At 35.7% G+C, this 72,089-nt stretch overlaps 5 protein-coding genes across 6 annotated transcripts; 3 read left to right on the top strand and 2 right to left on the bottom strand.

Moving 5' to 3' along the window:
- Positions 1–137: 137 nt before the first annotated feature.
- LOC111367577 (peptidyl-prolyl cis-trans isomerase FKBP18, chloroplastic) lies at positions 138–2,594 on the bottom strand. 2 transcript variants are annotated; one of them, XM_022988526.1, is made up of 6 exons: positions 2,288–2,594; positions 1,734–1,804; positions 1,565–1,651; positions 1,309–1,458; positions 1,144–1,203; positions 138–526 (listed from the first exon to the last, which is right to left on the bottom strand). In XM_022988526.1, exons 1-6 carry the CDS (start codon positions 2,517–2,519, stop codon positions 464–466), a joined length of 663 nt encoding a protein of 220 aa, XP_022844294.1. In that variant the 5' UTR covers positions 2,520–2,594; the 3' UTR covers positions 138–463. The 2 variants fall into 2 exon arrangements, with proteins under 2 accessions (XP_022844294.1, XP_022844293.1); XM_022988525.1 differs by having other exon boundaries at positions 1,734–1,807; positions 2,288–2,592.
- Positions 2,595–28,053: 25,459 nt separating this feature from the next.
- On the top strand, positions 28,054–34,055 carry LOC111367576 (dolichyl-diphosphooligosaccharide--protein glycosyltransferase subunit 1A). Its single transcript, XM_022988524.1, has 10 exons — positions 28,054–28,345; positions 28,789–28,833; positions 29,194–29,828; positions 29,910–30,057; positions 30,134–30,310; positions 31,359–31,427; positions 31,523–31,612; positions 32,910–33,068; positions 33,158–33,382; positions 33,638–34,055. Exons 1-10 carry the CDS (start codon positions 28,244–28,246, stop codon positions 33,827–33,829), a joined length of 1,842 nt encoding a protein of 613 aa, XP_022844292.1. The 5' UTR covers positions 28,054–28,243; the 3' UTR covers positions 33,830–34,055.
- Positions 34,056–35,129: 1,074 nt separating this feature from the next.
- On the top strand, positions 35,130–38,475 carry LOC111367575 (outer envelope pore protein 21B, chloroplastic-like). Its single transcript, XM_022988523.1, has 5 exons — positions 35,130–35,391; positions 36,712–36,786; positions 36,934–37,086; positions 37,236–37,334; positions 38,179–38,475. Exons 1-5 carry the CDS (start codon positions 35,293–35,295, stop codon positions 38,260–38,262), a joined length of 510 nt encoding a protein of 169 aa, XP_022844291.1. The 5' UTR covers positions 35,130–35,292; the 3' UTR covers positions 38,263–38,475.
- Positions 38,476–39,071: 596 nt separating this feature from the next.
- LOC111367574 (spliceosome-associated protein 130 A) lies at positions 39,072–46,187 on the bottom strand. The gene is made up of 4 exons (XM_022988522.1): positions 43,022–46,187; positions 41,714–42,205; positions 40,722–40,876; positions 39,072–39,463 (listed from the first exon to the last, which is right to left on the bottom strand). Exons 1-3 carry the CDS (start codon positions 46,022–46,024, stop codon positions 40,739–40,741), a joined length of 3,633 nt encoding a protein of 1,210 aa, XP_022844290.1. The 5' UTR covers positions 46,025–46,187; the 3' UTR covers positions 39,072–39,463; positions 40,722–40,738.
- Positions 46,188–67,140: 20,953 nt separating this feature from the next.
- Positions 67,141–68,015, top strand: LOC111367573 (RING-H2 finger protein ATL8-like). The gene has a single exon (XM_022988519.1). It carries the CDS (start codon positions 67,219–67,221, stop codon positions 67,837–67,839), a length of 621 nt encoding a protein of 206 aa, XP_022844287.1. The 5' UTR covers positions 67,141–67,218; the 3' UTR covers positions 67,840–68,015.
- Positions 68,016–72,089: the final 4,074 nt, after the last annotated feature.

The raw sequence follows: 72,089 nt of genomic DNA, 5'->3' as shown, positions 1-72,089 counted from the left end.
AAAGGAAAAGAACCTGAAAAATCCAATTCCCACCAAAACCATAGAAATTGGTGGAACATGGAATTTGAGGTCACGTGGGGTAAAACAGAGAAATTGAATTCCATGGAAAACTCTCCCAATCAAACAACAAAAAAGTGGAAAAATCTAAAAAAATTTCCTACTTCCATGGAAAATATTCCATATCAAACATGGCCGTAGTATATATGATACAAAATTTAAGCAAAACGTACTGTTTACTGATACAGGTAACTATGGAAACTTGTCCCTTCAACTTATTACAGAAACTATCCAAACAGTTATGAATCAGTACACAGGAGTAGCAAAAAATGGTGGAAGATCCAAATTTCTTGTCCAAAAAGGGTCTCCTTTCGCATCACAATTTGGCAAAAACATAACATTTTCTGCCTCGATGAACAAAAAGTAGAAACTCCAATGTACATTAATTCATTAATCTAAATGTATATCACTTCCTTTCTGGTGGTTTTACTTTCAGAAGCTCAATATTCAGTTCAAACGTTTCCCCTGGCTGATCAAATGAAGTAACAAAACCACAGTAAGCTCCAAAGAAGGAAAACGTCAGATGTATTCCGATAGGAGATTTATTTAATCACAAATAAAGAACAACATAGAGAGAATGTAAAAGTTCAGTTTTACATCAATGCATTTTTGAGTATATGATTCAAAATTTATATCCCCAGTTGTTAAAGGAAACGTAAAGAGTAAGGAAAGCTTTGGCAACAACTAATAAATACCAGATCATCTCTTGATTACTTCAATGGTCCAATAATACAATTGATTTTTGTCCCCATCTAAGAAGCTAAATTTTATTTATGCGGCCATTTTGTATTCAGTGCACAATGAGAATGCTGTAAAATTCTGATAAGCAGAATCTGTTAAATTATGCAATCACAGATCAACAGATACTCCAACATGACGACTTCAAAACTCATAAGTTTTTGTTATTTGATTGAACCTCGTCAGGTCTAAAACAAATTAAAAAACTTGACTAAACTCAAAGATATTGGTATTGACGTCAATCCTACTACTTGTGTGTCTAGCTGATAAAAGACTGATAGATTTCATCTAAGCTCAATCATTTTTAGCAAAATTATAATTAACTTATGATAATATTGAAGGCATTACCGGAATCTCATTCATTCCTTTTGAACCATACCCAGCCTCTGGAGGAATGATAACAGTTCTCTTACAGCAAGAAAAAATATGTTAGCTCGACTGATAATATAAAAAGGAAAGGACGGTTATCATAGACTAAGAAAACAAATGTGTAGAAAGGGACCATAGAGTTACCTTTCCCCCAACTTTCATCCCTTCAGTTATCGTATACATTGCTTTTGGAGGTTTGGGTGCAGCCTGTGCAGAGAACAGGCCATTTGGGTTGTCCACAAACTCTCGCTTCCGCTCTTTCCCAGGTAGGGCTCCAACTTGGAATTCGTAGGGCTACTTAAGTGCATAAAATTAGTATCAGTAATTTTCTGCTCATTGTATATTCCAATGTTTTTTCTGTTGTGGAATCTCATTATAACATACTAATAAAGTAAATAACCTGTGCAATTATGCGATTTCCAGCCAAGAGCTTAGATTCTCGACTAGACACTGCTGTAATACCACGATACACGCAGTCAAAATGCACCTGTTCGTGTTTCATCCAAATAAATGTCAAATTGAATCCATTATCATAAACCAGAAGGCAGTTAACTTGCACTATAGCTAACCTGCACGGTTGATCCCTTTTCAGCTACAGGACCTTTCCCTTCAAAGATATCATAATATTTAAGCCCTTCAGCTGCTATAGAAGAAAGTGTCAATAAACGCTCTTCAGTTAGTTTAATCAATTAAGTACTGTGATATTTCGGTGCTAGACACGACATCTTAAAATTCCTGTGGACAAGATAGCCTGAACAGAATGAACAGTCACTGCTTAACAGCACAGAGGCTCAGTAATAGAATTCAAAGAAATGGATAAATTAAACAAGTTGGATGACCATCCACGGTTCCACTACCAGTTCAATTTTTCGAAATATCCAGAACAATCTACGAAAAAAGAAGAAAAATGAAAAACCCATAAATCGCCTGCATTTTGAAAAAGCATACTTCCCCCAAAAAATTCCAACCTGAATCAAGAAACTCACAAGGGTTTCTATATTCCACTGCACTACATATTTCTTTAAGAATTCCTAAACAGTAGATTTCCCTCAAACAAAAGCAAAAGTTTAATTGATCAAGCATTAGCATCAGAAAAAAATGAAAAATTGTTCAAAAAACTCACGGCCAGTCATATATTCTTCAAGTGGAATGGCGTTTTTTCTGCGCCTCTCTCTAGCCAGTAATGGTTGGGGGAGTGCTGATAGGCTTAAAGGCAGCAAAGAAATCAGTATTGCAGACCTTCTTGATATGGACACTGGTAAAATTGCTTCCAACTTTGGTCGGTTTGTGGCGGGCGTCCAAGAATCGTGAGGATTATCTAATTTAAATCTTTGTAAGGACCTTATTGAAGCCATGGCCGTTGGAGAATACAGCTAACCCAAAAAAAATATTCTCTTATTTATCCAATCGGCCACTGTCATCGTGATAGCACCGCGAGGGCAAGAGCGTGGGAATTTTGGGTCCCTTTGGGCTTTAGCTTTATATTTTGGGTAAATAGCAGTGAATGTCCTCGATATTTCATTTCATTTGTAAATCCATCCTCAACTTTTTGTTGGACAAATGTGTCTATAAGCTTTGGTTCATCCAAATGGGATGAATTTCATTCATTTCAATGTTGGTAAACTCATTTGACTAAAGCATAGAACCGACAGAACGGTCGTTCTTATAATTCTAAGTTAAATTAAAAATGTAAAGAAAATGAAAATTTAGAAAAATAAATAAATAAATTTACTGGCAAAATAGGTTGATTAACTTTGAAATTGATGAAATTCATCCATTTAGATGAATGGCATTAATTTTTAAATGTTTTTTAAACTCTAATTTGTTAAATGTTGAAAACACAGTAGTCTAAAAAGGGTAGGGGATTAATTTGTAAATGAGATTAAGCAGGGTGTATTCAATTACGACTTATGAAAATTTTGATGGACTTTTTTTAAGTGATCATTTCTGCAAATTTCGTGATCTTTTCATAAATTTTTATAGAATTAGTGGAAGTTTTTTAGGCTTTTATTTTAAAACTTTTATAGACTTTTGTAAAATTCAAAATTTTTTTTAAAACTTTTATTTAAAATAAAATTTACGTGGAATTAGTGTAATAGCGTGAAATTCTCACATATGAAGTGGTGATTCCTATAATTCCTCTTTTCCTTTCCTTTTCTCTTTTCCTTTCCCTTCCTATATAATAGAAAATTATTTTTAAAAAAATAAAAATTTAATACCTTAATTAAACAAATAATAATCAAAATTATACATATGATAAAAAATTTTAATATTCAATATTATTAATATAGCCCCTATTTGTTTTCTATTTTTTCCCCATTAAAATAGAAAATATAACCGTTATCCACCAAATTTGAATTTCTATATTTTGTGTGGGTTCATAAGATTATATTTTTCATTCTCATTTTTACAAAAATAGAAAACAAATGCCTCCGTAATATATCTTTAAAGAATAAATAAAAATCAATATATTTAAATTTTAATTATAAATTAGTCTATATAAAATTTTATAATTTAATTAAAAATAGATATTCTTTACACAAAAAAAAATGAATGAAAAAAGAATAAAAAAGTTATGAAAATCCAATTTATTTTTTTTCATAAAAAATAAAGACAAACAATAAGAGAGAGAAATAGAAAAATAGAAACAAATATAATTAATAGAAAAAATTAAATTTTAATCATAACTCTCATATTCATAGAAGGGAAATAAAAAAGAAAATACATATTAATTTCTTTCTTTCTTTCTTTTTTCTTTTTTTATAGTGACAGTCTACCAAAATTTTCTGATTAATGAGAGATAAATTTTAAAATTTTATTTTAGTACTTTTTGCTTAAAAATTAGTACTCTAAATATTTTTATAAAAGTCTCTAAAAGTATTAAAATTTGAATACCGTAATACTTATAGACACTTCTAAAAAGTTTTAATTAAATATATAGTGACTTTTAGAGGTTTTTTAAAAATCTATAAAAAAATTCAATTAAATATACTTTTAGAGAGTCTCGAATAATCTACATTGAATATTTCTAAATTTTTTAAATCTCCGAAATTACCGGCCCCCCCCCCCCAACCCCCCTCATCTTATACTATCATTTATTTCTAATTTTAAATTTTAAATTTAAATCATATTTTAAAATAGTAAATAAAATTAAATAAATAAATAAACAGGATGATAAAATACGATTTTTCAATCCTCACCTTATCCTGACTCCTGAAAATCCCAACGATGCCCGAATTTTTATGGCCTTCCCTTCCAAGCTTGATCTATTGTCGTGCGTAGAGTGCTCGACGAGCTGGCTCATGAAAGCTTAATCCATGGGGCTTGAGCCATTTTTAAATGAGTTGAGCTTGGTTTTCAGCTCACTCAACTTAGGATCTGAGGCTTCTTAAGTTGACCTAAAGGTAGGGTAGTGAGCTTTTTAATGTCATATTTAATATTTTTGTATATTTCTATAAATTCTATTTTTGAAAAAATACGAAAATTTGTGGGCAAAGAATGGTGTGGGATATGGGTCAATAAGTCGACACAAGATCAGCTCGGCTCATCGCCACCTAGAGACAATAACAAGAAATCATGAGTTCATAAGGGCATTTTTGGGTTTAAAAGATAAGAAAGATGCCAAGATTAAACATGTGCAAAATGGTCTTCTTTTTTTTTTTTTTAATTGAAGTGGGATTAGAGTTGTAGAAATAGGATGGCTACTCTTTGTAGAAGTTCTTTAGACTAGAACAGGGGTTGTGTAGGAGAAATCAACGTGTATTTGGTGATATTTTTTTTCAACGGCTCATGGACAGAAAGTGTGCGTAGATGATGTCGAAGGTGTTTTTGGAGCCTACACTTGTTTCATTGTGTCCTTCTTGTACAAGCTGCATTGAATTGGACCATGGCTATTTAGGAGGGCTTTTGGTACAAGGCCGATTTTTGTTAGGTTTGTGAGGATGATAACACACTTTTTATTCGATGGTTCAAGGACGTAGTCGGAGGAATTATTATCCACTCTTAACACTATTTAGAGCTCAACTATCTCATTTTCCCAAGATCTTGTCTGCCTATCACAACCCATTGATCTATAAGATCTGAAGTTATACCCAGGTTGGTGACAGAGGTAGATAATATGGTGCTTAGCCAATATCCTTATTTAGATGAGGTGGAGAAGCGGTTTTTAGTATCAATACCAACAGTGTGGTAGGCTCGATGGTTTCTTTTCCTTTTTATGAACAATGCTGGGGGTTTATTCAAGATTATGTATTCTAGATAGCCTTGATTTGTAATACCAAAAAAATACGTACAATATATTAAGAGACATAAATACAAGTTTTGAGATTTTAGGCTAACCTAGCAATTTTACCATTTTCTAGGGACCTTGTGTTAATAATCATAATAATTGGATATGTATGAGTTTTATACGAAATTAATTTTTATTTTATTTGGATATTTATTAAATTATTATTGAATTATCCGATATAAAAATATTTATATAGAACTTGAAATTTGCGTATATCCATATCGAAATCTTATTATTATGTAGTTATAATTTTTTAAATTTGAATTTCATGATAAATTTATTTGTTGAAGCCAATCTTAATTTGAATTAAGAGTCCTATTAGAATTCTAATTAGGCAACTATCCTTAGCAAATCACACTTATAAATACTCTCTTGTTGTGCATTTCAATTCACACAAATTCGTAGAGAAGAAAGAATAGAGAAAGAGAGAAAGGAGAGGGGGAGAGAGAGGAAAAAATGTGAGAAAGAGGAAAAAATGGGGAGAGAGAAGAAAGCAAAAGAAAGGAAAATGAAAGAAAAGAAAAGACTTTCTAGCACATTTGAAATTCGTTCGCAAGAATTTTCAGTCCTAAGTAGCTCAAATACAAAAGGAATTTAACGAATTAGGTATGAATTCTATAAATGCCAATGGAGGTGTCCTCAATTGAGATTGTGATATATTTTAAAAGTCATTCTAAAATTAGGTATCTTCAATTGAGATTTTAATGGATTTTAATGAAATCCATTAAAATTTAGGTATCCCAAATTGAGATTTTAATAAAATTTAATGAAATTCTTTAAAATCTAAGTGTCCTAAATAATTAGTGGATTTATAAAAAGTTCATCAATAGAAGGTTTTAAAATATTTGGATGGATTTCAAGCTTAAAAGTACATATTACCAAATCTTTTGAAATTTCACCATATTTGATAAGATTCCTATGAAATTTGTAAGAATCTATTCAAACCCACTAAATTCATTAAAATCTTAGTTAAGAACACTCCGCAAGTGATTTTGTGTTTTTACTTTTTAATGTTTTAAGTTAAGTATTCTACGTGCTGTTATGTGATCCAAATTAAAGATACCATATGACTTTATTAGGTAGATCTATACGAAAACCAGTCACAGGGCTAAATACCCTAAGTGGACATTGAGAATAGGTATGACTTAAGTGAGAATGAGATGGTCATATATCTATCCCACTAGAAAATTATGTTATGTGAGTATTTTACTTGCTTTTTATATTAAATTGTGAAAATAGCGGTATGAAATCTATACTATATATATATATATATCCATTTCTAAAATTATTTTTACAGATATTTGATGGATCGGAGTTGGAAGTTGAAACTGCTAATAGAGTCTCTGTCGTTAGATCAATAATTTTTTTCTTTTAATATTTAGTATTTAGTTATAAAAACGTTTTTTTTTCAAATTAGAAATGTTATGTTCAAAATAGATATTGAATTCTTTTTTTAAAAAAAAATAGGTGCTGAATTTATATTACATTAGTGGATAAAGTTAATTGACGTTTTTATGAGACAATAAAAAAGTTTATTTTATCCCACAAAGTTTTTTGTGTTACAATATGAGTAAATTCACTTTTCTTGCAGATAAAGAAATTAATTAAGTAACCTTCAGGACATAGATTTTAGGACATTACAACATGGTATCAAAGCCCAATCAATCTTTCCTGCATATTTTGTGAACTTAAAATTTTAAATTTCTTTACATGTTAAAGTTTTATATGAATTTTGATCCACACAACATCGGGACTATCATGATCAACCTTTAACCAACTATCTAAGGTATGAAATTACTTTAGTTTAAAGTTAACAAGTGATTGCTTAAACGTGATATATCCTCTTTGTAGAAAGTTAAATTGTTATATTTTACAGAAAATTCAACGCGATATTTATTTCCATAGAGCTATGATGAGAATTAGTAAAATAATTGAGTGAATTAGAGATTAGGTAAAAAAAAAAAATCGAAATATTTATTGTTTGAGTTTTCTTGATTTGCATAGTCACAAGACTGTAGAGTTTTGTCAAAAAAATCTAAATCGTTTAAGGCAAGTTTGAGATTTAAGTGGTTTACTTGTGATCCTCCACCTTACTTGGAAACCTTTTTCAGTTCCGTGTTATTAAATCAACATGATGAAAATCAATATTGCAAACCCACCAAAAAAAAATAAAAATATATAGATCCCATTTAGTCAGATTTTATTGGAAACAATAAGAATTATTGAACAGAAACAACATTATTTATATTCAAGTATTCTAACGTCGTTAGTTATATCAGAATACTTGAATTGACTTGAATGACCTCTAATATATGATCTCTATATTTAAGGTTTAGATGACAGCTAAGTCAACACGAGAATTACTAGCTGCTATGTGAGAGATGTCGCAGCAACAACCACCTTTACAGTCACAAGGCAGGCTTGGATCATCTTCAATTATAGAACAATTTCGCAAGATGCAACCACATGTATTTGAAGGTGGCCCTGATCCACTGGCTGCTAAGAATGGCTTTGCCATCTTGAGCGTATCTTCAAGTTTATGGAATACACTAATGCACAAAAAATCCATTGTGTGGTATTTATAATGGAGAAGGGATCAGGTCATTGGTAGGAAAAGACTACCTGATCTTGTGCTGAGGAACATCAACGTAACCTTACATGGACACAGTTTAAAGAGATAGTGCTTCGAAAGTACTTTCCAGCTACTTTAAGAGACAAGAATGAAGCAGGGAAACATGACACTCACTGGTTATGAGTGAAAGTTTGAGGAATTATCCAGATTTGCCTCACATCTGGTAGACAAAGAAGAGAGACGAGCTCGGTGTATTAAGTGTGGACTAAGAATGGACATTAGGAAAGTAGTGGCAATATTCCAATTAGGTACTAATCAAGGAGTTCTGGAGAATGCTCAACTATATGCCTTTGATGATGACCAGATCGGTGAAGGTAGTAAACAGCAGACTAACTCCATAGACAAGCGTAAATAATATGACAATGTTAAGAGGAATGGAAAAGGCCCTAACAAAAAGGGAAGGGAAGAAACAGATGCCAACATCAGTGATAAGAATCAACAACCACTTTGTCCTAGATGCCAAAAGCCTCATAAGGGAAAAAGCTTGGCAGGAAAAGGTATGTGTTACAGATGTGACAAGCTAGGACACGTCGCCAAAGATTATACTGATTGGCAATGTGGGAAGATTAAAGATCAAAAGGTAGGCAATGCCAGAGTTTTTACTTTAATATAGGAAGAGGCAGAACTCGACTGCAATGTAGTGGCATGAATCATATCAATCTCTGACATGCTTGCTTTTATATTAATTAATTCAGGAACTTCACACCCATTTGTTTCTTCGATATTTGTTTCAAAGTCGAATATAGAATGTGTACCACTTGATAACATATTAGAAGTATCACTACCATCTGGGAAGGTGCTTAACGCAAATTATATAGTGAGGAACCTAAATTTTATATATATATATATATATATATATATATATATATATATAGATCCCATTTAGTCAGATTTTATTGGAAACAATAAGAATTATTGAACAGAAACAACATTATTTATATTCAAGTATTCTAACGTCGTTAGTTATATCAGGATACTTGAATTGACTTGAATGACCTCTAATATATGATCTCTATATTTAAGGTTTAGATGACAGCTAAGTCAACACGAGAATTACTAGCTGCTATGTGAGAGATGTCGCAGCAACAACCACCTTTACAGTCACAAGGCAGGCTTGGATCATCTTCAATTATAGAACAATTTCGCAAGATGCAACCACATGTATTTGAAGGTGGCCCTGATCCACTGGCTGCTAAGAATGGCTTTGCCATCTTGAGCGTATCTTTAGGTTTATGGAATACACTGATGCACAAAAAATCCTTTGTGTGGTATTTATAATGGAGAAGGGATCAGGTCATTGGTAGGAAAAGTCTACCTGATCTTGTGCCGAGGAACATCAACGTAACCTTACATGGACACAGTTTAAAGAGATAGTGCTTCGAAAGTACTTTCCAGCTACTTTAAGAGACAAGAATGAAGCAGGGAAACATGACACTCACTGGTTATGAGTGAAAGTTTGAGGAATTATCCAGATTTGCCTCACATCTGGTAGACAAAGAAGAGAGACGAGCTCGGTGTATTAAGTGTGGACTAAGAATGGACATTAGGAAAGTAGTGGCAATATTCCAATTAGGTACTAATCAGGGAGTTCTGGAGAATGCTCAACTATATGCCTTTGATGATGACCAGATCGATGAAGGTAGTAAACAGCAGACTAGCTCCTTGGACAAGCGCAAATAATATGACAATGTTAAGAGGAATGGAAAAGGCCCTAACAAGAAGGGAAGGGAAGAAACAAATGCCAACATCAGTGATAAGAATCAACAACCACTTTGTCCTAGATGTCAAAAGCCTCATAAGGGAAAAAGCTTGGCAGGAAAAGGTATGTGTTACAGATGTGACAAGCTAGGACACGTCGCCAAAGATTATACTGATTGGCAATGTGGGAAGATTAAAGATCAAAAGGTAGGCAATGCCAGAGTTTTTACTTTAATATAGGAAGAGGCAGAACTCGACTGCAATGTAGTGGCATGAATCATATCAATCTCTGACATGCTTGCTTTTATATTAATTAATTCAGGAACTTCACACCCATTTGTTTCTTCGATATTTGTTTCAAAGTCGAATATAGAATGTGTACCACTTGATAACATATTAGAAGTATCACTACCATCTGGGAAGGTGCTTAACGCAAATTATATAGTGAGGAACCTAAATTTAGAAATGGATGGAAAAATTATAAAAATAGACTTAGTGGTCCTATTATACTTGGAATTGACTGGTTGTCGAAAAATCATATAACCATTCATTGTTTCAAGAAGGATGTAATTTTTCAACAACTCGGTGGAGAAGAGTTTCATTTCTCTAGAACAAGGGTGAAACCTCTACCCCGACTTCTATCAGTAGTGTAGGTTGAACTCTTATTGAAAAAGAAGTCTGCTCAAGGATTCTTAGTGTCTTTGACTAGTATTAATCATAAGAAGTTAACTATCGACGCAGTTTGAGTGGTTAGGGATTTTTCAGATGTATTTCCAGAAGATTTACCAAGAATGCCTCCAAATCAAAACGTTGAGTTCACTATTGACCTTGTACTGGGTGCCATGCCAATTTCATAGGCCCTTATCATATGGCACCGATAGAACTTCGGGAATTGAAAGCACCGATAGAACTTCGGGAATTGAAAGTATAATAGCAGGAGTTGCTGGATAAGGGTTTTATTAGATCTAGTGTGTCATCATTGGGACTTCAAATATTGTTCGTAAAGAAGAAAAATAGATCGATGAAAATGTATATCAATTATCGAGAGCTAAACCCTATTACAATTAAAATAAATATCCCCTCCCTAAAATTGAAGATTTATTTGACCAGTTACAAGGTGCCAAGGTCTTCTCGAAAATTGATTTAAGTTTAGACTATCATCAGTTGAAAATTAAAGCAATTGACGTTCCCAAGACAGCATTAAGAACTCAATATAGGCACTATGAATTCTTGGTGATTCCTTTTGGCTTGAAAAATATGCCAGCGATCTTCATGGATCTCGTGAATTGAGTTTTCCACAACTATCTTGATTAGTTTGTTATTGTCTTCATTGACGATATACTAATAAATTCAAAGAGAGAGCATGAACATAAGGAACACCTAAGGATTATTCTCAAAATACTAAGGAAAGATAAGCTCTGTGCCAAATTCAAAAAATGCAAATTTTGGCTCATTAGAGTGGAATTTATGTGCCATATAGTCAAAGCACAAGGAATTGAAGTTGACTAAAGTAAAGTGGAAGCAATTACCAATTGGCCTCGACCAATTAATGTTAGAGAAGTACGCAGCTTCTTGGGATTAATAGGTTATTATAGGCGATTCATTGAAGGGTTTTCAAAGATTTCCATCCCATTGACTCAGCTAACGAAAAAAAACGTGAAGTTCCAATGGACGAATAGGTGCGAATAGAGTTTTCAGGAACTAAAACAGAAATTGACCTCAGCTCCAGTCTTGACCATACCTAAAGGGTCGAAAGACTTCATTATCTATAGCGATGCATCTAAGAAGGTTCTCGGATGTGTACTTATGCAACATGGTAAAGTTGTTGCATATGCTTCCAGACAATTAAAGTGATATGAAGAAAACTATTCGACGCATGACCTAGAGTTAGCAGCAGTAGTTCATGCATTAAAGATATGTCGACATCATCTCTATGGATCTAAATGTGATATTTATACAGAGGACAAGAGCCTAAAGTAGTTCTTCACCCAAGAGGAATTGAACATGAGATAACGTAGATGGCTAGAATTGGTTAAAGATTATGATTCTGCCATTCATTATCATCCAAGAAAGGTCAATGTAGTTGTTGATGCATTAAGCAGGAAGATAACATGACATTTGATAGTTTACCCACCATACAGAAATAATTAATTAGAGATATAGATCACCTACAACTTGAGGTGATCTTACCGCCAGCTGATATTGTAGCACAAGTTGCTACCTTTATAGTTCAATCTACTATTTGAGACTGAATTAAAAAAGCCCAAGATAGTGATCCGTTTCTACAAAAGATTAAAGGTGAAGTTAGCACGAGCAAACAAAAAGGTTTTTAGTTAGCTGAAGGTAACACCTTAATGTTTAAAGGAAGATTATGTGTACCGAATGATGAGAAGATAAGGAAAGAAATATTAGAAGAAGCTCATTTTACCCCCAATGCAGTACATCCCTGGGAACAAAAATGTATAAAGACCTTGAAAGCATATTCTAGTGGTAGAATATGAAAAGAAGAATAGGTTTTTTCGTAGAGAAGTGCATGGTTTGCTAACAAGCGAAACCAGAACATCAGAGGCCATCAAGATTATTATATCCACTAGAGATTTCTGAATGGAAATGGAAGCATATCGCCATAGATTTTGTAGTTGGTTTTCCAAAATCAAATAGAGGAAAATGATGCAATTTAGGTTATTGTTAACAAATTGCCAAAGTCAGATAATTTCTTATCAGTAAAGATGATTTTTAATATGGATCAGTTAACGCATCTATATGCTAGAGAAGTGGTCAGATTACATGGGATATCATATGTCAAATAGAGATCCAAGATTCACTTCAAAATTTTGAAAAAGAATGCACAGGCAATGGGGACTAAGCTAAACTTCAGTATAGCTTTTCACCCATAGTTAGATGGCCATAGTTAGATGACTATTCAAATTTTAAGGAGATATTTCGAGCATGCATCCTAGATCTTGGAGGAAGCTAGGAAAAACATCTACGATTGGTAGAATTCGCCTACAATAATAGCTATCAAGCTATCATGGGAACGGCTTCTTATGAGGCTTTGTATGGTAGAATTCAGTGACAGAATCATGTGGTGGAAGAGTCACTTGGGAGCATGAGGCAGATATTAAAGCTAAATATCCATAGTTTTTTTTTTTATAATTGAGGTAAATTTCGAGGACAAAATTTTTTTAGGAGGGGATGATGCAATACCCAAAAAAATACGTACAATATATTATGAGGCATAAATAAAAGCTTTGAGATTTTAGGGTAACCTAGCAACTTTATCATTTTCTAGAAGCCTTGTGTTAATAATCATAATAATTGGACATATATGAGTTTTGGATGCATATGAGTTTTATACAAAATTAAATTTTAATATTATTTTGGATATTTATTAAATTATTATTGAATTATCTGATATAAAAGTCTTTATGTAAAATTTTGAAATTTGCATATATCCATACTGAAATCTTATCATGACGTAGTTATAATTTTTAAATTCGAATTTCATGATAAGTTTATTTGTTGAAACACCAATCTTAATTTGAATTAAAGTCCTATTAGAATTCTAAGTAGATAACTACCCTTATCAAATCACACCTATAAATACCCTCTTGTTATGCATTTTAATTCACACAAATTCACAGAGAACAAAGAATAGAGAAAGATAGAAAAAAAGGAGGCAGAGAGAAAAAAGAGTAAAAAGAGAGTGTGGAAAAAAAAGTGAGAAATAGGGAAAAAGGGGGAGAGAGAAGAAAGGAGAAGGAAATAAAAGAAAAGACTTTCTAAAGCTCTTAAGATCTATTCGCAAGAATTTTCAGTCCTAAATAGTTCAAGAACACAAGGAATTTAATAAATTAAGTATGGATTTCTTTAAATGCCAAGTGATTTTTTGTTTTCACTTTTTAATGTTTTAAGTTAAGTATTCCATGTACCATTATGCAATCCAAATTAAAGAAGGATTTTGTGGGTAATACCATAGTGTATTATTATGTAGATCTATACAGAAACCAGCCACAGGGCTAAATATTCTAATTGGAGATTGAGAATGGGTACGAACTAAGTGAGAATGAGACGATCAGATTTCTATCCCACTAGAAAATTATGTTATGTGCGTACTTTACTTGCTTTTTATATTAAATTGTGAACATATCGGCATGAAATTTATACTTAGTATATTCATATGCTCACTCCATATTCTAAAATTTTATTTATAGATGTTCAATAGATCTAACTTGGAGGTTCAGACTATTGACAAAGTTCGTGCCGTTGGAACAAGAATTTTATTTTCTTTTAATGTTTAGTATTTACTTAGAAAACCTTTTTTTTTTTCAAATTAGAAATTTTATGTTCAAAATAGAAAAATAAGTGTTGAATTTATATGGCATTAGTTGATTAAGTTAATTGATATTTTTATGAGACAATAAAATAGCTTATGTTATTCCGCAAAGTTTTTCAATTTTATTTATTTATTTATTTTTATTTTCTTTTGTATTACAATATGAATAAATTCACTTTTCTTACGATTAAAAAAAAATAAATTCAATAACCTCCGAGACAAAGGTTTCGGGGTGTTACATGATTTCTTTGCTAGTGGGTAATACCGAGGGGATCTGCTACTACCTCTATTGTCTTTCTCCCTAGAAGGTATGATGCATTGAGGTGGTCTAAGTTTCGAACCATCAATTTATGCACAATGTTCAATAAGGTGATTATTAAGTTTTTAAATTTTACGACCAAGTTCTTTACTTCTAAAAATCATCTCTTCTCAGCAGAACACATTAATTGCAAGCCGATTTATTGGTGATAATGTACTCTTGGCTCAGGATGTTTTTCATACAATTGGTGTGGAGAGGTAATATAATCGCTTCTATTTAATGATCAGCCATGTGATTTTTTCTCTTCCTCAAGTGATCTTCAACGGAAAATCATCTCTCTTGCTATTCTTTTTAGTTTCATTGCAGATTATTTCCTGTTGACCCCTAAAATATGTTGCCAACAGATGCCGGACCCACCCGCGCACACGTGAGCGAAAGTCCAACACGCTAAAACACGTGGACGGTCTAAAACAGACAAATCAAAGGTGTGAGAGTAGCTGAACGGTGCGGGATGAGAGCGTTCAAAATCCGGCGGGATGTCGTAGACCGATTGTACAATAATTACCAATCGATGTTTGTAAATGTGTATGTAAAAATGTGTAAACTCGTATTGTGTTGCAAGATAGTAAGAGAAAGTTAAGTAAAGTATTGTTCCTTGTATTGATTCTTGCATTAGCCTTTATATAAGGTGCATGGTGGAGTATTTATAGTGTCACCAGTTAGATCGTGACCCTTGGTTCGAGGTACACGTGGCTTCATCCGGACAATTTACATGTCAAATTGTAGGCATCAGCTGCACCTAACCTGCTATACATTTATTGATTGGCAGAGCCACCTCTACTAGTAACAAGACTTAACATTTACACTCATGACAAACGTCTCATCAATCATTCAAGTAAGATCTTTGTGCAGAAGATCTCTTGGGAGAAATGTCTATGGAAGATGCTGCTTTGTGATTCGAAGGTTGCTACTTCCGCTACTGAGCTTTGGCCAACAGGGCCTCCTTCATTCACATAATACTTCTACTTCAGGGCTTCGGCTCCATTTTCATGGTGCTTCCGCATCATGGCCTCAACTATTTTTCATAGTGCTTCGGCATGAGAGCCTCAGCCACTTTCACAAGGCTTCGACATGAGAGCATCGGCCATATATACCACCTCGGCTGGAATGCCACGTGGTTCGGCATGAGTGAGCCATAGGCCCCAGTGGGTTGGCCAAGTGTGTCAACACATAACAATAGTTCCCCAAGTCCAAGTATAGTCATTTATGTAATGCGAGGACTTTGATGAAGTAAAGCCAGTCAGTTAAGTTGAAAGAAATTTTTGTACCCCAAATAATAGTCCCCCAAGTCCAAGTATAGATATTTATATCATGGTTGGGGTTAGAAATGTGTTGTTGTCGAGGAGTGATGAAAATGATGAAGTCGAGGTTGTTTGAGAACCGAACCTGCGAGGCTTGTTATGGCTGAATTGTGATGAAGCCGAGGTGGTTGAAAAATCGAACATGCGAGGCTTGTTATGTCTGAATTGTGATGAAGCCGAGGTGGTTGAGAAATCAAACCTGCAAGGCTTGTTATGGCTGAATTGTGATGAAGCCGAGGTGGTTGAGAAATCAAACCTGCGAGGCTTGTTATGGCTGAATTGTGATGAAGCCGAGGTGGTTGAGAAATCGAACCTGCGAGACTTGTGGAGGCTGAAATCTAAGGCTCATTGGTAATGATTATTCTCCGGTAGTTGTGCCAATAATTTGATATTTTATGCATATTTTCGAGGAAAGGTGGCTGGATCGTTCAACTTCCAAGGCGTCTGCTGCTGTCGAATTAAAGTTGTAATTATGAGCACAGTTGGAGTTCTAGAAGCAGACGCGTTTGAGGAGATACGTGTAGGACACGGTTGAATCTGAAGCATAGGTTTGAAAAAATCGTTTGAATTCTACGCTTCGGATTTGGTTTAGAATGAAGGGTTCAGATTCACTGGGCTTTGATCAGACGGCTGGGATTCGTTCTGGCCCATTATAAAAGGCAAGAGACCCCTATTTTTCTGGATTTTCATTCTTTGCAATCCGATTTCCTAATAACTCCAGTTTTCCCGCGTCCAAACAGTTGATCTTCTCGTTTTCCGGCGTTACTCCATTCGCGTAGTCATTTTCCATAGGTATTTTCATAGAAAATCCTTTGCATTGAGTTCATTCTGATATGGAGACCACCTCAGGTAGGGAATTAGTAACAATCGCGTTATTCGACGAGGGGGTAAGTCACAGAGGAGACCTCGAGGTCAAACAATATGCTATAACCGAGAAGCCAGTAAATTACAGTGAGGAGCGGGGGGGGCGTCTAGAGTGCCTTCAAATATGAATTTGAAGAGGCTGGGGAAAATCAGGGAGAGGTACTGTGTACCTCATTATGTGAAAATGTTAGTACCAGAGGCTCATGAGCGCGCCTACTATTCGAGGCTCGGGTGCGTGGCGATGAGTGAATACCTATTTAAGGCAGGTATGCATCCTCCTTTGCACCCCTTCTTTAGGGCGGTGCTGAGGAATTTTATGTTGTCGCCGACCCAGGTTCTGCCAAATGGGTGGAGCCAATTAGTTGGCTCGTACTTCCTGTGGAAGGAAGTGTCACTTGGGAAGGACATGCCTCTCCACGTCTTCATGACCCTGTTCCAGCCTAGGGTGATAGGTAAGGAGTCTAGGGGGTGGTATTACTTAACTCTTTGGGGGGCTCACGCACCATTTGTGGTAGGGCTACCTTCTTCCATCAAGGGGTGGAAGGAATCGTGGTTTTGTGTGAAGGGCAGGTGGTAGGCAGTGGAGGGGGATACAACCTTGGCTTGCACAGTACCGACCCAGTACTACGAACCTCGTAAGTCTCCCAACCTAAGTAGTTTACATTCTGTATTCCAAATTTTATTTTTCTAACTATTGAGGCTTGCTGTGCAGATAGCATTATGAGGTTCGAGCTGAGCAGGAAAGAGTTTGAAGTGATAGAGGATATTTACAAGAGACCTCTTAAACTTCGGCACTTCAATCACCTCATCGACCGAAGCCGCTACTTCATGATTTTGAATTGATGGCCTCTAAAGGTAAGAGGCTTGTATACTTGTGCATTTCTTGCTTTTTGTTTCGATGCTGATGTACTGACTTGGTTTGCAGACAAGTTCAAGAGGAGGGAGTACCCAGCCCCAGACATGGCCTCTATCCTTAGGACCACATCCAACATGTCGGTAAGGCCCCTGAAGTCGGCGTCAAGCGATGCAAAGGAGGTTCGGGGAACGGTAGAGCGACTCTCCAAGGAAAGCAACTCCAGAGCTACTGAGGAGGGGGCCCTCAGAGGCCGGAGAAGGCCAAGGAGCCTCGAGGAAAGGAGAAGGTCCCCGAGGAGTCGAAGAAGAGGAAGTTGGTGCACGTTACCAGCTCATCTAGGAAGTTCGGGACCTCTGTGTCCCACGGAGGGAAAGAAATCCCTCAGCCAAAGCTCCTGGAGGCCACTTCCAAAGCTATGAAGGATGAAATGGTGCGGCGTGCCGAGGCTGAGGATGCTGCGGTGAGGAGGGTTGCTGAGAAGGTAGATGATGAAGCTGCCAAGTAGAGATACACAAGAGTCCAAAGGAAATCGTCGAACTTCCTTGCTGGGGGGAGGAGATCCTAGCCCGGCGTTGGTGGAGGCTCTGCCAACCGAGATCCGAAGCGCAACAGAGAGCTTCTATAAATTTTGGACGGACTGATGGCAGTTGCACGCCTCTTCCTGCGATGTAGTGGACCTGACAAGGGCTTTTTTTAGCTAAAGAATGAGGATATTTGGCCTCGCATTGGAGTGCAGGAAGGCCCTTACTGATTTTCAGACGAGGACCCTATTCTCGGAGAAGAAGGTGTCCTCGCTCACAGAGGAGCTGAAGAAGGCCAGGGCCGAGGTAGAGAAAGCGAGGGCCCAAAAAATAGAAGAGCGGCCAAGCTGGAGTCTGCCTTGGCCCAAATCGAGGCCTTGAAGAAAGAGGTTTATGAGTCCCGGTGCGAGGTGGCTTCCTTTACCAAAAAGTGGAGGTCTCCAATGACTGCCAAAAGGTGACTGCTGAGGCCTTGGAGAAGGCCAATCTGCAAATAGCCGGGGCCCAAGATGCATACAAATTCTAGGAGGGCCAAATAAAATGGCACGTGGACGAAATGGCTAAGGTAAGGGAGGAGGCCAATGTGGCGAGGGAGGAGGCAGTCAAAGAATACATTGCCAACTTCCATAACACTGAGGAGTACAATAGCTTCAGCGTCTACTGGAGGAATTATGCCTATGCTGAAATGATGGAGAGAGCTGAGGAACTTTTCCCAAATCAAGACCTGTCATAGCTGAGGTCGGAGTTTGTGGATGAAGTGTCTCAGACCCCAACTGATGAAGCGGTTGGGGATGAGGCAGCAGAGGCAGAAGAGAGTTCTGATGCTTAAGTTGCAGAGGCTCTTGCTGTTGAGGCACCTCCGCCATCATTCGAGGCTTAGGATAGTTTACTTTTCTGTTAATTTTGATGTACTGGCTGTAGGCCCTCCTTTTGTAATATTGAAAATCAATATAATCTTTTTCATTCAATGTTGTTCTTCCAAGTGCATTGGCCTCATTAAGTAATCACACTTAAGGTTGTTTGACGAATTTAATAACCTTGACTTGATATCCCAACTCCAATCACTTAAGTAGATTGTACTCAAGCCACACGAACCATGACTAATATTGGACTTAAGCAAGTAAATTATACTTAAGCTTAATAACTGTGACCTGAATAGACCTTAATACTGGACCATCTTCCAGCTGAATTGAGAACATTGCTATGTCTGATCGAGATGCCTGAAGCCCGTAGTGGTTGGGCCTTGTGAACCTGGGAGAAGAAGTTCGCTTCACTGAGGCTTTTCCCCTTGACTCAGCCTTGCCAAAAGAGGCAAGTGGCGTGCGCCTCAGAGTTCAAGCGAGGTTTCCTAGAGATGGGACGCTGACCTCTCCTCCGAGGTGACGACGCTTCCCAACATGATGGATGGTTCATCAATGTTGAGGCTTCACCCAGTAGCGTTCAGCCTCGCCAAAGGGAGGCAAGTGGCGTGAGCCTCGGAGTTTAAGCGAGGTGGCCTAGAGATGGGACGCTGACATCTCCTCCGAGGTGACGACGCTTCCCAACATGGAGGATGATTCATCCATGTTGAGGCTTCTCCCAGTGACGTTCAGCCTCACCAAATAGAGGCAAGTGGCGTGAGCCTCGGAGTTTAAGTGAGGTGGCCTAGAGATGGGACGTTGACCTCTCCTCCGAGGTGACGACGCTTCCAACATGGTGGATGGTTCATCCATGTTGAGGCTTCTCCCAGTGGCGTTCAGCCTCGCCAAATAGAGGCAAGTGGCGTGAGCCTCGAAGTTCAAGCGAGGTGATCTAGAGATGGGACGCTGACCTCTCCTTCGAGGTGACGATGCTTCCCAACATGGTGGATGATTCATCCATGTTGAAGCTTCTCCCAATGGCCTTCAGCCTCGGCAAAGGGAAGCAAGTGGCGTGATCCTCGGAGTTCAAGCGAGGTGGTCCAGAGATGGGACATTGACCTCTCCTTCGAGGTGACGACACTTCTCAACATGGTGGATGGTTCATCTATGTTGAGGCTTCTCCCAGTGGCATTCAGCCTTGCCAAAGGGAGGCAAGTGGTGTGAGCCTCGGAGTTCAAGCGAGGTGACCCAGAGATGGGACGCTGACCTCTTCTCCGAGATAACGATACTTCCCAACATGTTGGATGGTTCATCCATATTGAGGCTTCTTCCAGTGGCGTTCAGCCTCACCAAAGGGAGGCAAATGGCGTGAGCCTCAGAGTTCAAGCAAGGTGGCTCAGAGATGGGACGCTAACCTCTCCTCCGACGTGACGAAGCTTCCCAACATGGTGGATGGTTTATCCATGTTGAGGCTTCTTCCAGTGGCGCTCAGTCTCGTCAAAGGGAGGCAAGTGGCGTGAGCCTCGGAGTTTAGGCGAGGTGTCCCAGAGATGGAACGCTGACCTCTACTTCGAGGTGACGACGTAGTGTGAGATGAGTTCAATCATGGAAAATTTTATTAAATCATGGAAATGTTACACGAGCTGGGAAAGATCGTCCAGTGAGGTAGTACATTTATTGATAATATATTCGAAGGTGCTCAATATTTCATGGACGGGGTTGTGCCTTGCCGTCCATGTCATCGATCGGTATGTCCCAGGTCGGATCTCCTCTTTGATTCTTACGAGCCTTCCCAATTCGGACCCAAGGTATCAGTGCCTGGCTCCTTGAAGAAGAGGAAAACTCTCTTAAGGACTAGGTTGTTGATTTGAAATGACCTCTTCTTCATCCTTGAGTTGAAGTACTTCGTCATCTTTCTTTGATATGTGGCGAGCTGCAGCTGGGCGTCATCTCTTCTTTCCTCAATGAAGTCGAGGTCGAACCTTCGGAGCTCGTCGTTTGTTATTTCACTAAAGTACAGACGTCAGGGAGATGGAAGTCTGACCTCGACGGGGCTCTTCGCTTCCGTTCCGTATGCCATGAGGAAAGTGTTTTCCTTGTGGAGGTCCTCGTTGTGGTTCGGATTGCCCAAAGCACTTGTGGTAGCTCATCCACCCAGGCCCCTTTTGACACATCAAGCTTCCTTTTCAGGACATGTTTGATGGTCTTGTTCACAGCCTCAACTTGGCCATTTGCTTGTGGGTGGTGAGGTATGGAGAAGTGCTTCTTGATGCCAAGTTCTTCAAACAAACTTCTGACCTTCTTGTTGTCAAACTGTTTACCATTGTCTGAGACGATTGAGTAGGGAATCCCGAATCGGCATATAATGTTTTTCCACAAGAACTTGGAGGTGTTTGCCTCTGTTGTTTTTGCCAGTGGTTCAGCCTCAACCCACTTCGTGAAGTAATCAATGGCCACAATTGTAAAGCTCGCGCCTCCTCTGCCTTTCGGTAGAGGGCCTATGAGGTCCACACCCCACTTCAAGAAAGGCCAGGGGCTGGAGATCGAGGTCAAATCTTGCGATGGTTGTCTTTGAATACGAGAGAATCATTGACATTTGTCACATTTTCGTACAAACTGGAAGGCGTCCTTTTTCAAGGTAGGCCAATAGTACCCCTGTCTCAGTATTTTTTGCGCCAAAGATAGACCTCCAAAGTGATTACCGTGCACTCCCTCGTGGACTTCCCTTAAGATATAGGTAGCCTCTTCTCCTCCCACACATCGAAGAAGTGGAGAGGAGAAGCTCCTCTTGTAGAGTACATCATCAATGAAGAGGAAATGAACTGACCTCCTCCTTAGCTTGTAAGCTTCCTCTTATCAGCAGGAAGTACCTGGTCCTTTAGGTAGGCCATGATGGGCTGCATCCAGGTAGGAGTTCGGGTAACCCACATCACATTGGGGGCCTCGATTGATGGTATGAGGAGGTGCTCTATTGGGACTATTGTGAGTAGTTCGGAGTCCTTGCTACTTGCAAGTTTGGAGAGTGCGTCCGGATGTGCATTTTCCACACGGGAGATCTGGCTCAACTCAAACTTTTCAAATGATGGGATGAGGTTCATCACCATTTTCAAGTAAGAGGCCATGGTTTTGTCTCTAGTCCAGAAGTTGCCATTTACATGGCTAACGACCAACTGGGAGTCGCTACTGATAAGTAGCCTCATCACTTGCATTTCTCTGGCTAACTTGAGGCTTGCAAGAAGCGCCTCATACTCTGCCACATTATTGGAGGCCTTGAATCCGAACCTCACAGCTGAGTTCAGCTTGTGACCTTCTGGGCTGACGAGGACAATTTCGACACCCGAACCGATGTCCCCAGCCGATCCATCAACGAATAAGTTCCACGTAGGGGGCTCGGCATTTTCCATGATTTCTTCCACCTTGGGTAAATTGGCAAATTTTACCACAAAATCAGCCAAGGCTTGGCCTTTGATGGCTGCCCTAGCCTTGAACATGAGGTCAAATTTCACTTAGCTCCATCGCCCATTTCAATAATCTTCCGAAGGCATCAGGCTTTTAAAGTACCTGCCTCAGGGAAAAGTTTGTTAGTACATGTATGGTGTGGGCTTAGAAATAGGGCCTCAATTTCCTAGAAGCCGTGATCAAGGCCAAAGCGAGCTTCTCCATATCGGGGTAACGGGTTTTCGGTGATAGTAGTGCTTTACTTGTATAGTACACGGAGAGTTGTGTCGTACCTTCTTCTCGGATTAGAACCGCACTGATGGCCTCATTGGAGACGGCCAAATATAGATGAAGAATCTCGCCAGGCTTCGATTTGGAGAGGAGGGGGGCCTACCCTAGGTGCCTTTTTAGGCGCTGGAAGACCTCTTCACATTCTTCGATCCATTGGAACTTCTTCCCAACTTTCAACACTTTGAAAAATGAGAAGCATTTGTCTGTAGCTTTGGAGACGAAGCGACTAAGTGCGGCCACTTGTCCAGTCAAGCTTTGTACCTCTTTTGGCTTTTGGGGGACCTCATCTTGCATAGGACCTCAATCTTCTCAAGGTTGGCTTCGATTCCACGTTGGTTGACCATGTATCCTAAGAATTTTCCGGAGGCAACCCCGAAAGCGCACTTGAGGGGGTTGAGCCTCATCCTATATCTTCTCAAGATTTGGAATGTGTTGTTGAGGTGCGTCACGTGGTCCCTAGCTTCCATACTTTTCACAAGCATGTCATCTACGTAGACCTCCATTACCTTGCTGATGAGGTCCACAAACATTTTATTAATGAGCCTTTGGTATGTGGTCTTGACTTTTTTCAACCCGAAGGGCATCATCTTATAGCAGTAAATGCCTCTGTCTGTGATAAAAGAGGTGTGTTCTTCATCGGCTAGGTGCATGAAAATTTGGTTGTAGCCAAAATATGCGTCCATGAAGCTCAACAACTCGTACCCAGCCGTGGAGTCTACCAGTTGGTCAATCCTTGGGAATGGAAAGCTGTCCTTCGAGCAAGCTTTGTTGAAGTTAGTGAAATCAATGCATACCCTCTACTTTTTGTTGTGTTTCTTCACTAAAACTGGGTTGGAGACCCACCTTGGATAGGTGGCCTCCCTGATGAAGCCATTTTGGATGAGCTTCTGAACTTCTTCTTTCAGGGCCTCATACCTCTCAGGGTTAAGGGTTTTTCTCTTTTGTCTGTGCGGGGCAACCTTAGAATCAATTTTCAAGTGGTGGCAACTGACCTTGGGGTCTATGCCTACCATGTCCTCATGCCTCCAAGCAAAGACATCTAGGTTCCTACATAGGAAATCCTTGATCTTTTCTTTCAAACCGTTGGACGGGCCCTTTCCCACTTTCAACAATTTGGATGGATCTTTCAAGTTCCTCAACTGGGGATGCTTGAGGTTCGTGTTCAATTATGCGGGGTCTATCTCATCGATAACCAATATTTTCGATATGGATGGTGTGTCGATCATTCCCACATCTTTCGTTTCGAAAAGAGCATCACCTGGGACATCAGCCATGACTATGTTGGCGATAATCACGTGAACGTCCAGAAGCTCTACCTTTCTAATGGAGCTTAGATAGCACTCTCTCGAGCCTCTTTGGTCGCCTCTTACCGTTGCCATTCTATTTTCCGTCGGGAATTTCATGCATAGGTGGTGGATGGAGGTGACAGCTCCCAATTCCTTTAGAGTTGGCCTACCCATTACTTCGTGGTAGGCCGACCGACTGTCAACAACGAGGAACTCTATAAAGTTCATTGCGGTTTGGGAAGACTCCTCCATCTCCACTACAAGGGTGATCTTTCCTCTCGGAGTGATGCTATCTCCGATGAATCCGTACAAGGGAGTAGTGGTGGGCATCAACTCATGGTCTAGTATTATCTTATCGAAGGTAGACCCGAATAGGATGTTAACAGAGCTACCGTTGTCAACTAGCATTCGCTTGACCCATTCCGGGCTATGACCGCTCTCACCACAAGCGCATAGCAGTGGGGGTAGTGAACCCCTTCAGTGTCCTCCTGGGTGAAGACAATAGGTGGACCTTGATCCCTCCGGGAGCTGTGGCCCACAATATAGCTGGTAAGCGGGGGGCGCTTGACCTTACGGGCATAATTCCTTTTAGCCCGCGTCTCACCACCTACGTATGGGCCTCCAAAAATGGTATCCACCTGGAGGATAGGGGCGTCATCCTGAGTTTTTCGACTCCTTCAGTGTCTACGCGCTTCCTTGGGCCTCTCTGCATCATGCTTCCTTCGTCGCGGGGAAACATTCCTTTGACAGGGAGTGACATCTTCACGCCTAGGTCGGTTGTCATAACTAGGTGGAGGCATGTTCGCCAGAGGTGATTCATTTCTATCCCTGGGGGCTTTCTGTCTGGTACGGTGAGCAGAGTCTCGACAATTTGTTGTGTCATGGCCATAGGACCGGTGATAAATGCAGTATCCAGAGTGGTTCGAATTTGACCTATTTCTAGGTCCCGAACTTCTACCTCGGCCTCTCTCCCTACGAGATCCCTGCGGAGTTCCCATCTGCTGGGTGTCGGTAACTGGGTTGATATCATCATATGCCAAGGTCGGGACTGCATTCAGAGTGGTGGTGGCAAGTGCTTGCCCAGAACTCTCATTTCCGGCTTGGTTCATTTGGTAATCCATCAAGTATGATGTCGGCCCTCTAGCACGCTGCCTTTGTGGAGGTGGGAGGCCTCTACTTGTCATGTTCCTATGCTCAATCAATTATTCATTGATGATCTCTCGCCTCATCATCTCGAGCAGGGCATCAAAGGTGGTGGGGTCTTGATTTTGCACGTCCCTCCAAAATAGGGTGTTCATGTTCAGGCCTACTCTTAGTGCAGATAACGCCTCACGGTCGGTGACTTGAACACAGTATGTCATCTCATCAGTGAAGCATGATAGGAAGCTCTTCAGGGATTCCCCATGTGCCTATCTCATGTCTTGGAGGCGTTGGATGGGAGCCTCTCCCTCTTTGCTCATAGCGAACCTCTTCAAGAAGGTGGTCTTGAATTCGGGCCAACTTCTTATACTCCCAGGTGGTAACCTACTATACCAAATTTCAAAAGCTCTGCACTTCACAGTTGGGGTGGCTCTCTGAGGCTCATGTGAGTTTTGTAAGCGTTCAGGTGTTTCTCAAGGTCACCTCTTCCGTCATACTTTGGTATCTTGGGCATAACATAGTGGTTCGAGACCTGGACACTCCTTAGTTCCCTCGAGAATGGCAGGTTCTCATCATCATCGTCCAAGTCACAGGATCTCTGCTGCTCATCTGAATCATTTTCTTCGGCCTCATACCTTGGTGGTTGGTGAGAGGTTTCGGGACGGTTCCTAGCCTCCTATTTTCTCCTTTGGCGCCTATTTTTAGGCGGTGCAGCACGGGGGGCATTTTCATGCCTTTCTTCCGACTGCTGAGGCATGGGAGGTGGGGACTGTGGTCTTGTCCAAGGCTCATGAGACTGTTGTTGCTTGGGCCTCTGTTCTGCAAGGTTGATTCTGTCAAATATACTACCTGACCTCCTCTGTCTTCGCTCTTACTCATATGGAGGTGGAAAGTTATCATGGTTCAAAGGGACCTCGGTGGGTCGCTTAGAAGCGTAGTTTGAAGAAACATAAACTTTCACTTTCCTTTCAAATGGACTTCTACCTCGGCTATAGTCCGGCGAGGTAACTCTCTGTCTTTGAACTTTATCTTCTTGTTGGTAGTGCTCTTGGGGGGCGTATGGAGGAATAGGAAAGCCTCCCTGGCCTTGCATTTGGGCCATGAGTCCCCTCATAGCCATATTCTGGCTAGCAATGTCTCTCATGTTGACTGCCATGGCGGCCATTTCTCTTGATAATCAGGCTGTCACTCGCATTCCACCTCGTCTATGGTGGTGGTGGAGTCGGTGCCGAGCTACTGGGGCAGCTGTTGGAGGGGGCACACCCGCATTTTCTCTTACCCTTCTGGGGGGCGTATCCTCGTTTGAACTCATTTTCTATGTTTGACCTTTAGATTTCTGCTAAGTTGTGGGGCTTCATCTTTTTCTTTTTCAAGAACAAATCCCTTTTCAAAGAGGGTGCCTAAATGTTCCTCTTCAATAAGCTTTCACCACAAGGTTGTTCGTGGTTATTGTATGATTTTACACAGACGACGCCAATCTGTTGACCCCAGAATATGTTGCCAATAGATACCGGACCCACCCACGCACACGTGAGCGAAAGTCCAAGATGCTAAGACACGTGGACGATTTAAAACAGACAGATCAAGGGCATGGGAGTAGCTCAACGGCACGGAACGAGAGCGTTCGAAATTCGACGGGATGTTCGCAGACTGATTGTACAATAATTACCAATCGATATTTGTAAATGTGTATGTAAAAATGTGTAAACTCGTATTGTGTTGCAAGATAGTAAGAGAAAGTTAAGTAAAGTATTATTCCTTATATTGATTCTTGCATTAGCCTTTGTATGGGGTGCATGGGGGAGTGTTTATAGTGTCACCAATTAGATCGTGACCCTTGGTTCGGGGTACACGTGGCCTCATCCGGACAATTTACATGTCAAATTGTAGGCATCAGTCGCAACTAGCCTACTATATATTTATTGATTTGCAGAGCCGCCTCTACTAGTAACAAGACTTAACATCTACACGCATGACAAACATCCCTTCAATCATTCAAGTAAGATCTTTGTGCAGAAGATCTCTTGAGAGAAGTGTCTATGAAAGATGTTGCTTTGTGATTCGAAGGTTGCTACCTCGGTTACTGAGCTTCGGCCAACAGGGCCTCCTCCATTCACATAATACTTCCACTTCAGGGCTTCGGCTCCATTTTCATGGTGCTTCCGCATCATGGCCTCAACTACTTTTCATAGTGTTTCGACATGAGTGGGTCATAGGCCCCAATAGGTTGGCTAAGTGTGTCAACACGTAACATTTCCCATGGCTACTTTCTAGAGATATTTGAGTATGACTTGCAGACATAGAGGTACACTCTTGCCTCTCATACATCATTTGCAAACATAGGGGTTTCTTGCCTCTTATTGATAATTTGTAGATGATATGATCATATTCATCATAGGCATAAACAATCTATCTAGTGATTGCTTCACTACCTTTGAGTGCTATAAGAATGTCTCCGGCCACTTGGTTAATAAAAACAAGAGTGGTCTTATTTTGCTACGTTGAGCATTTACCAAATAGATTAGGAGACTTGAGTATTTGATATGCTTTCGTCTTCGAAAAAAATCATTCACTTATTTACGGGTCCATTTATTTAAAGAAGTTCAAAAAATCCTTTACGATGACCTCATGTAGTAGGTCAAGGGCAGAATATCAAATTGGACGTAAGTCTACTATCTCCAAAAGGTCGGGTTACTTTATCCACTTCAGATTATAGAACCTCTCAGTGATGTCTTGAAGTTGGATGGTATATTTGATCAATTCTAATAATCAAATTCACTATTTATTACAATTAAAATGTGTTGTTATTAACAAAAATTGCGATATGGATATATTATAAATTAGTAAAACTTTATAAACGACCTATGTAATAATAAGTCTATTTTTACCTTGCAAGTTGCAAAGCCATTTATGAAAAAGTCGTGATATACTGTCTGCATGGATGACCACGGGATTGACACAAAACACACACATGAGAGTCATGATTATTTTTTTATGAAGGACCCACGTCGAGCATGTGAGGACAAAATCACCTTCAAGATCATTCTCGAAGGTCGTTTGGCTTTTTTGTTAAAGAAAATTTGCTGAAAGCAAAACCACAGAAGGTAAAAAACGCAGACAGGCTGATCTAAAGTCGCGTTTAGCTCGTCCAATCGACTTGTGTTCACTGCGCTGAAGAGGAGAAAACGTATAACAAGGATCCTCAAACGCCTGCAGCAAACAGGCTATCACACTGACTCAATTGGCGGCGGCGGATCGCCAACTCAGAAGATGAGGGAAATTCGATTCAATCTACTGCTCTTATTTATCGCTTTTAATGTGCTCTTCTCACCTGCTCTCTCCGATCTAGTCATCCATAAGCTCGATCGACGCGTAAGTCTCTATATGGGTGTGTTGCGCGCTGTTTTTTGCTGATATATGTTGTTTTCAGTCATTGCATTCGATTTCATTTGTTTTTGTTATTTACCATATCATTTTCCTTACTGGAGATTATAGTTAGGATGCCTAGGGTTTATGATTTTGATTGCTCCGGTATGTGTGTGGTCGTTACCTGCAAATTTAATAAGCACAGTCTTACCTAGCTAATTTTCTTGGAAGGAAACAGGGATGTATAGGAGGATTCATTCTTTAAGTAATACATAATAATTTTAGACAATAGATGAGAGAAAAAGGATGCCAGTCATTCGCTGAGTATATGGAGAATGATTTTAATTCCCTTGGCACAGTTGAGTTGTTCCTTATCATCACGATATACATTGTTTTTGTTACTTGGCTTTTAGTTGTCGGATTGCTGACATACTTGTGGTCTGCTACAGATTGATTTATCATCACAGATAGTGCGCACCACTACATCGTTGAAGGTGCGTTAATTTTTGAGTTTCTGTTTACATTGCTTAGTTAGATTATTACCCATTTGATCCACATTATTTGGAAAAAATACATTTTTAAGTAGTGATTTGACATCATTTCAACCGGACATTTTTCAATAAAATAATATTACATACAAATCTAAAACTTTTCCTTATTTTTTAATTACACATTTCTCATCAATACACTATTCAAAAATGAATTTTTATGAAAAGAATGTGACTCAAACAAGGGCAATGTACTACTTGGACAAACCTATTAATGACTAGTTCAATTTTGCAAATTATACTTAACGAGTTTAAAAACACACTGTTATTGATTATATATTTAATATTTTCTCATCTTCCTTTCAGGTGGAAAATAATGGTATTGACACTGTGTCAGACATTCTGCTGCCCTTCCCTGATCATCGGGCAAAGAACTTGGCATATCTGATGGCGACAATTAGTGAAGGGAAAGGAAAAACAAAAGTTTCTTCTGGTAGCCTTCCTGTCAGACTTGTTAATCCTGAAGGAATGCCCCCAGCATTGTCTTGGTATGCTATCTCTCTACCCAAGGAATTGGGAACAGGAGAAAGTATCAGTTTGGATGTCAAGGCAGTATTTACTCATGTATTGAGACCCTTCCCTGAAAAGATAACTCAAGCTGACATTCAGCTTCTCGCCTTCCAGGATGGTGCATATTATCTATCTCCATATATTGTCAAGGTTCAGACACTCACAGTTAAACTACCTGAGCCAAAAGTTGAATCTTATACTAAACTGGAGAATACCAAGTTCTCTGGCTCAGAGATTAAATATGGTCCCTATGAGAAAGTTCCTTCTTTTTCATATTCTCCTATTGTAGTTCACTTTGTGAACAATAAACCATTTACTGTTGCTCAAGAGTTGGTACGAGAAATAGAAATTTCCCATTGGGGGAATGTGCAGGTGACAGAAAATTATAACATTTATCATGCAGGAGCACAAATTACTGGGGAGTTCTCTAGGTATTGATGATATCTTATTTTAATCCGATTCTCTATGAACTTATGTTTGTTAATTTTTATTTTTAATTTTAATAATTGCAGGCTAGACTATCAAGCTCGGCCCCATGTTAGAGGTTCATCGGCATTCAAGAATCTTGTTGCTAAACTGCCACCAAGAGCTCATTCGATTTATTATAGGGACGAGATAGGAAATATTTCAACTTCTAATATATGGGGAGATTCTGCAAAGGTGTGAGTCTATTTATTTAAGGCAATATATTGTTGCAATGTAATTCTGGTTGTGAAAATATTTTCTTTACTTTCAGACATTGCTGGAAATAGAACCTCGGTATCCAATCTTTGGTGGGTGGAGAACTTCATTTACCATTGGATATGGTTTGCCACTTCAAGATTTCTTGTTTCAGTCACAAGGAAAACGCTTTCTGAATATCTCCTTTGGTTGCCCAATGGATGAGGTGGTCATCGAAAATCTAATAGTGAAGGTAATGTGTCTTTACTCAGATACCTGTTATAAGGATATTAGATCCTGCATAATTTTGTCCTCGGGTTCATTTGACGTTGTTCCCAGTCATTTATTTTTTCTGGCCTTCTGCTTGTAACATTGTTTTTGTTGTTCTCTTTTCATTGTCGTACAGAAAAACTCATAATCATCTGTATAGATTTTGCTCAACTCAGTTTATACATAGCTCAACTGTGAGTTAAATTTCAGAAGTATGAGTTTCATGTGAATTATCCATGACAACAAGGACAGTAAACTAAATCTTATTTCCTAGGAGTCATTTAAAATCATTTTTGCCTTTCTGATTGATTCACTGTTTCATGTACCGAAGGTTTAATGGAATCAACTATATTGCAATCACAGAAGACCATGTTAATACCTGATAAAATAAAGATTTTGAAATTTTACAGCTTTGCCTTTGCCTTTCTCTGGTATTTGACCTATTTGATCACCTGTGTGGGTAACGTATGCACGGTGGGTAGAGTTCATGGCATCATTTGCATTTATTTATATTAGATTCCAAGGTATCTCATGTAAGAGTCCTTTTCTCTTAGCCGGATATTTAATGTATGTTTCCATTTGGATCGTCTTTCATCAGATACTTTTGCAGATTACAGCAAGAGTCCAGCACAACAGAGTGGTTTTCAGCAATTAAGAGAAAAATTAGTATTTCTGTGTCTCTCAATAAGTCGAATATTTTTTTTTCGAAGTTATCAGTTTCAAACTAGCCTTATAGAACTGTTCATGGAACAACTCCATTTATTGCCAAGTTATGTGGAAAATTAGTATTTTTCTTGGTGTTTTCTAACAGGTTATCTTTCTATCATTGATCTGTCATCATGCCATTATTTTTCTTTTATGTTGTTTTATAATGCTAATAATGAATATAATTATTTGATAACGTGTTGAATCACGAGTCATTTTTAGCAACGATTAGAGGGTGTAAAAAGTACAATGAGTTTTTACATTTTTCACTTGCTCTCTGGTCAAGATTGGTTACTTAATAGATTATGTGGCTTCTTGGACTTCAGGTTGTTTTGCCAGAGGGGTCTAAGGATATTTCCGTTTCTGTTCCATTTCCTGTCAACCAGTCGAAAGAGGTGTGGTTGAACTGAAGTTTTTTTAGAAATATTTCTTTCCTTGATGCATAAGGAACTGCCCGTCTAAATAATGTTTGCTTTTGGGTTCATTGTAGACAAAAATTTCCCATTTGGATATGGTTGGCCGACCAGTAATTGTATTGGAAAAGACAAATGCTGTGCCTGAGCATAATCAATATTTTCAGGTAATGTTGAAATTAAGGATGCTAGATGATAACACAAAATGCAACAGTCTTCTTAGTATACTGCATTTATCATCAAGTTGATTTAATAATATTATCGTGTAAGAGAACTTTTGCATTTTGAATTCCAGTGAAATTGAACGCTTTAAAAATTCTACGTTATGGAATTCTAAATGATTCAATTACCTAAATTTGCATCCAGTCACTCCTAGCTCCTCTATTGATATAGTTTATTTTGAACCCTGTAATGACCTATTGAATTTGCATATATGAAGTTGGTTTTTACATTCAAAGTCAATGTTTTAGTGGAAGAACAAAAGTAACAATTTGGTATTAATCTAAGCTTAGATGGATAAGAAAATGATGATTTCAAGTGTTTGAGAAAATGGAAAGAAAACCAAGAATGCTAAATGCTGTGTGCACTTTCATGGGATATTATGCAGTATCAACTTGAACTTGAGAAGAAAGGCATCAAAAAAGTTCAAAACGTTTTCTAACCCTGTTTTTCCAGGATGTTGTCTGGTTATCAAGCATGATAAATATCCGTCCTCTTTTTTCCTTGAGTGCCAGTCAGTGGCTTAGAACATGAGCCATTTGATTCCGCAGCATTTCTCTTCTCGTACTTTATTTCTTAATTTCACTCTTTTAGGTGGAGTTATATGTTTTTGACATTTTATTATCCTTGATATTGGCCTTCTACATATGGCAGCTTAAAAGTAGAATGTTGCCAATTTATGAATATATTTGGATCCATGTTTAAAACCCAAGTTGTGTCATCCACCAATTTTCTACTTCTGGGAACCCATTCAACTCACAAGAGTCTGCAGTAGGAGGCTCACCAGCATCACCACCCATCAATTTTCTATTTCTGCAATGCATAAACATTCCTACCTTCTCTCAGATGCCTTTGCTGGCCGTTGGCACTTATATTCTTGGGTAATCTCCGTCTCCTGTGAACTAAAATAAATTTTTTTCTTCTTATTTAGCCTACCACTTCCTTCATAAAACATGGTATGAGTGGTGAAATGCCAAAAAAATATTTTCAGAAATATTCTCATTGGGTTTCTCTCGTAGATTGTTATGCTTTCTCTATTTTTGTTGTACGAGAATGGGTTCCATTTGGAGCAGGATGGCAGGTTTTGCATGTGTATTTTGGTCTCTAAATGCCAAGGGCCTTTTGTTGTCTGTGTGTCCAATTTGTCTTGAGTCCTGTCATGATGGCATTTCATTATGCTACTCTGCCTTGCGGTGGCTTTGCTTTTGGAACTGTTGGAAGCTGATATATAATATTTTTCCACAGGTCTATTACAAGTTCAACAGCCTTTCTTTGCTTAGTGAGCCATTGATGTTGATTTTTGGATTTTTCTTTTTCTTTGTTGCATGCATAGTTTATATGCATGCAGACTTGACAATTTCAAAATCCTCTGCTTCTTATATGGCTAAACTACAGTGGGATGAGGTGAGTTTATACTGTGTCCTTTTTTGTATCATTTTTACATAAACCTTTCAAGTTAAGGGAAATCTTGGACTGAATGATCCATTTTTCAGGTACAAACTGCAATTCAGCAGTTTCAAAATATCATGAACCGCTGTATGGCAGTCCATGACAAAATAGAAGCATCATTACGAGATCTTTCAAGAACCGGTGATGTGCAAGCTTGCAAAGCAGCACGCAAAGCTGCTGACAGTTTGCTTAAGGATCTGTCCAAAGAGTTGAAACCCTTGTTGTCATTCTTGCAATCTTCCCCCCAAGCTGTTCAAATTTTATCGAAGGTTCATTTCTATCTATTTGATTTTCTTATTAATAAAACTGGTTGTATCTAAAAATAAAACTGCAGTCACATGTTTGGTAGAGGATCATATAGTCCCTAATAGTATTAATGATTAAAAAAAAATCTTTTTCTTTATAATATCTAATATTGTCTAAATACTTATCGAACATGAACGGCATATTTGTGTGAAGAGAGAAGAGTGTATTGGTGATTTAGACATTTTGTGGTCTTGTAACCTTGTTGGCCTCATATGTAGGTGGAGGAGCTGGTTGCCAAGGAGAAGGAACTGCAAGAGAAGCTAATGTTGAAACACTCCACGGTGGTAGATTGTTATGAGAAGAAATTTGGGGGACGAGAAACTGAGAATCGTGTTGCTTCTGTTCAGCAGAAAATTGCACTATTGAGGCAGGAAGTTGATGATCTTTTCGAAATAATTGATGAGATTTAATCCAGGAAGAAAAGGGTTATTTTCTTAGTGTTTAACCCACCTCGATCATCCATCATTTTCTATGTATTGGTCGGGACAAAATTTTGTTGCGACTTGAACAACATAAATTAGGGATATGCTGTGACGTGGCTCTTTGCTAAAAAAAACTGTGATACTTGTTTAGGGACATTCGACTGTATTTGAGTACTATAAGGTTGTGCAATGACATCGGCCAATTGAGACAAGATTTTTGTGTGTTAGAGTGCCTCTGTATAGGTTTCGTGCAAATGGGTCTGTGCTGGTGGCACAGCTGTTACTTTCAATGTACATGAAAATGAAAATGTTACTATGGCACTTAAAATTAGAACTAATTCAAATCAATTGAATTGTTTTGAAGTTGCTAAAGTTTTGGTTGGTCAGGTTTTTGAAAAGTCAAAAATTGATTTTGGATTTGTTTAAATATTTTTTGAAAATATTTCATTTGATTAGGAGACTTTTTAGATGAAGTTGGCTTAAAATTTTTTTTACAAGAAGCATAGGGAATCCTAAAAATTTAGTAGTATGGTTAGATTCATATGAATCTATTTGGTAGGGATTAAAATTTATTGTTATTATTATTATTTTTTTTTTTATATCAAAGTTAAAGTTAATAATTAATTTTAATTACGTATTTTATGAAATTTACAATTTTTTTAAATAAAATCTATTAAAATATGATTTTAATTTCTATCGGAAAGGCAAAATGTTTGTTTGAACAAATTGTTTACTGTTTATGCAGGGCCAAGACTAGTCTTTAAAAGTCCTAATTTTAACAAATTCAATTCATTTTCCAAATTTGTATAATGCCTAATAATCTTTATTTTCAATCTAATTAATAACAATAGAGTGGAGCCAAAATGTGCAATTACCATTGTAATTTCGATAAAATTCCTAGTAAAATATACTTTAAATTTGAAATTTTTATTTACTTTAAGCCCTTGTTTGAGTCATATTATTTTCATAAAAATCCATTATTGAATAATATATCGATTAGAAATATATGGTTAAAAAATAAGGAAAAATTTTGAATTTGCATATAATATTATGTTATTAAAAAATGTGTAATTGAAATAATGTCAAATCACTATTAAATAATATGTTTTTTTTCAAAGAATGCGACTTAAATAGAGCCTAAGTAAAAGAATTAATGCGTAGTATCAAAGTAAGTATTTATTTAGAGATCAAGAATTAGCTTAAAGTGGTAAACGAAAGCCTTATTAGTAAATTAAAAAAAAAAAAAATCTCACAAAAAAAAAAAAACTATTTACAAGAAAAGCAAATAAGGGGGGAAAATATGTATCCAACTACGCCCGCACATGTTCCGTGTCTCCACCGTTCGTTGTAGAGCATTCAGCATAGTGTTGTGTACCCGCGATATCCATATAGGTTATACGATTGTAGGATTAGGGTTTTGTCAAGTAGATAAGCATTTGAGGTAGCTGATAATGGAAAGCTCACTTAGATATGGCGGAGACTCCAAATCCCTGAGAATCCATGCCAAGGAAAAGTATCCCATCGCCGCCGATTCCAATACTCAATTGCAGGTCCATCATTACATACATTTAATTTCATTTCCATATCAAATTTTGAATGAATATAGCTCTTTAATTTAGAGCATTAAAAACAATTGTTTCAAGGCATATTTAATTACTTATGGGTTATGTTTTTCAGCTTAGCCATATCCGCTCTTATCGCCAACTGTTTTGAATTCTGGTTTGGTAATCGTTTCAAAGAAGATTTATTATTTTTCAATACGGTGTTAAATTAAAATGCTTAGTTTTATATAGTTAGAGAGTCTATAAGTGACATTTTAACATGAGTGCTCTCTAATTTAAAAGAATGATCCTTGAAATTATGCTCCAATAAACTCTTTAAATTAACATTTTAATTTAGAGAGATAATTAAATGCGTTCAAAGTATTCCAATTTTCAATGTAGGAAAATAATAACATAATCTAGAGGAAAGTTAGTTAAAATAAAATATAGAGGAAAAGTAATCCTCCCTTCGTTCTATTTATATAGGCTGATTTTATTTTTCACGCGGATTAAGAAATCTTATTTAATGTTATTGGAAAAGTAATTTTTGTTAATAAGTTTCCTAATCTACCCTTATTTATATTTGTAAAATTTCAAGATTAAGTGAGAAAAATTGGTTATAACAAAGCAAAATGAATAAGTGTATATTAGTAAATGAACAAAACAAAACATTTTTAATAAAGAAACAAGACTTAATAATTGGGACAAAAAAATCAGGAAAGTCGGCTTATATAAATGGGACGGAGGGGGTAAATATTTTTTTATAGTAAAATTAAATGTTAAATATAAAAAGCTTGTTGGAGTACTTTAAAATTTTGACTCTCTAAATTTATAGATGCTCTCCAAATGTAGAATATGCTCTTTAAAAATAGAAAGCCTATTGGAGATGCTCTTATGGTGATATGTTCGTTAGAGGTTATATCTTAATGAAATTATGTGAGCATGTGGAATGTGGATGCATATTGGAGTATGAAATTGCCATTTGTTAAATGAGGGAGGATGTTATTGTTTCAAAAAGGGGAAGGAGGGGAAAAACAAAGATAAATATAATGTGCATTATCAGCATGACTTGTTATAAGACCGTATTATTTCTTTGAATTTCATTTTATTTTACCCTCAGGAAATGTTGCTGAGGCCAAACTAAGTTTCCAACGGTTTTATGTGTCTGTTCAACTGACTTTGAACTACTATTGTACATCGTATATCAATAAAAGGAATAATTATGTTGATATTTGTAGACTGGCTACTAATATAGCTTGATCTTTATATTTAACCTCACGAATTTCCTGAACTATCTTCCCTCATGGGCATGGTCACTCAAATTGGCAGCTTCATGGAGAGCTGGACACAAGGATTGGAGCTCCAAGTTATCTTAGTGCGATGATAAGGCATTTCTATCCTGATGTAAACCCTTTTTCCTTTTTGTTCTTTTTTTTTTATAAATTGAATTGAGGGTAAGATCATCCTTGCCCCTCCCCATTCCGATATATGAAAAGGGGGGAACAAGAAAAAATAATAAGGACTAAATATATTTTGTTGCTGAATGTATAGGTATCAGCTAGCATTGGCGCAGGTATTCAATACACCAGGCACGAAAAGTTAAGGTACAGTGTTCGTGGAAAGAAGACAATTCCGGTGACTGACAATGGGTTGATAAACTTTAACATCAAGGGTAGAATGATTATTGACAAGGAATTTAAAGAGGTTGGAGTTTCTTTCCTTCTGCAATTTGTGTCCATATGTGAGACTATTAATGCTCACAGTTTTTTACACAAGCACAAACACAACCATATCCTAGGACCTTCATTTTTTAACTTACATGAGTGATTTTGTACATCACAATGATATTGCAGAGGGAGCCCCAAGGAGCAGCTGAATTTACTTGGATCATCTATAATTTTAAAAAAGACCAAGATTTGAGGTTGAAAGTTGGCTATGAAGTTGTTGACAAGGTATATTACTTGAATACTGTAAGGATTCTGGTATTTACATTGATGCAAAGTTGTTCATTTTGGTCGGCATCTGGTTTCATGGCATAGTGATTGATGAAATCGATACTGAATCTTGAATTTAGAAGTTTATTGAGAAACCATGTGCTTGTGCGGTATTTGTATTCGTATATTAAAATTTCTTTTTTATCCTAGATCTCCTAAATGCAATAAATTCAGGGGGAATTTTAAAGTGCAGTTTGCCTTTTCTGTATTATAATTTGGCATGAAGAGTCCATTCAGAGGTAAAAAGGATTAAACTGAAATGATTCGAGGGTGACTTATTATCTCCAAAACTCTCTCAAGAATAAGTGCATTCAAATTGAAAGATTCTAGAGGTGGCAACGTTTAAATCACATTATACTGGCACAATTATATCCATTTTGGAGCTATGCTACTGTTTCCTTGAGGAACACTAATGCTTCTATATAATAAACTAGTGATTATAGCTTAGTTTGACAACCGGTTAGGAAATATAGATCAACAGGAGGAAAAGATCTCAGTTACCACTTCCAGTCCTGTTACTTCATGGTACTTTTATAAAAAAAAAAAAAAAAACTTTCTTTGCAATGGACAGTAACATCTTTCATTGAAATAACGCAATTTATTTAATACTTCCAAATTTCAATTAATCAATTTTTTTTTTGGGATCACGAAACTCATTATTTTCTCTTTAGTAGCCTTAACAGTATAATGCTTTATTTCTGTGTACGATGTATTGTGTAATAAATGCATAATGTGCACATTGTCTGATGATATTCGCTGTTATATGTTTATCAGCTCACTGCTTCTATAATTGTTATTCCAGATTCCGTACTTCCAGATTAGGGAAAATAACTGGACGTTCAATGCTGACACTAAAGGCAAATGGAATGTGAGATATGACTTGTGAGAGGAAATTTTTTGACTAGCATACAGGTGGGATGCAATTCAATTAGTAGCAGCAAAGTAATATTTCCCTTTATATTTTACTAGTGATACTAGTCACTGGGAAGGGTTGTGATTGCAGATTGTTATGTTCTAGGAATCGGATGCCATTGTTTTCTGATTAACAGACGTGAATTTTCTCAATATTTTCTATAATAACATACTTGTTTTGGTAGTATTACATGGTTTTATTTAGGCCTTAATTCTCTGGATAATGTAATGACGGGGATGGGTATCATTTTAGCCAGCATTGGATCATTCTTAGTTCTTTCTCAAATTCCTTTCTGTTCAAATGCTAAATATAAAGATTCTCTCTCATATCTACCCAAAAATTAAAAGTAAATAGGAAGTAATGCCATAAGACTACTCTGTCGTGACTCGTGCCGAGCCCCATAAGTACTCACTTGGTAAGCTTGTAACCAGCTTGAAATATAACGATAATTAGTAGAAATTATCTTCTCAATTTTGTAGAAAGATTCTCGATGGGAACATATTTCAAGTCTTACTATCGTTTTAAAGGACCCTAAACTACATGAGATGGATGTGAAAGTACATGCTTGCTTGGCTAAGACTTGAAGCACTTGAAAGCAATGGATGCCAGAGAATGTCTGTTTGGAAGAATTTAAAAATTGTGAAGATCCCTAAAAATAAAGCGGCGCCGTTATCTGGTTTCTTTCTTTCTTACATCTGTTTCTGTAATTTTGGCCCACTTCTAGAAACAAAGCAGCCACGACATCAAGGCAAATCGTGTCACCGTGTATAAACTATACAAGGTTCGGTGGAACCGATGCACCCAAGATTTCAAACTAAACTCATCTGATTTTACACTGCTACTGAATAAACAGGGCATCTGGCTCAACATACAATTCACATGTTCTAATTCTGCAAATCAAAGCAGTACGAGTTATTCGGACACACTGTATTGCTTCACTTGATTACAAGATTCAAGGGAATAAATCTAGAAAAAAATTACAACAGAAATAAGGTGAATATAAAGTAGGTAACAATAAGAGTTTTTGCTTCTTCAGGGGCACGTATCTATGTGAATGCCATGTTTCATTCTTCAACCATATGTCACTATTTTTCTGAATGTGCTTTCGTCTTGTAACAACCATCCTAAGCATCAACGAGGCCAATCTTCTATTACACGAAGGTCATTGTCATACCTGTGCGCATTAACTCTGATTAGTAATTACATGAACATTTTAGTTCCTTTCCACACAGCCATAGATAGATGTCTAGATGCAAAAAAGAACGGCCCCTTACTGGATGTTGAACAAAAATGAAAGTAGGAAAAAGCCAAACCATGTTATATGAATACACAAGAATGACGTAAATAATCCAAACCATGTAATATGAAGACACAAGAATGACGTAAATAATCCAAACCATGTAATATGAAGACACAAGAATGACGTAAATAATCCAAACCATGTAATATGAAGACACAAGAATGACGTAAATAATCCAAACCATGTAATATGAAGACACAAGAATGACGTAAATAATCCAAACCATGTAATATGAAGACACAAGAATGACATAAATAATCCCTACTTTTTTGTCTGAAAAAATCTACTGTGTACCATCTTGGTCGAATAATTCTCGATACTCAAAATTATGCAAACTTTTTCCTGTCCTTGCGCTAGAAGAGTCCTTAAACCCCTCAATTTTAGGCATTTTAGACTCCTGAAACAATTTTAACCTAACCTGTCCAACACTTGAGGCAAATCTGACTGCATGCTGTCTGATTCATCTCTTCTCCTCCAAACTCATCCCAGTATTTAGTCTGTCCTCTTAGTCATAGACTATGTTGCACGGACACGGACTTGCGTATCGGACACGACATAACACGGACAAGTGATTTTTCAAGGCCACTGACACGAACATGGACATGCCAGGGACAGGTTAATTTAAAATTTTTATTTTAAAATGTAGATTTAATATCCTGTCGACATGCTTATAATTTTTTTAGTAAAATCATTCAATTCTTTTCTTAGTTTTGATATTTTGTTCATGGAATCTTTTAAATTGGTTGAGTAGCTAATTGTTATAATAGAATAACTTTTCGTTAAACTATATGACAATGCCGAGGAAGGAAAAATACATAATAGTATATGTCACGGAATGTCCAAGGAGTGTCAGTGACAGACACGACAATTCATTTGATTAAATATTTATCCCAAAAAATTATAATAAGGAATACATGTTTTCCTCAATCAGATAATAAAACATTCACAGTATATTCCAACTAGGTATATCTTACAAACAAAAATAGAAACTGACTGCAAAAATGAGATTCTAACCAAAGATAAGTATAAGCACCTCATCAATTTACCTAGTGAACAAGTATGACATTGACATACAATATCAGTATATAGAGGCAAAACACACGCTAATGGAATTGTTTAGGCACAATTTTACCTTTCATGAGCACGATCTCAAATGATTTTATTCCTTATTTCTTCCAGTTTTTTCAAAATTTCCCCTGGAGTTCTATCCAACTCATCAGCAATTTTACGCTGCAGATCCATGGGTAAAGTTGGGAACTGTTCGCACAGATCTCCATCAATCACGTCCTGCAAATTTATTGCAAAGGATAAAAATCACAAAACAAATAGGTATTATGGAAAAAAATAGCGTCAGAGATAAAGGACGCAAATTGCAGATATTTTAATGTAAAATGCATGGTTAGAAATTAGCAGTTGTTATAGCACTAGCAGTGTGAGCATCAGTAGTAAGCAATGAACATTAGCCAACAATTTAGCCTCCGCCGTCCAGGTTTAGTTTTTTCATCAATACATGCACAGCTTGATGCCATAAAGAGGCTACCCACACTGTGTACATAACATTTGAATCTATTGCTTTTAGCTGGAAACTATGAGAATTGAGTATGACTCAGATGCAGTCTGTCTCCACCATCATAATTGAATTTCAGCATGAGACAAACAGGGTAATTGATGAGATCTAAGAATGGAAACAGGTCAGAGATAATTGGCAAGCTAAATCAAGGTCCTTTTCTGTCTATCGCAGCGAGCTTGGTAAGGGGTTTTGCAGATCAAGTTGGAACTTATTGTATTCCACATTTCTTTTTACCAAGATATCAGCCCCTCTTAGCAAGACAAATTGCACCATCAAAATAGGTCAACTTGTCAGAATCGGCTATCTTCTCAAAAATCTAAAAACTCTTCTCAACTTAATAAGATTTGCATCCATAACCAACCACCTCATCGGCTCACAGAACCGAACAAATAAAAAATGGAAGAAAGAAAGAAAAGGTTAAAAAAAAATACCTATCTCTATGCAATGCTGGATCAAGTTTTCTCCAGTTTTGAACGACTACAAAATTGTAGTGCTTCGATGCAAGTACTAAAGTTTATCACATTGCAAGGAGAAGATAAGTAACTGAACTTTACCTTGACTGGGAAGTAGGCAGATCTGTATGCCATGTGGTCTCTGCCACACAGAGGTGGGTGCTCCTGCCGCATGTGCATCTCCAAATGGGAGAAGAAGTCAACATCATCACGAGATGTGAAGGGAAGCAATGCTCCTAAGCTACCCATTACAGTCCCATAAATAATGCACTCTCCACCTCCTGGAATCAGCGATGCCTTATTCAAGCAAGTAACCACATCACCAATGTGAAATTGCACTATTTCCTCAACTTTGTTGGGAGCACCATTCAGCTTTCCCTGTTCCCATTTTATCTTCCCACCAGTTGGATCTTCTTCAATCTCATCCGACACATCCTGGGGTAACCGCACAAAGTAAACATTTCCAAATTTGTCTGACCCTGCCACTGTGTCGAAGTCTACATGGTGTGCTGCAGTTAGCCATCTGGGAACAGTGTCATCAGCAAATATGTACAGCTGATTTTCATCACGCCTATACTTGCAATAGTGGAAAGACTGCAAAAAAATAAATAAATAAATAAATAAATAAATAAAACCTGCTGGTGAAGAACTCTTAGCAGAAAACAGTACGAGAAAAATATTACTTGCACAAATTGTAATATCTAACCATCATCTTCGAAATCATCATAACTCACCAGATAAAATAACTCCTGTATTTGGAGCACTCAAAGAACATAAGTTTAATAAAAATTATGTTAATCAAGACATATTTTACTTCAAACACTACATTGTGAACCTCAAAAGTGAATCACGAACTCCTGTGCCTACTAAGCTTAAACCACTTGAGACAAACAACTAAACATTTTTGCGTGGAAGATGGAGAACAAAGAATTGCACTACAAAAAGCTTCTGTCCGGAAACTCATTTGTCTGAACATGATAGAATCAAGGTTCTTTTGTTTCCAAAGACAAATAATCGAGATAAATCATAAAATGAACATAAACTAGTAAGTGGCATTTTAATCTTGATAAAAACTTGATTTCCATGGTCTTCATGTACCAAAAAATGACATAGTTGCCAAAACCTTGAATCAAGTGAAAGCATTAAGATTTAGAGCAAGTGTCCAAATGTTCCAGGATTGTTCATTTCCAAAAAAACTCCTTTTTTAATCCTCCAAATTGTTTGCCATGATGACATCAACCTGGACCATTGACACCTAGTAATGGAAGCTTCCAATACAAACAGACGCAAATTCTTAAATAGCTTATCAACCACACTATGAGAACATGAGCCTTCTGCTCTCCAAATCAAATTCGAAAAAAATAATCAATTCAGCGTTATAAATATAGGCTAGATTATTTAAGAGCATACCTCCTGCATGTCACCAACATAAATCCTATCACGATATGTTTGAATAGAAGTGATTGTGTTAGGGAACAACTTATTCTCACACTTCCTGAGCAATCTCTTTTTCCCCAAGTCGTACAATCTAAGTACAGGTCCAATCCCAGCTAGCAATCTTCCTTGGAACTGACACAACGCAAGAGGGACTCCTTCCACTTGTGTTTTATGCAAAAGTTCGAGGACCTTTCCATCTTCCTTAAACCTATATATATGAATATATCCAGCCTCAAAAGATCTTTTGGGCCAAAATTGTAGGCCCTTTGCTGTACCCACAGCTAAAAGAGTTCCATACTCCTTGTCGTGGAAGTTCACAGTGCATATGCTAAATGCAGATTCATTATCCTGAAGCTCCAGCAAACAGGTTGTTTGCGTAGTCCTTGGATCAAGAACCCTGATGCAAGAAACCCACTTCTCAGCTTCAGCCTTTGGATAACCATATTGCTCATCAGAAAGAGGATCTTCCTCCTCATCACCACCATTCTCCATTTGATCAGCATTTCCATTTTCCCCCATTCCAGCAGCATCAAAGCATTCCTTTTTTGCAGCTTCACGCTCCTCTGCAGTAAATGCTCCCTGGTCACTTTCTATTATTACCAAAAGTTTCCGTTTTGGCTGAAGCACAAACTTTCTTGGGGTATACCTCAAAGGTATAGTAGTTTCATTAAAGGTTTCTCCCAATCTCTCAATGGTAAAAACCCTTAATGCATCGCCAGCAACAGCAACCACACCTTCTGCACACTGATCTGATGAAAAAGACGCTGCAAACTCGAGAGTCTCGTATGACAAGGGTGTTAGGAGGAAATGTCCTTGATGTATATAACCAAGCCAAGGTCTACTTGACAAGCAAAGCATAGCTCTTTTCCCTCTCACTATAACAGAAAAGAGCTTTGGTGCTCTCAGTCCTAAGAACCGAGAGCGGGCATCTGAGAGCTGGCCTGTCACCATATCAACTACTGTCCTGAACAAAACTCCATTTTGTAGACCAGCATTCAGAAAGAGGCTTGCAGGGTGATCTGCACCATCCTCACCACCTGTAGAAGCCTGAACTTCAAGAAATAGGAGAGACTCTGGAGGTGATGAAACACTTTGCAGACTTAAAATCTGCATACAGTCATCAGGATCTAAAGACAGTATACGAATTGTATTGTCATATGATCCAACCGCAAGGAAACGTGATCTCCGTCTTCCTTCAGGAACAGGAGCAATATCCAAACAAGCAACATCTCCCGACATTTCATGCTTCTCAACCTCCATAAGTTGCCCAGTCATATCCACTTCAAAATATATAAGCTCCCCTCCACTCAGGGCAATGACAACCTGAAGCCTATTAGACCCAACCTTAACAATCGTTCTCTTCCCTGGCGTTCTCCACTCATTAACACGACCATCTTCTCTAATATGCCTGATACCACTGGGATGGACTTGCATCAAAGAGTCATCACCAATCAAAGAAACAGCAAGTGAAGGTGTTGTATCAAGAAACCCACTATCACTAACTTCTTCAACTGTCTCACCAATGGAAAGCACAAGAGTGGCATTTGCAAATGAAACAACAATGTAAGCATCAAATTCATCATTAACATTCTTTTTTACAGTCCACACTGCACTTGGAACACCCGGCAGCTGTGATACGGCCATTTCACTGATAGCCAAACCTGGTCTCAATATCCGCAGGGATGAACGAGGACCTCGACCACAAAGAGAAAATATTTGAGGGGTTTCTTCCTCAAAGAGATTAATGACTTTCATATCCATTACTGGCATTAAACTCTCAACTTGGTCAATCCTATCTAAATTCTTCAGTTTCCTAGGCTGGAAAAATACAGGTTGGAATCCTTCTTCTGTTTCCATCAATGTAGCTGATGAAGCCTCCACGTCGGGATCATCTCCTATTGCCCGAAACTGATACAAGGCATGGTTCCCAAACTCTGATGCAGCAAACAGGAACCCAGACTTCAAGACACACAACGATGACGTCACTGGAATTGTATCAAAATATTTTATCTTCAACTCCTTCACTCTATCATTGTCATGGTCCAAAGTCACCTTAAATATATCCCCGTACTCAGTCTGCAAAAGGAAGAAAAACATTGATTTTTGCTTATGCATAGCAGCTGAGACAATCAGAACCCCACGCTCAGCTGGCAAGTCCTCACGCCTAGGTATCACGGCACGGACATCTGGATGGCCTTGATTCTTATATATAACAAAATTTTCTGCACAAACAAGCACCCCGCTTGGACCATCCCCACCACCAGGTACAGTCACAAGTAAATTAGCTCCATTATCAACCTGCTCTGACCATTTCCTTGAAACATGATTAAGCCCTAAATCCAACTCATAAAACGTCAGATGTTTCTGCGCCTCACTGGCAGACTGGCCAGTGGGATCCTGGTCTGCCTCAGAATAATCCAACTCTATCGCAGCAAAAATTGGGTTATCAAACCCACAATCCACCCCACAAATCGAGTAAACTATAGTATGACTCTTGTGCGCCTCTAAAGGTGAAGAAATAGTTAACCTAGCTGCAGTATCTCTATTCAAAACATATACAAGTTTCTGCTTTTCACATGCCGCAATCATGACCGCTCGACCTTTCGGGTCTATGGCCAAGTATTGCCCCGGGACAATTCTGCGACATCCCGATTTGCCAAAAGTTTCCTGGTGGATTTTATCGAAGGTGTTCTTTTCCTTATTATATTCGAGTATTACGATGCGACCGGAGTCCGAGCCGACCACAATGTAATCTTTTTGGGCGCCGGTGAGGCGAAATTGAGCTAGGGAGCGAATGGCGCCGAAAATATCGACGGAGAGGAGGGTTTGAAGCTTACCGTTGTCGTCAGGGCGGAGAAGGTCAAGAACTTTGCCTCGTGCTACGACGATTTCCTGGGCTTTGCCGCCCGAGAAGCTGCCGTTGATGGCACATAGGATCCCGGTGGATTGTTGAAGAGTTAGACTGTAAAGATACATGATATGTGCAGTGATGTAATACGTGAAACCCTATTAGCGAAATCAGAAACCCTAGGAAACGGGGAGCTTTTTAAGCATAAAACCCTAGATGTTAAGTGAACCAGAAGACTAGAGAGAGTGAACGTGAGAATGACAAGTTGTCTTCGGTGCAGTAAACAAAAGTCGCTAGGTGAACACACGGTTTTACGCCTATAAGGCGTTCCCTTCCTTTCGAGTGTTTTTCTTTTTCTTTTTGGGATAGAATCCAATTTAATTAATTAATATTTATTATGGTACAAATAACTTATTAATGATAATAGACCGATTATGGTAACTTTGTCGCTTTTCATTTTTAGTTACATGTTTAATACGTTGAATTCACTTATTGAAAATTCAAGTACATAAGAATCGCTATTTTCCACCTATCAATAATTTAAATAAAAATGATAATTCAAATCTATCTAGCATATGATAAAAGTGGGTGAGAGTGTTTTGTATTATAAATTTCATAAGTTCATTAACACACACTATTCACTTTCACATTATCATTTCAGATCACTTTTTTCATAATTTTTTGTGTCAATTGAGATAAGAATATATCGTGCAAAATAGTAAATTCTTATTCCTTGATATTTGTATAATTTTTGGCATAAAATGCTATAAGGCCTTCCGGTCGAACTCTATGTTAGATCTTTCGGGATGGACCGTTAGGTTTAAGATGTTAAATCTTACGGATTGTACTGTTTGGTCAAAGATGTTAAATCCTACGGGATATGGGGATTTTTAAAAAATTTCTTGAACTCTAAATCTAAGAAATGTTGGTATGTTTATGTCAGTTTTATATTTATATCATATGAATAAGAATGTGTACGTATTCTTACTGAATATTTTCAAAATACTCACTCTTACTAAAATTTCATAGGCGTTCCCTTCCTTTCGAGTGTTTTTCTTTTTCTTTTTGGGATAGAATCCAATTTAATTAATTAATATTTATTATGGTACAAGTAACTTATTAATGATAATAGACCGATTATGGTAACTTTGTCGCTTTTGATTTCTAGTTACATGTTTAATACGTTGAATTCACTTATTGAAAGTTCAAGTACATAAGAATCGCTATTTTCCACCTATCAATAATTTAAATAAAAATGATAATTCAAATCTATCTAGCATATGATAAAAGTGTGTGAGAGTGTTTTGTGTTATAAATTTCATAAGTTCATTAACACACACTATTCACTTTCACATTATCATTTCAAATCACTTTTTTCATAATTTTTTGTGTCAATTGAGGTAAGAATATATCGTACAAAATATTAAATTCTTAATCCTTGATATTTGTATAATTTTTGGCATAAAATACTATGAGGCCTTTCGGTAGAACTCTATGTTAAATCTTTCGGGATGGACCGTTAGGTTTAAGATGTTAAATCTTACGGATTGTACTGTTTGGTCAAAGATGTTAAATCCTACGGGATATGGGGATTTTTAAGAAATTTCTTGAACTCTAAATCTAAGAAATGTTGGTATGTTTATGTCAGTTTTATATTTATATCATATGAATAAGAATGTGTACGTATTCTTACTGAATATTTTCAAAATACTCACTCTTACTAAAATTTCAGATTAAAACGGATTGTGTAGACGCGTGGAAAATTGACCAAGTGATGCTTATGGGATCGACGAGTAAATTTTCTAAGAAATATAATTGTCAAACTTTTATTTCAAGAACATTTTGATATTAAATTTTGTGTGCATTGTTTAATAGTTATTTTTATGCATTTTCAACACTTAGTGAAAGTGATATTTTTGCTTAAGTTAGACAAAGAAGATGTTTGTAGCACCTCAAGCTATTTTTATTTAAAACTAATAATAGAAATGAAAATGATCTCAGGGTGTTACAGAATGATATCAGAGTACGAGTTTAATCGATTCTGTAGATTCGTCGTATATATATATATGTTGTCTATTAAAAAGTGAAAATGCAGCAAATGAGATGATGTCGGCAGTTTAGTTGTGTTATTTTGTTAACACGTATTTGTTGTACAATATGTAGAGACAAATGTTTTTAAATCTATGGATGGACTTATTTACTGTTTAGGAGATATGTTTGTAGTATAAGAGAAATTTTTTTTCCCCACTTTTGTTTTGCTGCGCGTTGATTGTGCATGAAATGTTTGTGTGTAAAAAAAAAAAAAAAAAAAAAAAAAAAAAAAANGAAAAAAAAAAAAAAAAAAAAAAAAAAAACACAAAACAAAACAAAACAAAAAATGGTCTCCCTAGCATGCTGCTCTGGGTGAGTCTTATTGGTACTGAATGACTCAAAATTTTGGCATGATTGAGCTGTCCTTTAGCATGTACACTTGGAAAATATTTATTTGAAATGAAAAAAAAAAAACATTTATATATGATTGAGCTGTCCTTTAGCATGTACACTTGGAAAATATTTATTTGAAATGAAAAAAAAACATATATATATATATATAATTAGTTTCTTACTCTATTGGGTTCGATGTAATTTGTCAACTTTTTAAGTAAATTATTTCTATTTATAATGGGTACATATTTACTTGTTTATATTTTTGTTGTGTGAAATTTTCATTAAACAAGTATTTAAAATAAGACTCATGGCAATTAGCGCTCGTAAATCTACTATCGTCCGATGAATCCAAGGTATGAACGACAATGTTATGTTTAAGCTTACTTTCAACCATGATTTATGAATCATTTAAGCTTGATTTCACGAAATGCTTATGATGTTTAGAATTAAATATCTTATGCAAGTTATTATATTGTTTAATATATATGAAGATATGATGATTAGTCACTTTATAAGAGCACAATGTATAATTTGACCAAAAAAAGATAAATCATAACTGAACATTTATGTGACAAACGTGCCTAGAACTTATCAAATCATTAGAAAGAAGAGAAATTAAAGGTCACGTATCCAGAGCTTTTCAATTAAATAAAGTAATTTTGAGAATGAAATTAATATTAGAGGGCAAGGGATGTAACACCTCGAATTTTTTTTACTATTGTTCATATGAGCCTAAATTTAATATTGGTCATTTAGCAAATTGAATGATCCACATCTAGTCTTGTCATCACATTAAGTTCAAACGTAAAAAAATAAGCTCAACCCACTTATTTGCATAAAAAATTTACCTTGCTTGAGAGTTTTTAGAATTTATCTTAAGTTATTTGGATCGAATATTTAAGTATTTTAAAAGTTGATAAAATATATCAAATATTATACTCATTTTATAGCTCATATTAAATAATATAGTTTGGGCTAAAAAAAATAATTTTGAGTTAGTTCTGTCCGAGTTATTCTAATAAAAAGAAATGTGTTAACCTTTAATATTTTTTTAATAATAATAATAATAATAATAATAATAATAATAATAATAATAAAGAAAAAAGAGACGAACTTTCACATAGGAACTTGAAAAGATATTTAATATAATTACCAAAATAATTAACCTAATTAAGTCATAAGTAACCTCATTGATTTTGAATTATGTCACCAACCTTTTGAATTCCTTGAAGGTTACCCGCGAGTGATTATATATAGGGTGTGAGGTGAGAGTATTTTGTATTATAAAATTTTTCATAAGTTCATTTTTATTTTAATACACATACACTATTCACTTTCACATTATCATTTCAAACCACTTTTTTCATAATTTTGGATATCAATTGAGGTAAGAATACATTGTGTAAAGTGGTGAATTCTTATTCCTTGATACCGGGTGATGCTTATGGGATTGATGAGTAAATTTTATAAAAAGTATAATTGTCAAACTTTTATTTGAAAAACATTTTCATATTAAATTTTGTGCACATTGTTTAATAGCTATTTTTATGCATTTTCAACACTCAGTGGAAGTGATATTTTCGCTTAAATCAGACAAAGAAGATGTTGGTAGCACCTCAAACTATTTTTATTTAAAAATAATAATAATAATAATAATAATAATAATAATAATAATAATAATAATAATAATAATAATAATAATGAAAATGATCTCTGGGCATTACAAGCCCTGCCTAATCAATAATAATAATATGTCAGTCTATAAAAAAAATTTAATTTGGTTTAGAGGTATTTTGAAATAATTTTATTCAAGGAGTGTGAAAAAAAGGAGGAGAATTTTTTGTATTTCTACATTCAATGAGGATTGCAGTGAAATTGGTTTGTGTTAGAAATTTTAATAATGCTATGGTAAATAATTGATCACATTATAACTTTGCTGGTGATCATATTCTAAAGTAACCTACGTACATATAGGTGAAAATGGAAATTTGTTGAATAAATTATGCTACAATATAATTGCTATCCATCTAAAATTTATTTTAACCATTTGATAACAAAAATTATGAGAATTATGCTGCAAAGAGAAGTGTTATATTTTAAACATTTTATAAATGTTGTAACTTACGTTTTAAAATTTCAAAACTTAAATTGATTTTAATTTTCAATAGAAAATTATCTTTTTAATACATAATTAAAACCTCATAATTTATATTGTAACCTATATGGTTTAAATGTTTCCTTCCTCCAAGACATGGTGCAAATGTCTTAAATCTAGGAGGTAAAATGAGATGAGAATGTGAATTTAATTTGAGGTAGTGTTTTAATCTTATTCATAATTAGTGGTATTCCTATTTAGGTAGGTATTCTAAATATAATCAATTATTTGCTTATGATTATGAATATAATTTTTTGCTAATGCGTTTAATAAAAATTTGTGGATCTATTGGCGCATAAAAATCATGAAAGTAGGGAAACATGTGCATTAATCATCCCCACACAATGTTAGATCCTATCAAAAGAGATAAATTGTAAGATCGTATACTCACTCTATTCAAGATGGGTATCTTTGGAATGTGGAGGTATAACATAGATATACCTTATATTTTATTTTTCCTAGCTGTAAACTAAATCTTAAAAAGTGCTAAAAATGAAATTGAATATTACAGGTGAAATGCAAGGGCTCATTCGATGCATCTCTCCAAACGTGTTATTAGAAGCCAATATAAAAAAAATCATGATGTTATCTTATTATAATTAAATATGTGATATTGACATTTTGGAAAATTCTTAGGTGACTTTGGAGATGTACAAATATACAGGAGAAGAATGAGATTTGCAAATTGATGATATCAAATTATTGTCCAAGAGAGACATGAAATAAATTATAGTCCGTAATGGATATAATAAATCATCGAGGGTGATGGACTTAAACCCATAAGGCAGTCACATCCGGGAGTTATCCAACCTTTGTGATTGGAGATTACATGAAGAAGATTCAATGTAATAGAAACAACTCGTACTGCATGACTTCTAATAGCACTATATTATTTATGCTCATCCCTATGATGATAGTGCTATTAGTAATGTGACATTAGGAAAGGTTTAACCCTGAATTGGAGAACTCACCTTTGTAAGAGTTGCCATGAGGCGGTGGCTATGGGATTGGGCCATTCCCTAAAAACTCTTACTAGAATCAAAGAGCATATGGCCATTAAAAGCGCTACCCGCTATGAATTAGAGCTTAAATTGATACTATGTATAGGACAACTGAAGTTGGGCCAAAGGAACATAATTCAAGGCTTAGTTCATTATGATTCCCTTAAATGGGAATGATTTTCCCTGAGTGAGGTTCAAATTCAAAAGACACTTACACATCTATTATATGGTATAACGTTATATATACACACACACATATTTTATAAGTTTAAAAAAATTTTGTGGGAAATTGTTGGAAAATAAAAAACTTAAGTTTAAATATTTAAATTAATATTTTTAAATTTGTTGTTTCTATTTTAATATCAATTCAATACAAAATTAAATTAATAATAGTATAGTGTAACGTACATATTAAATTACTTAATTCTCATAAGTGTGGGGGGTTAAATTTATTTATCCCTATAGTGTGACATACACGTAAAATAACTTAATTTTCATAAGGGTGGGGTTAAAATTAATTTATTTCTATAAAAGGGAATGATTTTCATTGAGATGAAAAAATTATAGTATGAAAAGAAAGTTTGAGAACTAGAATACAATAACTTGAAGAATTATTTTCTCCACACTTTTACAATATGCTATTTTGACAACTCGATAAAAGGCTCGTTTACATATTTTTCTATGATTGCACCCATAGAAGGAGAATCGACTGTGAGCTACATGGGTATTATCTTGGAACCATATAGCGCCAAAAGTACCTGCACAAAGGAGGGGCTACACGACTTTAGGACAACGTCATATATATGACTTCCTAAACTTGCTTTCTAACCCTCTTCTAATTATTGAATTATAATGTTTATATTGTTATAATATTGTTATGTTTATGCAATCATTAACTTATGTTATTTATATTTTTAGTTGATATATTTATATACAAACAAATCATTCAATTTTTCCAATAGCAAAAACGCAAAAAATTAAAGATTCCGGTCTTAACATTAGTAGGTGTTATTTAACTAGTTGCCATACTTGTATATTGAGCGACGTCAATTAAAAACATAATACGTGTACATATTATTATTATTTTTTCTTAATATTAAAAATAAGAGATAATTGAGCATGTCATGACATTGTTAGGATCTCATATAGACCTTTATGACATGATATGCAGTTACTTTTCTGAATAGTATCAGGACTTGAAAATCTATTTCAACTCTCATATCATGTCAAATTATCTAATTTAAAACTCAAGTAGATACAAGTTAGCGCGTGTGTTTATATAAATTATGTCATCATCAGAAATTAATAACAATTATTTTACATATATTTTTGATTTTCAACTCATTCTTGCATATTAATTTACACATGAAGAAGAAAACCAGAAAAAATAAATAAATAAATAAACTGAGCTGTTGTTTGGTCCCATTTTTTAAAGTTCAATTTTTTCCTTAACCAATTTTCAATGACATATTTTTCAAATAAAATAACTTTGCACATGAAATTATAATTTTTTTAATTACACATTCTGAAAAAAAAATTATAAAATCTATTCTTAAAAAATCTCAATTAAACGAAGCAAATATAAGTCAAACTTTGGCCTCTAAACACATTTAAAGCCAACGAGTCTATGGACGGCAACCAAGACAAAATTCTCAGTTTCAACATGAAAATCATGAGTAATGCTATTTATAGTCGCTCATTGCCCTAGTCGCCCTGTGTGGCATATATGTGATGATTGGTCATTTGATACATTAATATAGTAGTTTTTTTATTATTTTTATGTAACAAATTACTAACAGTCACATGTATGCTACATAGGGTGATTGCGGTAGTGAGCAATTGCAAATAGCATTATTCAAATATCCTATATATGACCTTTTTTTTTCCTAATTTAGGTAATCCAATTTGACTTTTAACCAAATGGATTTAAGTTGAAATTGATCACACTTCTAACAACGCCGAGTTTGGATTAAATAAAAAATTCTCAAAGTAGTAAAAACCTTTAATAGATTATAGAGTCTTTAAAATAGACATCTACAAAGTACATGGTCGATCTTGAGAATTTTGAGGCTCTAGATGTCAAAACATTATGGGGCCCAAAATATTCCACAAATGAAGGATAAGAGCCCAGTTGTTTTGGGCTTCTTATTTAGTTCCTTTCTGTTGTTTTGTTATGGCTTTTAAAGAATAAGTGGATCCAAATCTAAAAAAAAAAAAAGAAATTTTTTGTTGGACTTTTGACATTAAAAATTTTTTTTTAGGCCCTTTAAATCTTGTGATCCTAAACAATGGCTTCAGTTGCCTTGGTGCTGGGGCCGACCTGAGTCAAACTGTATACAATTGTCAACAATGCGTTCAAAATTTGATTAGAATATATATGTGATTGAAAAACTCTAGAATCTGATTAATTTAAAAGTCATTTACTTTTGGATGAAAAATCCCAACCTTTTCGAACAACATCTTTTCATTTAGACATATCCTTTTAGGCAGTTATTTTGTATAATACATTTATGTTCAGTAGTTGTATCTTTTTAGAGACAACTTTCCATTTATATGTATAGATCTCGTGTGACTGCAATTGATCATCTATAGAATAATCATTGCCAACAATTATTTTGCATTCATTAGAAGTCCAATTTCGTTCAAGAGAGTATGAAACATTGTTTGTTCTCATAAATTGGAGCAACACCAATACGAGGAAATTTTGTTTTAAGAAGAAAGAGTCCAACTCTTATTTAGATTAAATTTGAGTTTTTGAATTCTATTTTTTTTTTCTATATTTTTGTTAGTTTTACTCTATCTAGTCTGTTTGCACGTTAAAATTTATTAAAATATAATTAATGCATTTCAACAACCAGTCCACCATAACTTTGAAGTTTGTACGAGCAATGAAAACTACCAAGTTCGAATTACATTTCGACACCTAAGCAGAATATATAAAATTATATACATGAAGTGGAATAAAAATTAGCTGCCCCTATCATTTTACCAACACAAAAGACTTATGGAATCTATTCAGTACAACCATATTCTTAAAAAAAGGTTGAACTTTAATCTTGACGACTCCCACCGTCCCGCCCCTATAGCTTTGTGAGGGAGGCAAATCACAACAATATTCTTTTCTCTATATCAAGTGTTCCACGCAAATGTTTCGTTGTTAAAGTGATTATCTAAACTTTGAATTTTTGGATCAAGAAGCTATAGACAATCCTCAAACAAAGTCGTGGGGTGAATTTTCATTTATTTATGTTCGCGCAAATTTTAATTTTTTTAACAAATAAAAAAGATAAAAAATGAATACAAGTTTAGGGTTTCTTCGTTACTAATGAGCCCGTTTCCTTCATTATTGCACCTAATTTTGACCATTTCTAGGGCTTGCATGCTTTCCCGTACAAAGTTGTGCAATGAATAGCGTCCATTACCGTGTATACAATTGAGGTAATTTGTACGGTTTATTTGTGATATTTAACTCCTCTTACGGTCTAACTATAGAATTAAATTTCACATGTGATGCGCAATACAGTTCAAGTGGGTATGAGAAGTATATATGAGCATACTCCAAACTGTTGAATGTAAACTCAAAGGATTGATGATTCTCATATATACTTCTCATACCCATCTATCATGTAATTCGACTAGCAACATACCTCAACTAAGAAAAGGCTTCTCGATTTTGACTTTTTTCAACTGTCACATAGGAACTTTGCTCAAGTTTCGATAATTTTAAATTGGTAATGCCGTACAATATTATTTTGAAAAAATTGACCCCTAGAAGTGATTTCATGGCTCCATCCATTTCTGTTGATGTTATGAGCTAGTATTCATCAGGATGTAAGTGGTGAGGTAGATCATGGATTGGCTCAATCGTTTGGTCTCGCGGGTATCGGGCTGATGGATTATTTTGCCATTTCTATTGATACCCTTTGTGTTTGAAAAAATTGTTGGAGGGAAACCATTTATTTTTATTATTATTAATTTTCAAATGACCAAAGTATACACACCAAGCGTGACAATTTATGCAAAGGTTAATTAAACACAGACTCTAGCTAATGGATTTTCGAATTATGATGGGACTTTATAGTTATTACGATTAAGTTATAATTTGAGAATTCTGAGGAAAAAAAAAAGTGAAAATTAGATAATTAATCAGTTGTGTATTTTCCTTCACAAACACACACACGTGTGTGTATGTGTTTGTTACACTCAGTCATATTCTTAATGTGTTTGTTGTGTATTTATAGTCATATTCTTCTATATATGATTTGGTCCTTCATGCTATATTAACTTTGATGAAGCTCTGTCATAATTAATGGTCGGAGGGAGGGACGTGAGAATTAGTGTGGTCCGTATAATTTAATTCTATCTTGTTGATTTTTTTTATTTTAGCTTTGTCCCTTGATCATAAACGATTATAAATAACTTAACTACCGTGTATCTTACGTCTTTTATTAGTCAAATAGATTAACAAAACTATTTATTAAATCCAAATTGATTCAAAATTGAAGTTGATAAAATAATTCAAGGTGTACAATTGGAGAGCAATAAAACAAGTGCATCCAATAGATATAAGACACGTATAATATATGTATGTTTAACGTGTTAACTATTGTAGTATAAATTATGCAAGTACAATCAGATCGTTTTGATAGTTTCAGTAAAAGTTTAGGACTAAATTTCGTAAGTAATAATAGTTCACTACAAGTTCAAAAATTACAAAATAGAAGTATAGATTGATTTAAATTGTAAAAAGATACAAGTACAGGGCCCTCGCCCTATACATGAAGCAAAACCCAATCAAATAAGGAATTTTAAATGATCGTGTGGGCCTATATGTGTAAATTATTGTATATTAAATTAAAAACAATCAAATTCGGTTAAACCCGTTTATAAGTGATCGAATAAGGTTTCAGTATGCATCCAATTAAAGTGTAAGTATTTTATATATACAGACCAAGCCCAGGCTCCTAATTCTATGATGGGCCGAACCAGGTCAAAGGATGTCAATATATAAATACGGTTATGATCCCCAAGCACATGTGCATTGCTAATTTTGTTCTATCTCTCATCACCATAAGGAATTATGGGCTGCGTATTAATTTGGAAGACTAAATCGCAAGATTCAACTGTTGCATTAATCATGTCTGATTCAGGTACGCTTTCGCTATGATTCTTGAATTTTGTGATGATCCAACATGAAAGATCCGATGATTATGAAAGTAATAAATTCTCCTACATATTATTCTCCATATGCACGTTTGTTTGTTAGGCTTATATTCTACTTTTGAAATAAAAGTGAATATAATAATTTGATCTACATTAGCTATAAAAATATCTATATTTTACTTGTTTTAATTCATTGTACTCTAGTTATGTATAACATAAGAAGGGCACGCCCACGAAAATGGAGGATAAAACTGTTAAATACAATCTATATTTTATTATTTTAGTTCATATGATACACTAACTAATGGAAACAGGTACAACACGAAAGGGACACACCCAACAAGATCACAGGGATGACTAAGAAATATCAGGCACAATTTATTTTTGCTTTTAGTCTACATGATGCCTAACTACAAGAAGCATGTACAACAAGAAAATGACACATCGCCAGTCTAATTACATTGACTAACAATCTATTGTTACTTTAGTTTACATCATGCCTCCTTATATATTACTTCTTTTGGTTCATATGATTTTCTTTTTGAGAATTAGATAACATAATTATTTTCTACCTAGAGTAACCAATTCATAGAAAGAAAAATATATAGTCAAGAACGCACAAAGTTCACTTTAATGTGAAACTACGTCTTCTTTCATCACTGCAATAATTCACTAGATAAAATAGGACACCCTATCTTCTCTAACACTTGCTCTCTTATGATGGTAATACAAAAACCTAATGAGGGCTACCTATTTATAAAATAAATTAGAACAAATTCAAAATTTATAAGGACACAAATTTTTAAGCTATCCTTAATATATTTTGGTCTTGGGGCTTCCTACCTCTCTTCCATTCCCATGCTGACTTCACTGTGAAGGTTTATTCGCATTCAGACTCCACACAGCAAAAATAATTAAATTCTACGACTTAACAATTCCTAACTAATGGAAGCATGTACAACTAAAAAAGGGTATACCCAACTAGAATATTGCAATGATGACTAAGAAAGGGTCAAAGATGATTGATATTTTACTTCTTTTAATTCATAGATACCCTAACTAATGGAAGCATATACAACACGAAAATGGAACACCAACAAGAATATTGCAGGGATGATAATTTACTTCTTTTAGTTCAGATGACATCCTCGCTAATGAAAAAGTGTCAAATATTATCATATTTTACTTCTTTTAAAGTATGTACAACAAGAAAAGGCAAGAAGATCAAAATATTCCATTAATAAAGTAAGGACTTTTCTGATATTCTCCAATAACAAAAAGCTCTACTCCAAATAGATAACCTTCAATGTGCCAAGTTAGTGAACCAACAAGATTGCAGCAACACTAATAAAGTGTCAAAAAGGGCCTATATTTTACTTCTTTTAATTCAGATGATACCGTAGCTAATGAAAGCACTTACACATGAAAATAGCTTACGCAGCAATTTTTTTTTTTTTTTTTAACGAGGTGTCCCAGTTTGCGCTAGACTATATCCTCGTTCCTGAACCTCCGGCTTCTCAGCAGCTCAGGGAGGTAAATCGCGGGATGTGCCCTTATTGGTTCCCAGGTTCCCACACGGCTTTTACTCCTTCCCCAAAGGGAGCCTTCCTCCATAGTGATTAATTCACCAATAATTCCTCCTTTATTGGATCAAAGGTTCCCACCAGGAATCGAACTCCCCACGCTTGGTTCCAAAGCCCCCCAATGTGATTGTTCCGCCAACGTGTGGCTTAGTTATTAAATAATTTAAACTCATAGAAGCATTCTACTTGACACAATCACCTCTCGAAAGCCTACGTAACCCACCAACCATGCTTTCAACTAATAAAGGACAAGGCCCCCCAGGGCACATCCGAGTTGGTGGAACAATCACTTCGCTGGGACGCTGGAAGCAAGGGTGGGGAGTTCGATTCCTGGAGTTAACACTGGGAGCCATATGGAGAGGAAGCCATTGGTGTGAACAAACGCCCAGTGAGGAGAGCTCTCTTTGCGGAAGGAGTCCAAATGAGTTGTGGGAACCTGGGAGCCAACAAGGGCACATCCTACGATTTACCTCCCTGAGCTGCTGAGGGGCCGGAGGTTCAGGGACAAGGATCTAGTCGGACGCAAGCCCGGACACCTTGTAAAAAAAAAAAAAAACTAATAAAGGACAAGAATATAGTGGAAAATGAGACAATGCCTTTCTTAAAACTAAGGAACGTACGATTATACTTGACTAGTATTACTGGCCAAAATAATTATTGACCACGTGTCCTCTTCTATATATGAGTTGGTCCTTCATGCTATATTAACTTTGATGAAGCTTTGTCATAATTAATAGTCGGAGGAAGGGAGGTGAGAATTAGTGTGGTCCGTATAATTTAATTCTATCTCGTTGATTTTTTATTTTAACTTGGTCTCTGGATCATAAACGATTATAAATAACTTAACTACCGTGTCTCTTACGTCTTTTATTAGTCAAATAGATTAACAAAACTATTTATTAAATCCAAATTGATTCAGAATTGAAGTTGATAAAATAATTCCAGGTGCACAATTGGAGAGCAATAAAACAAGTGCATCCAATAGATATAAGACACGTATAATACATGTATGTTTAACGTGTTTACTATTGTAGTATAAATTATGTAAGTACAATCAGATCATTTTGATAGCTTCAGTAAAAGTTTAGGACTAAATTTCATAAGTAATAATAGTTCACTACATGTTCAAAAAGACAAAATCGAAGTATAGATTGATTCAAATTGTCAAAAGATACAAGTCTAGGGCGAGGGCTCAATTGTAAAAAGATACAAGTACATGGCCTTCGCCCTATACGTGAAGCAAAACCCAATCGAATTAGCCATGGAAGTATGTAAATCATAAAGTGCCAAGTGTGATCTATAATTTCCTCTTATTAGTTCAAATAATAACTGACCTAAAGGAAGTATGTGAAATAATAATGTTCTAAGTTTCTTTTAGTTCACTTCTTTTACAATTAATATCTATCAAACAAGTGTAAATTATTTTGTTATAAATTAAAATGTGAAAATCATAAAGTTTTAAGTTTAGATTGTTGGGAACGAATTTGCATGACTTACTCCAAGTGTCAAATTCTGTTGACTATAAAGCTCGAACCATGGCACATCACAATCTATCCTTGAGCTAGATAGGTCGATATTGGTTTGATTAGACCTCTTTTAGGTCTAGTCGAACAAAACAAACACTTCAATGGTGCCATTAGCTAGCATTGATCAAGATGCAAGCGGTGAGGTGGATGATAGTACGAAATTCTACAAGTGCACGATATTATAGATAAGTAATATCACGATGAATAAGATATCATCCCATGGAGACTATGCATTTAATCTAGTATTATTAATTAATGAGACTATGCATTTAATCTAGTATTATTAATTAATGCTAACTCTAATCAAATAGTCAAATTTGAATGAAGAATTTATACTAATTAACTATTTAAGCTAAATATTCTAATAAGCAACTTACGAAAGCTTTTGTAAAATTAGGTTAAACAAGCGCTAAGACTTTGAAACCCCTTATTATTCCAATTTAATGCAATTCAATATTATGACACTGTGTGTTCATTCTCGTTGATCAATTTTCCTAATTTATTTAATAATATCTTTCAAGTAGAATTAAATATATTACATTTTTATATCTCTATGAAAGATGCAAACATGAAAGTAAGCATTAAAACTCTAGAACATCTATTGAAATCATGCAAAGCATATGTGTATATTTTTATTCTTTATCGTACTTGACAACAATTGTTATAACATGCTATCTATCTAATTCTTTTTCTCTAATATAACACACATTAATCCAATTATTGATTAGGTAATTGAAAAGTATTAAATCCTCTAACACTTATCCAAGAATTAACACATATTAGACGTCAAAATGTTGAAATTATATCAAAACTTCATAAGAAGAGTCTACCTGCGTCTTGGCAACTATTAATTTAGTCTAGCATTATAAAGTTACAAGAAATCATAATTGGTTCGTAGAACGTCACCTGAATTCTTGATATATGATGAAAAAATGAAGGAATCACAAAATCTTGAATCTTTTCAATGATTTCTTAATTAAACTCCAATTGCACATTCCTCTTCTTTGCCCAAGGATCAAGATTGGATCTTCAAAGTATTGAGTTCTTATATCTTGCCTATTGAATTCTCCCATATGAACGGTTAATATTTGCAAGATTATGCGTATCATATCATATGATAGGTCTCTTCCAATGTTTTATGTTGTATTTATAGATGTTGAAATTATTTCAAAATTCTCCTTCAATTAGTTTCCAAATGATGTTTGACTCAAAATAGGAAACTTTCCTTCGTCTGCCAAAATTTAAGCTGTGCCATCCCACCCTATATAGGGTTGAGATCACAACAACCAGTTGATTAAGCCTCGAGTTTTGCCAAACCAGGTGTTGAAATCCCAATGCCTATAGCTCATGCCAAAACTTTTCCAGCAATTTCATTTTGGTCCCTACGTTTTTCTATTCCTTCAATTCAAATCCTTTTTTCGTGTAATTTTAGTCCTTCAGTTTCTATATTCATCCAATTGAATCGGGATGAACTTCAATCTTCATTCCTTGGTCTGAATCAAATTTTGGACGTAATTTAGTCTCTGAACTTTAGATTTCTTCCTTTTCGTCAATCTTTGGCCAATTTTCACTTCTTTTGATCAAAATCTATATCAACTTGAATATCATATAATGATTGATATTTACACAAATTAAGTAGCAATCAATTCAAATAGACGCTTAAATATTCACTTTGGATACCTAAAATAGGTGTAGAAGTTACACCTTTCAGTGGACCATATGTTGGTTCAACCACCCAATCTTAAATATGGATTAGGTTTTGTGCATGTCACGCTTGGCTCAATTCGATTACATTTCAGTGGGTTAGTTTTTCTGACATTAGACTAATGGAAAATCTTCTAAAACTAGAAGTCCAATATTTATAGGTTTAGAAGTTTGACAAAATTTGTACAAGGACGACTAAACACCGTACATGTCTAGCTAGTTGTTTTTTCAATTATGATTCGTTTTTTAATTATTATACAATCAAGTTATAACTTGGCAATTGTATTACAAAAGTTTATAATTTGAGAATTAATTGTGTGAATTCTGTAATGCCACAATTGAGTCGTGTATTTTTCTTCATACACGTTCGTTTGTTATGCTCGTATTCTACTTTTAAAACAAAAGGTAATATGATTTTTTGATATACATCAGCTATAAATATCTATTTTCACTTCTTTTAATTCAAACTATACTCAGGTTATGCTACATGTACATTATGGTATCCATAAAGATGTTCATAATGTATAAGTGACATAACATCATTGGAGAGTTTAAAAACAGTTTTTTAAACTCTCAAATCATGGAATTTCACATATACATTATGGACACCCTTATAGATACCATAATGTACATGTAAAATTATCCAACTATACTCTAGTTAACGAAAGCAAGCATAACACGAAAAGGTCACAAAGGGGAAAAGGGATGACTAACAAAGTGTCAAACAAAATTTATAGATAGCAAATGAAAAGTCTTAAGCATGATCATATTTTACTTCTTTTACTTTAGACGATACCTTAGCTAATGAAAGCATGTACAACACAAAATGGCAAGGGGATCAATATATCCTCATCATTAAGGTGTGGGCTTTCCGAACCTTCTCCAATAACAAGAAGCTCGAGTTCAAATAGATAAGCTTCAATTTGATAAGTCGAAGACCCAACAAGATTGTAGCAAGATTAATAGGAGTGTTAAGAACGATCTATATTTTATTTATTTTGCTTCAGGTGATACCTTGGCACGTACAACACGAAAAGGGCACACCCATGACCCAACAAGAATATTGCAAGGATGATTAATAAAGTTTCAAGCATGATCTATAATTTACTTCCTTTAGATCATATGATTCCCTAACTGATGGAAGCATATACAACACGAAACAGGGCACACCCAACAAGATTGCAAGGATGACTAACAAAATTTGAAGCATGATCTATATTTGTTTCTTTGAATCAGATGATATCCTAACTAATGAAAGGTGTCGAACATTATCATATTTTACTTCTTTTAATGTATGTACAATAAATAAGAAAGGCAAGGGGATAAAAATATTCCATCAATAAAGTGAAGGATTTCCGAATCTTCTCCAATAAAAAGCTCTAGTTCAAATAGATAAGATTCAATGTGCCAAGCAAGAGACCAACAAGTAATAAAGTATGTGTGCAATGAAAGTAGAGCTGAACATGGTTCAGTTATAAAGAGAATCAAATCGAATCAGAATTTTCGAGTATTTAGTAAGTGGAATCCTCAAGTCTAAATTTAATTATGAACCCATTTGGGTTTGGTTCTATTCAGTTTAGTTCGATTCGGTTTTGTTCCGTTCGATTTCTGGGTTTCATATAGTAATTAAATTTATTAATATCTACAACAACGTTGCATTAATTCAGCTAATGATATGTTTAATTTTAGCTCTTACAAAGTAACGTAATTTAATCTTATGTATCTTTTATGCCTCTTTTTGTTGAGTTCTTCATAAATTCGATTGTTAAAATCACGAAAAAATGAAGATAACGAGTCCAAAATAATGAATCAATGAGTAGCTGAGCTTCCAATTCAATTTCTTCAGAACTGTAGAAAAAGCACTACGATAGAATAATAGATTTTGGTAAAATTTAAGTCAATTTAATTAAATTGGGTTCAGGTTAAAAATTAAAAATAGGAAAATCATATTTTGGGTTTGAACTAAATTAATTAGTTAGCAAATTTATTTTTAAAATATAATTTGGTTTATTTAAGATAAATAAATTTAAAAAATTAGAGAGATTCGACTCTTATTCGGTTCTTTGGTTCTTAGTCTAGAATGGAGAATCGAATCAAACTCGTTAGCTCTCGATTCAAATACCTCGTTTGGGTATTTAAGTTAAAAAAAAAATGCTCTATTCGAATCAGGTTGAGTTCGGTTCAATCCAATTTGATTCGAAAATTTTGTCCAACCCTAAATGAGAGCATGAACAAATGAAAATAGCACATGCAATAAAATTATGGTGATGGTTAATAAAGTGTCAACCATGCGTGGCTGAGCAATTAAACCATTCAAACTCATAAAAAGCATGCTTCTTAATACAATCACAACTCAAAAGCCTACGCGTGCCTTCAACTAAAGAGGGAAAGAACATAGTGGAAAATGAGACAATGTCTGCCTTAAGAATAAGGAACATTTACCATTATACTTGACTAGTAGTACTAGTCAAAGTAATTATTGACCACGTGTCCTCTTCTATACATGAGTTGGTCCTTCATTCTATATTAGCTCATATAATATAATTTGATGAAACTCTATCATATAATCAAAGGTCGAGGAGAGGTGGGAGGTAGTGGGTCTGTATTATTGAATTCTATCTCCTCGATTTTGATTCTAACCTGATCCCTCGATCATGATCGATTATGAATATTTTGATCGTCAGAACTGAATTGACTATCACGTATATTACTTTTTGGAAGATGGTACATATACTAACACTTTTGTACAAACTCTCACAATGAGAAGGTGGGGTCTACATGTTGGAATTATTTAATTCATGTGAGGACCGCATGCATGTGAAAGCGAGTAGAAGTTTTTGTCAACCAAAATTTGTACAAATATCTTAATCTTTACTTTTTTGTACGCCAAATACACTTGCAAAGTTATTTATCGGATCCTCATTAATGCAGGATTGACATTGACAAGAATTTCATGGTGCAGAATAGGAAAGCAGCAAAACAAGTGCTCAATAGATATAAGACACGTATACTACATGTAAGTTCAATAAGTTATTATTTACAAGTCACGTGTTTTATTCAGTGCAATTTTTTTTCTAATCAAGTGCTTATTTGAAAAGGCTTAAAAAGTTGAAATTAGAGTCCATAATTAATTTTAACTGTACATTTTATCAATTATTGTCTCCTTTCTATAAAAATATATTTGTTTTCATTTTCATAAATATTAAGAAAATGAAATTAATAAGGTTGAAAATATAATTTTTTTTATTAATTTTTTGTTCTAATTTACTCGTACAGTAAATAATTGTTTAAATAGGAATATGTCATATTTATTGATAACATTGCACATCAAATATGACTATATAAAAAAATTAAGAAATCAAACATACTTTCAATAAGGAAAGTGGCATATATTAAAAGGACAAAAAAAAAAAAAAAAATCTAATCTAATATATGAGATTGAGAATAAAGCTTTTATTTAAAACTTTATCAAAGAAACGTAACGTTTTGTTACTACTTAAAATCCAGTAGATGTCAAAATATCTAACAAAGCAGACAGATTCAAATGGATAAGATCCTAGAATCTACCCAGAAAGAGATGAGGATAAGTTTTGGTGCATCCGATGTATGTACGAGAACAATTTCTTTAGGCTGTTCCCCTTTTGGCCCAAGATTTTCGCTTCCACTTAAGAGAAAAGAAATAAGTAACTCAATATCTTTACACAAAATATCTCGTAATGTAGGTTTTCATGTTCGATTGTGCTATATACATAATAATTTACATACACATGATGTGGTGAGATATAATTGAATCAGAATTTCTCCGACCCAAAAAAATAAAAATAAATAAATAAATAAAATTCTCCACTCTCTAGTTTAACAAACACATCTGCATATAAATCATTAGGTAACTCCATTATGTAAAAATAACATTATTCTTCCAAAGTACCCTATTGAAGCACACGCCTCAAGCTTTTTGAGGTGAACTCCACTTGTCGTACGGAAGTTTTTTACAGGGTTTTTACAGAATACACACAATGGGAGTGAGTGAATATTTTTTTTGACAATATACTCCATATGAGTATTCTGGTTCCATTCTTTAATACAATATTCTGTACACAGAAAACAATGCTTTTGAGATTGATTAAGTTCACTTTTTCCTAGTTAATATCCTCAACAAGTCTACTTAAATGTAAATCAAATTAATTTTTATATATGAACAATAGGGATATCTGAACTTGATTCCTATTTTCTCGCTGGACCATGCTTCACCAACGGGGGTTCTAACTGACCCCCTGACAGAACCCCACCAATAGGTAGGGGAGGACCCTTTTTTTGGCACTGGACCCACCCCTTTTGGTGGGTTTCTGTCAGGGGGTCGATCAGACCCCCCCGTTGGCGAAGCATTTTCCTTTCTTGATCGACCCCCATTGGCGAAGCATTTTCCTTTCTTGATCGACCCCCATTGGCGAAGCATTTTCCTTTCTTGATCGACCCCCATTGGCGAAGCATTTTCCTTTCTTGATCGACCCCCATTGGCGAAGCATTTTCCTTTCTTGATCGACCCCCATTGGCGAAGCATTTTCCTTTCTTGATAATATGTTCAATCACCTAATGTTCATTACCGAATTTTCAAATGTAATAACGCTCTTTTAGCTACGCAAGTAATTGCATCTTACATGCTTTTGCAGGTGAAATTTTCGTTGGTAACTTTTAGGCGCCCCCAACATAGTAATGGAATGCTCGTTGGAAAACTTCATGCTAGTGTGTGATGACCATTGGCGAATGGAATTTGTGGTAGATTTTTTGTAGTGCTAATTTCACCTAGATCTTGATATTTGTATTTTTATATTTGTAATTTTCATTCTTTTCATTGTAAAATTATTATGACAAGGCAAGGTGTGAAAGGATTTAGGATTTTTTTACCTTCCATTCTGTCCATTTCCTTGAGTGTTGTCACCTAAATTTGGCCATTGTAGGGTTTATAAGCATAGATTGAAGATGACAGATAGAGATGGGGTTGGGCCCACGAAAATGATTTCTTCTTTATGTTGTTTATCACCAAACTATTGGATACCTTAATATAGTAATTGCTAAAATGATGAAAATTATTGTGATTTAGAATTTCACCTCTTGAGTGAAGAAAAAAGAGGAAAGATAAATTCTATATTTAAAATTGACCTTATCTCGAAGTAGATGACGATAGAATTACATAATAGGAAAAGACATTAACACTAGTAGATTCATATCATTTGAAGTTGAATTTTGCTACAGGTACCCGGAGTGTAAAGTTCCGGGTGCGGACGGGTAACTCGAAGTGTAAAGCTCCGAATACAAATGACAAAATCCTTTGAAGTTTTCGATTACATCAGGAGTAAATATATTACAATTGAAATATGTATTTTTAGAAATTGTACTGGCAGTCGTAGTGTGAAAATTCGATTCCTGAAACATAAAATTGGATTCTTTGTAGGCGCAGTGTACAGACAGCTCTTGTTCCCTGACCTTTTGGGGCACATCCCGCGATTTATTTCCTTCACAAAGCTCTAGGAAATGGGCGGTGAGGATCCTCAAGGTTGGGGTTCAACCTTTTTTATTTTTTTTAAATTTGTAAGTATCAAAATTTGATAAAGTTAGTTACAGTTACTCAGTATTAATTCAATATATATTTACGTATAAAACTAAACTGAGTTTTAGACAGTAGAATTACACAGCTGAAATTTAGCGGAACTGCTGCACTAAACTAAACAGCGCAAAAGCTAATTCCTTTTTTCTCTCTTCCAAATGTCTCTCCGTTCACGTTTTCTTGGCGGCGTAAATACGCCGCTGTTGCCTACGCCGTCACAGCCACCGCCGGGGAAGGAGTCACCTCCAGTAGACAACCAACCACTCGACTCAGATTTTATAGTGATACTAGCGGCACTTCTCTGCGCGCTAATCTGCGTTCTGGGCCTCGTCGCCGTCGCTCGTTGCGCTTGGATCCGCCGCATTTCAGGTAGAAATGCGGCCGTTCCGCGGTCGTCTCAGGCGGCGGCCAACAAGGGCCTGAAGAAGAAGGTCCTAAAGTCGCTCCCGAAGGTAACCTACGCTGCCAACGACGACAAGATCGGAAAGTTATCCGACTGTGCAATTTGCTTGTCGGAGTTCGCCGCTGGGGACGAAGTCCGGGTGCTTCCTCAGTGCGGCCATGGCTTCCACGTTTCTTGCATTGACACGTGGCTTGGATCTCACTCCTCCTGCCCCTCTTGCCGCCAGATTTTGGTTGTCACGCGGTGTCAGAAGTGCGGTAGCTTGCCAGAGGCCTGCTCTTCCTCCTCCTCCTCCGCCGCTGCCACTCGCGCGGGAGCTGAGTCTGAGCCAAGCTACAGGCAAAGAGAAGATCTCATCAACAGGTTTTTGACTTAAATTACTATAATCAGCTCAGTCCCCATATACGATTCCGAATTGGGGTTCTAATATTGAAGCGATTACTAATCAGGATTAGCAGAAGAGAAAATTCACTGTTGTTTCTGTATGTATTTTGCAGCGTGTGAGAAAATACCAATTACATTATCTTTAATACTTCCATTTCCCTTCCTTTAGCCCCTCGAGCACTAATTACTTGGGAATTGCTCCCAAAAATATAATCGTGTAAATCCCTTTTCTTTTAATTTCTCGGGCACAAATCGCCAAAAAAACCTATAACAGATAGAACTCATTCCGTCTATTCTAAGAATTTGCAATTGAAGATATCAACCATAAATCATGTTTAATTAGAGGAACTTATTTTACGTAATTTCCCAGATGCACTGTCTTGTCTTTTTCTTTTTCTTTTTTTCATTTTTTTTTTGCGGGGTGCTATTTTATGAATTAATGGTAGTGGTAGGCATGTTGAAAAAGGTGATGTGAACCCAGAAATTGTCTCCCTTTATTAAAGGACAATGACGGAAAGATAATATGTTTATTTCGAATGCAAGTTTAGGGCAGTAGATCCTAATATGAATTCTTTAAGATGTGATCAGAAAGCTTTATGAATTTAATGAATACTTTCTTCTTTGAGTTTTGGATCAATTTCCGTTTGTGAAGTTCTAAATTTTGGAAAATTGTGTGAAACACTGAAACGTAAGGCAGGCAAATCTTGGTCAATGAGTAATATGCATGACATATATGAATTGCTTTAACGTTGGGTGCATTATGTTTGTTAAGTTATTATCAATTTTTGTGCTTGAGGTTGTTTTAATGATAATAGCAAAATAAAATAAGACAGTTTTTTCTATAAATTGTCCATGACTCTGTGTTAGAAGAGGAATAGTATATGTATATTGTAAATATGATTCCAACTGTTAACTGTTGATACTAAGGGCTTGTTTGGGAGCGATTTTTTCATCAAAAAAATTGATTTTTTGACCGTTATTTAACTATTCCAGCCGTCATATTTGATTTCTTCTCTCAGAAGTGGACCCCACTTTTCTCCTAACGGTCAAAAAATCAATTCTCAAAATCACTCCCAAACAGGCTCTAAAAATGAAAGTACATCAATTCTCATGAAATATTATTCCAAAGAGGATGTTTCAGTTTATTCATCTGTTTGTGGAGCAATGTTATAGAAACAGGTTGCACATATGTCGATGCAAGATTGGAGAGTTTTAATTTTATTTATTTATTTATTTTTATTAAAAAAAAAAACCCAACAACTTGTTGCCACATCAGTCTGTCTTTTGTTTCCTGTTTTCAAGCATGTCTGATTATCATTTTCCCTGTCAGTGACTTCGTGCCTGTTCATTTATGTACCTATATATAAGAGAGAAAGGGGGGACAATTGTAATCGTTGGTAGTTTTTAAAAGTGACCTTTCATGTGTTGGAAGAACATCAAACATGCCTGCATTTGTACTCTATGATAGCCCTTGACTTAATTCATCTAATTAGTACACTATATCTCGTTATGGGTTCAAGGATTGGTATCTCCCATCCCCTCGGAAAAAAAAAATGCATCTAATTAGTACACTATATCTCATTAAGGGTTCAAGGATTGGTATCTCTCATCCCCTCGGGAAAAAAAAAATGATCATCTTCATGGAATGTCCTTTACCAGAGGACAATCAATTGTGTTTTTCTAACAGGAGGATTCATAGTTGATGATCTCAAACCATGTCATTTCTCTCTATTAATATCTGAACCTGCAGATTCAGCCCAATATTGAGATCTTGGTTAAATTCCTTGAGTGAATGGATTCCAACTTTTTTATGAATATATATGTAAGTTTTAAGGTTTTTGTTGGAAGTATCAGAATCAACTGCCAATGATTGAGCTTATTCTTTATAAATGCATGTCAACTATTTCTGTTAAATTGGATTAATCAAATATGTACACTGAGTTCCTCTCCTTTCTTGCATATTTCAATCCATTTGGTAAAGATCTTTGCTGACTCATAACAGCAGGTGTATGGAATCTAGAAATCAAACTTTTGTTTCAAAGAGAGAGTAACGGAACTCTCAGAATCTTACTGAAATCAGACGTAATGTTCTGTATTTCACTTATTTTCGTACAATAGAGATATCCTATTTATAATACAATGGAAGGAGTAAAAAGAAAAAAGAAAAATACTAATCTCCTAAATAAGACAATAAGTCAATCAATATAATTACAACACTATTTTTGATAAGGAGAATCCAGGTCAATCATCTTCAATCAATTAAGCCTCTAATGCAACCATTTAGGATTTCAATACTCTCCTTCAAGTTAGATCGTAAATATTGATTATATACAGCCTGCATATGAAATCATCGAATTTTTGTTGAGATAGTCCTTTGGTAAAGATATTTGTAGTCTATTCTTGTGTTGGGACATAGGTCAGGCAAATCGTTCCTTTGTCAACATTTTCTTTTATAAAATGTCTGTCAATTTTAACATGCTTAGTCTTATTATGTTGGGTGAGATTGAGTGAAATGTTGACACTGCTTTATTATCGCATAGAATGTGATTAGAAACTTTATTGTGACATGTAGCTCTACCAATAGGGGCGAATCTAGGAGCTCGAATGAGCACGGGCGGTCGTTAATCGTCCTTAACAATGGTGGCAATAAAAATCAAATACATCTATTAGTATAATACCATTATATTCCATTGTAACATTCATCAATTGTCAAAGTGGTAAGGCATCTCTAAAATTTTAGAGAGGAGAGTTGTCTTTCTCATTGCAAAAAAATCACTACATCTTCGAATCTTTTCAAAATCTGAACATATATATTTATGTTACACTCATGGACGGCGCACATCAAATGCCATGGTGGTCAAAGTTTTGTCAATTCCAATGGGGATCACAGTTCGAATCTTTTCCCATTGCTTGGGTTTTAATCAAAATGATAAAAAATATTAAACTAAAATAATTAAATTAAAGATTGCTTTGGTAGGGACTCGAACACTTGACCTCTCGCTCACAAAACAGATCCCTTAACATCTGAGCTACAAGACTTAACTTGGAACTAGGTGGAATTACTGGATATATATTTAAAAAACTAAATACATTGACACTGGAAAAAAATTAACACCGACGTGTTGGATCCGCCGCTGTCTACTAGGAGTTTCTTCAGCCATAGTCCTTCACATATTCTTTGTGCAACTACTCTAAATTCAGTTTCAACATTATTTTTGACTACTACATTTTGTTTCTTGCTTCTCCGTGTTACGAGGTTTCCCTTCACAAATGTATAATACCCAGTAGTTAACCTTCTATCTCCTATTGAACCAGCCCCAGTTCACATCTTTAAATACTTCAACACTTTTCCTTACACTCTTCTTGAAAAATAATCCTTTACCGAAAGAACCTTTAAGATATCTAAATATCTTGTAGACTGCTTCTAGGTGACTTTCCTTTGGAGAATGCATATGCCGGCTTACCAGGCTAACTGCGAATGCAATATCAAGTTGAGTGTGTGGCAAATAGATCAATTTACCAACTAGTCTTTGATGTCTATCTATCTCTACTAAGTTTCCAACCTCTTCAATTTTCTGACCCACATCTACAAGTGATACACTTAGTTTACATCCTAAAATGCTAGTTTCGGTTAGGAGATCAAGGACATATTTTTGTTGTGAGACACTAATTCCTCTTTTTGACCTTGCAATTTTCATTTCCAAGAAATATCACATTTGTCCTAAATTCTTTACTTCAAATTCAATGGCTAAGCTCTTCTTTAGTCTCTCCATCTCTACTACATTGTCCCTTGTTAGGATTATATCATCAACATATACAATCAAAATTGTTTTAGTCCATTGTCAAACTGTTGAAGAAACATAGTGTGATTTGATTACTCTTATTGATATCCTTGACTTTTCAATAACTTCGCAAATCTGTCAAACCATGTCCTTGGTGACTGTTTGAGTGCATATAAAGACTTTTTCAATTTACATAATTTTTTTCAGTCATTTTGCAAAAACTTGATGATAGTGTTATGAAGACTTGTTCTTCCAATTCTCCATTTAGAAATTCATTTTTAATGTTTAGCTGCTAAATTGGCTACTAGTGATAGAAGAATTGGAATAGTGTTTATTTTTGCCAATGGTGCAAACGTTTCTGTTTAGTTGATGCCATATGTTTGTGTGTATCCTTCTACCACCAACCAAGCTTTATACCGTTCTATTGTCCCATCGACTTTGTATTTCAAATTGAAGACCC

Source organism: Olea europaea, chromosome 18, assembly GCF_002742605.1.
Source record: "Olea europaea var. sylvestris chromosome 18, O_europaea_v1, whole genome shotgun sequence".
NCBI lineage: Eukaryota > Viridiplantae > Streptophyta > Magnoliopsida > Lamiales > Oleaceae > Olea > Olea europaea.
The sequence above is the reverse complement of the archived record's forward strand: the minus strand, read 5'-3'. Positions and strand labels throughout refer to the sequence as shown.

Bases quoted from the DNA above. Each gene is read 5' to 3' on its own strand.
- LOC111367577 (XM_022988525.1), bottom strand. From the start codon at position 2,519: ATGGCTTCAATAAGGTCCTTACAAAGATTTAAATTAGATAATCCTCAC. The intron at 1,652-1,733 runs GTTAGCTATAGT...AAACACGAACAG, and splicing joins AAAAGGGATCAACCGTGCAG to GTGCATTTTGACTGCGTGTA. The intron at 1,204-1,308 runs GTAACTCTATGG...TCTTGCTGTAAG, and splicing joins GGATGAAAGTTGGGGGAAAG to AGAACTGTTATCATTCCTCC.
- LOC111367576 (XM_022988524.1), top strand. From the start codon at position 28,244: ATGAGGGAAATTCGATTCAATCTACTGCTCTTATTTATCGCTTTTAAT. The intron at 28,834-29,193 runs GTGCGTTAATTT...TCTTCCTTTCAG, and splicing joins GCACCACTACATCGTTGAAG to GTGGAAAATAATGGTATTGA. The intron at 31,428-31,522 runs GTGTGGTTGAAC...GGTTCATTGTAG, and splicing joins CTGTCAACCAGTCGAAAGAG to ACAAAAATTTCCCATTTGGA.
- LOC111367575 (XM_022988523.1), top strand. From the start codon at position 35,293: ATGGAAAGCTCACTTAGATATGGCGGAGACTCCAAATCCCTGAGAATC. The intron at 36,787-36,933 runs GTAAACCCTTTT...CTGAATGTATAG, and splicing joins TAAGGCATTTCTATCCTGAT to GTATCAGCTAGCATTGGCGC. The intron at 37,087-37,235 runs GTTGGAGTTTCT...ATGATATTGCAG, and splicing joins TTGACAAGGAATTTAAAGAG to AGGGAGCCCCAAGGAGCAGC.
- LOC111367574 (XM_022988522.1), bottom strand. From the start codon at position 46,024: ATGTATCTTTACAGTCTAACTCTTCAACAATCCACCGGGATCCTATGT. The intron at 42,206-43,021 runs GTATGCTCTTAA...ATTTTTTTGCAG, and splicing joins ATGTTGGTGACATGCAGGAG to TCTTTCCACTATTGCAAGTA. The intron at 40,877-41,713 runs GTAAAGTTCAGT...ATAAATTTGCAG, and splicing joins CTGCCTACTTCCCAGTCAAG to GACGTGATTGATGGAGATCT.
- LOC111367573 (XM_022988519.1), top strand. From the start codon at position 67,219: ATGTCTCTCCGTTCACGTTTTCTTGGCGGCGTAAATACGCCGCTGTTG.